This window comes from Lynx canadensis, chromosome B2 (genome assembly GCF_007474595.2).
Source record: "Lynx canadensis isolate LIC74 chromosome B2, mLynCan4.pri.v2, whole genome shotgun sequence".
Classification (NCBI taxonomy): Eukaryota; Metazoa; Chordata; class Mammalia; order Carnivora; family Felidae; genus Lynx; species Lynx canadensis.
The window spans coordinates 74,520,680-74,592,768 of NC_044307.1; the positions used below are offsets into that span (position 1 = coordinate 74,520,680).

Here is a 72,089-nt window from a genome sequence, read left to right on the forward strand (position 1 = left end):
GTATGAGGTTTTCATGAAACTCATGGGAAGCATTTGATCATCTCCAAAGAAAATGAATTTTTCTTTACCAAACCCAGACAATTAACAAAGCAGGAGACATAATGTTTTCACATCTCCCATCTATCAGCTCATATTCTACTAGCTCATACAGATTCTCCTACAATAATGGATGACAAAAGGGCATGCATTTCAGTGTGAAATTTGGAATGGGATAAGATCTCAGAAATTATGTGTTGACTTCAACTACTGTAGCATTCCATTTATATTTTGAGATAAGCTGTTATGCAATACTGCAAAGTCTTAGATTGTGTGAACAGGGAATCCGAATTTGGAGAGGCAGTCACAGAGGAGTGCAATTAAGAAATTGGGCTGCAGTTGGGTGCCTGGGGGGCTCATTCCGTTAAGTGTCTGACTTCAGCTCAGGTCAGGATCTCACTGTTGGTGAGTTCAAGCCATGTTGTTCGTGGTTCATAAGTTCGAGCCCTGTGTGGGGCACTCTGCTGTCAGTGCAGAGCCCACTTTTGATCCTCTGTCTCCCTCTCTCTCTGCCCCTCCCCGAATCATGGTTTCTCTCTCTCTCTCTCTCTCTCTCTCTCAAAAATAAATAAACAAAACAAAATGGGGCTGTGGAATCAAACAGGACTAGGTTCAAATCTTGGTCTTTCTTACTATCCATTTGGATGAATGTAGGTAAGGTATGTAACTTCTGCTAGTCCCAATCTTCCCATTTCTAAATTAGATCTTACAGTAGTATTTACCTCAAAGTGTCATGACAGTCAAGTGAAATACTTCATATAAAGTGTTTGGCATATAGGAAGTGGTCAATAAATATCTGTTGTTATATGAATTTCTTCCTCTGCTGATCTGATATCCTCAGTGATGATTTAGATCATATACTAACATTCACCTATTTGGAAAATTGTGTAATTTTCCTCAGTTGTAATAATTTTTTTCCTTAGCTATAATAATTTAAAATTTTAGAAGGGTATTAATGCCTTTACAAATACATTCATCATATCATATAAAAATAGTATACTCATGCTCAGTTTAACTTATTTCTATACAGTATGATAAGGAAGTAGAACTATATCATGATCTTCATTTTTTAGTTGGGATGCCAAGCCAAAGAAAAATTAAGTGAATTGACCAGAGTTATAGACTCCATAGCATAATAGGAAGTAGTTCTATTAAAATTCCAAAGATTTTGGGGCACCTGGGTGGCTCAGTCGGTTGAGTGTCCGACTTCGGCTCAGGTCATGATCTCACAGTCTGTGGGTTCGCGCCCCGCGTCAGGCTCTGTGTTGACAGCTCAGAGCCTGGAGCCTGTTTCCAATCCTGTGTCTCCCTCTCTCTCTGCCCCTCCCCCAGTCTCACTTTGTCTCACTCTGTCTCTCAAAAATAAATAAAAATATAAAAAAAATTATAAAATAAAATTCCAAAGATTTAGAACTTTGATTTGAACACGAGAAAGCAAATTTATATAATGAAGAAATTGTATGTAATTGATTCTATAAAAAGAATATTTAATACATTGATTTGGAAACCATGTTTTCTTTTGTAGTTAATTTTTATGCTAATAACAGTAGACAAATTTTTCATACCTTTAATTGCATTTGAGTTTGCTTCTAGAATACTGGCAGAGGGGAAAAAAAACTTACTTTTAAGTGATGGAAAAGTTATTCAAAATATCATTGCAGAGAAAAAGATCTTTTTTCATGACAGTGCCCAAGTTAATGCTTAACTTCTGATATACATTCAGTGCTTTTTGAGGGTTTTGACACTGCTATAGTTGTCATGCATTTTCTTAGACATTACACCCTTTTCATTTCATACAAAATTATATTCTCTGACCATATATAAATTGCCATTTTGCCATTCTCAGTCTTGTTATATACAATTCTCACTTTTGATTTCACAAAGATACACATTTATTTGCCATTTCGTTGAAATATGCCCTTTATGACGAAGTATTCTTGCCATAAATAAGTCTCTGACAGATTAAAACAATCAGTATGGTGACCTAATTCCCTAGTTTCTAGGGGAACTACCTACCTGGTCAGCCATCCTACATCTGCAGAACTATGAGAAGAGTCTCTCTAGTATTATTCCATTTTCATTTGTGATAGAGAGATGAATGATCTTGCCAAATCGTTTTTTTAAGAGTTTAGTGATTGGCTTATAAGAGAAGCATTAATCTAGCCAACTTGATTAGTCCATTTATGCCATAGCTCTAGGGTTCCTATATTCACATATGCCATTTCAGACTTCCAAGGGACAGAAGGCTCTCACAAAAGAAAAACTTTTACACTGCTTAAACTGTATAGAATCCACAAAATAAGCAATACACTGTTCTTGGTTCACCAGGCAGCTATGTTTTTTTTGCCCTCTCTGGGTCCCTAGTGAACTGCAACTCATTAAACCCAGATGCATTTGGACATCAGACCCCCTCTCTAACGAGGAAAGAGGTCACCACAAGGAGAAACGCAGAACTGCCAGTCGGATTCACCTCCCACCAGAAACCTACTTTAATGAGCATGTTCTTGCTTCTCAGGGCAATCTTCATGCTCTCACTTTGCTCTCAGCAAGAACACCTGGGATTCTTCAGCCTTGCCATGTGTGGAGAACAGCCCAAAAATAGGCCTGCTAAGACTTCCAAGATGGATTGCTAGTCTTTGTGAGTCACCTCTGAAACCTAAAACTCTGTGCTTTGTGATTTTTGTTTGCATCATTAGGATGAGGAGTTTCAGCAAAGCTAACCACAATTACTTGTAGCTAATCTTAGCAGATATAAAAGCAAGCATTTTCTCTTTCAAATCCATATACATACAAAGGGCAAATAAAACCTAGGGTTGGATAACTCTTTTACAACTACCCTCCTCAACAAAGTACTCATTAACAAAAGCTTTTCAGTATAAATATGGTATTCCACTAAAAATGAGAAGTGTATTTTCCAACTTGATATGATTTTAAATGCTTACCTTTACATACAATACTAGTAAAGAATAATTAGACCTGGGATATTAAGCATACAGATTGCACAGTGGCTCTTCATACAGGGAGGTAGGTCATAGGACCCATAGACCAGGCTGGCATTCTCATGAGACAGAAGCATACACTGAACTGGGCTTTACAGAATACATAGAACAAGAGGTATCATGGTAAGGCCATGCTTTATCAGAGTGAACTCCAGTACCCACAACCCATGTCCTTCCTCTTGTCTTTTTAGTAAAGAGACATATCATATCATAGAAAGATATATATTAAGATGTATATTAGGATGCATTATATCATATAATGATATATATTAGGACTATCTTTTGGTATATGAACCCATAAGCAGAGTGGGAGGTAGTACCTAGAAATAACCTGGAAACAGAAAAAGGATGAGGTAATACAAGGGCCTGATATATATGGATTCAATGCTCATTAGAATCCAGGTTGCCTCCTATTTAAAGGAGAACCATACACATTGTTATGTAACTTTATGTTTCAAGCTCATTCAAAGGTCACACCAGGCTACAATGTTTGGGTATACATGTACTTGGGCAAATAGGAAAAAAGGAAGAGTGAAACAAGAAAAGAGAATGGAAAGCATAGAGTAAGAAAGGAAGGGCACAGAAAGGAAAGAGGGAAATAGTGGTATTGGTACCATAGCTTGTCTATTCCAGATCCAAAGACAACACACAAAAAAACCCACGTCTGAATAAATTGTCATCAACTCTCAATTACTTATGGGAGAGAATGGGAGAGAATGCTAAAGAAAATGAAAATAAAAATTAAAAAGCTGATTTCCGTGGGTTGTTTCAATTTGCCCTAAGAATCTAGGCACATTTTTCAAAGCTTAAAGTGTTTATGTCAGCTTCATGGAATTACAATCCTTAATGTCTCACATTCACATCCAGAGGATAAACGATGACTTATGTTTCCAACACCTCATTAGCCAAAGTTATCAAGTCCCTTTAGCAATATTAGCCCTCACAAACTTTAAGAGCACCAAGCATTACTGCCGCCGTTAATTTGTAGAAAGGAGAAGGTCGAGACTTAAATAAGGAAGAGAATTCAGCTGAGATTATACTGTGTACCCTGGAGCTGAGTTAAAATACAGACCGCTGGATTCTGCTAACATACCGTATCTTATGTCCATCTTAACTTTTACCCAAAGTTATTGGTTCCCAGACTGGGCAGTGCTGTAATTTCAGAAACTTCTAAAGAGTGCATGAGCTCTCTTAGACCAAATGTGACTCAGAATCCAAACACACGAGCGATTGTTCAGTTCTCTAAGTTCCAGTAGAGTACAGGTTTGGCCAGAAATTTAATTACCTTGAGGACAGACTGCCTAAATAACTACTGGAAGAGGAGCTTTTTTGGTTGGCTTTGTTTTGTTTTAATAAAAATTAACTTATGGATGAGTAGGATACATACCCAGAAATCAGGTTTCTGACGTCTTCTGAAATAGACCACTTTTGTGAGGTTTGAAAGGGAACAAGGAATTGGACTTGTTCTCAGCTGTCTGAGAAGACTGGCACGAGACTGGAACCCCTGGGATGCTGGATCTGGCCTGCACTGGCTTGTGGAAACAATTGTTAAATTTGTAGGAATTTTGTGAGCCAGTTTTTAATTACAGCCGTTAATGAAATGAAATTATATAAACTTAAAAATAAAGAAATTATGTTAAAAACATAGGTGACTGTACTTAATAGTTATCAGTTCCTAATTATCATACTACATTTTATTGTTTATGTCTATTTTATGTGTTCAGTGGGAAGGCTATAAATGGCATGCTTCTATGCATCTCTTTCTAACTTCACTTTCAGTAACTTCCTGTTGGTAACCTCAAGTAGACAATGGTGAGAGGATTGCCACAAGGGAAATTGGCAAGCAGCAGAGCTAATGATTTATTGTTTTGTTGATTGTCTAGACCAGGGTTCAGGAAACTAGGGCCTACCCAGTATCTGCTTTTATAAATAAAGTTTTATTGGAACATAGCCATACCCATTCACTTATGTATTATCGATGGATACTTTCACACTACAATGGCAGAGTTGAATAGTTTTGAAAGAGATAGTATGGCTCACAAAGCCTAAAATATTGACCATCTGGCCCATTATAGAAAAAGTTGGTCCATCCATCATCTAGAATTTAAAAAGTGATGAGGCAAATGTTAATAATGCAAACTAAACGCAAAAGCATGTTGTTGTTTGTAGCTGTTCCATTGTGAATAGCACAGAAAACTGAAGAAATATTCTTCTGTATTGGAAAACTATTATCTGACTCAGCAGAGTAATCACTCATGTTGATGAGTGAGTGAAATTTCAACATAAGTATGCTGAACCTAAAAGTGATTTTAGTTTAATGAATATAATCTGTGTGGGAGTGAAAAGTAGTTTAACAGTAGATCACACATCAGCCTTACAACAATTTTATTGGGTAAGGAGTCAGTGGATCACCTTACACCAATTAGAATGGCTACTATCATAAAAACAGAAAATACATTTTGGCAAGGATGTGGAGAAGTTGAAGCTCTCTTGCATTGTTGGTGGTGATATAAAATGGTGTAGCCACTATAGAAAACAGTATGGCAGTTCTTCAAAAAAATTAAGATAAAACTACCATATGATCTGGCAGTGCCATTTCTGGGTGTATGTACATAAGAATTATGAGCAAGGTTGTAAAAGATGATTTGCACACCCATGTTCATAGCGGCAGTATTCATAATAGGCAAAAGGTGGAAGCAACCCAAATCCATCAACAAATGAATGAATAAATAGAATTGTTATATACTTATTTATTTTTTTTTTCAACGTTTATTTATTTTTGGGACAGAGAGAGGCAGAGCATGAACGGGGGAGGGGCAGAGAGAGAGAGAGACACAGAATCGGAAACAGGCTCCAGGCTCTGAGCCATCAGCCCAGAGCCCGACGCGGGGCTCGAACTCACGGACCACGAGATCGCGACCTGGCTGAAGTCGGACGCTTAACCGACTGCCACCCAGGCGCCCCTAGAATTGTTATATACTTATAATGAAATATTATTTAGCCTTAAAAAGGAAGGAAATCTGGTCACATGCTACAGCATGGATGAATCTTGAGGACATTATGCTGAGTGAAATAAACCAGTCACAAAATGACAAATATGATATGATTCCACTTTTATGAAGTATCTTCAGTGGTCAAATTCATGGAAACAGAAAGTTGAATGGTGGTTGGCAGGAGCTGGGGGGAAGGATGAATGGAGAGTTGTTGTTTAATGGGTATAGAGTTTCAGCTGTGCAAGATGAAAAAGTTCTGAAGATTGGTTGCACAACAATCTGAATATGCTTAACAGTTTTCAATTATATTATACACTTAAAAATTGTTAAGGTGATGAATTTTATATGTGTTTACCACGATTTAAAAAGAAGAGTTAGTAGACTGAGGTACATTAGTGAAATCCTGGTTAAATTGCAGCCATAGTTTGGCTTATAGATATAATTCAGCAAAAATCAACTAAAAGTATTTGGTGAAAATCAACTAGTCCTATTGAATTTATAATGAGTATTATGTATGTTATCATCATTTGTAATCCATGTTACATATTCTTTATATGAGTAACATGCAGAATAAAATTACATATAAATATATACACGTATTTTCCTAACCAAAGAACATTTACTAGCACAACACTGTTAGGACCAAGCTCTCAGGTGGAATTGGGGTCCACTCTGGTAGAAGGACACTAGCCTGGCTTCAGGTGCCTGAATTCTATTCATTATTCCTCCAGTTACTAGATAGACAATGCTGGGCGACTTGCTTAGGCTCTAGAGTCTCAGTTTCCTTATCTGTTAAATGAGAAGTGGATTGGGCAATCTGGTTTTCTGCTGCAAAATTCTATGACCATATCATATTGTAAGGTCCATGAAGTTACAGGTTTTTTTTTAATCTTTGCATTTCCAAAAACATTTAGCATTGTTCTTTGCACACTCAACCAATGTCTGCAAAATTAAGTTGTACAAAATTTTTCTCAAAGTGTTGGTGAATTCTCAAGGATAGATGACAATAGCTAATATTTCTTATATTACTATGCACCAGTTGCTTTATCCCATTTAGTCCTTTTAACTATATGCTGTAGATAGTTATTAACACTACTTATAAAAACAGAGTAAATGAGAGTCCTAAGATCTTACAGCTAGCAAATGGCAAACTGGGATTAGAACTCAGGTCTGTCTCATTTCACAAAAATCCTCTTAAGCACTGTGCAATACTGCTTCTTATCAAGATTTAAGGTTTTCTTCCTAAATGTGAGACCTGAAACCATAAAACTCCTAGGAGAAACCATAGGTAGTAATTTCTTTGACATAAATTGTAGAAACATTTTTCTATATATGTTTCCTCAAGCAAGGAAAACAAAAGCAAAATTAAACTATTGGGACTACACCAAAATTAAAAGCTTTTTTACGGTGAACGAAACCATCAACAAAACAACAAGGTAATGTACTGAATGGGAGAAGATATTTTCAAATAATATATTTGATATGGGGTTAATACCAAAAATATATAAAGAACTTATACAATGGCACACCAAATATAATAATAATAATAATAATAATAATATATCTGATTAAAAATGGGCAGAGAACCCAGATAGATATTTTTCCAAAGAAGACATACAAATAACCAACAGACATATGGAAAGATGCTCAACATCACTAATCATCAGGGAAATGCAAATCAAAACCACAGTGAGATTGCCTAAAATCAAAAAGGCAGGAAATAACAAGCTTTGGCAAGAATGTGGAGAAAAAGGAACCCTCAGGCACTGTTGGTGGGAATGCAAATTGGTGCAACCATTATGGAAAACTGTATGGAGGTTCTTCAAAAAGAATTACAAGTAGAATTATGATATGATGCATTATTCTGATACTGGGTATTTACCCAAACAAAATGAAAACACTAATTTCAAAACATATATGTGCCCCTATGTTTATTGCAGCATGGAAGGAATCCAAATGTCCACTGATAGGTGAATGGATAACGAAAGCATGGCGTGTGTGTGTGTGTGTGTGTGTGTAAAAATAATCAAATGGAATATTACACAGCCATAAAAAAGAATAAGATCTTGCCCTTTGCAACAACATGCATGGACCTAGAGAGTATAATGCTAAGTGAAATAAGTCAGAGAAAGGCAAATACTAATATGATTTTACTCATATATAGAATTTAAGAAACAAAACAAACTAAGCAAACTAAAGAGACACACGCAAAAAGCAGACTCTTAACTATAGAGAAAGAACAAACTGGTGGTTACCAGAGGGGAGGTGGGTAGGGGGATGTGGGAAATAGGTGAAGGACTAACAGTACACTTATGATGAGCACTGAATAATGTATGGAATTGTTGAATTATTATATTGGACACCCAAAACTAATATAACACTGTATGTTAATTATACTTCAATAAAAAACGAAAAAACTGCTCAGAGAAAAAAGAATTAAGGTGTTCCCCACAATTCTAATCATGAAGAAGCCCTCTGAAATGCTATAAAGTAAAATGACTAGCAATTCTTTACATCTATTCATTGTGACCCTAGAGGTGATATATATCATCTGTGTCTGTAACTTTAGTGATTTGGTCAGGATCATCTGTTTCTCTAAAATGCAGATTTCTGGGCTCCACTCTAGACGTATTCAATCAGAATCTCTGGAGTGAGGTCAGGAAGCCATTTTTTTTATGTGTTTTTTTTTTTTAATTTATTTTTGAGAGAGAGAGAGTGACACTGTGAGCCGGGGAGGGACAGCGAGAGAGAGGGAGACACAGAATCTGAAGCAGCCTCCAGGCTCTGAGCTGTCCACACAGAGTCCGACGCGGGGCTGGAACCCAAGAACTGTGAGATCATGACCTGAGCCAAAGTCGGACACTTAACCAACTGAGCCACCCAGGAACCCATGTTTTTATCTGGATCATTATGATTTGGGCATCTGTACCACATTTGGGATAGTACTGATCTAGAGCTGAGACTTTCAAACATTTTTAACCACAACTCACTTAATACATTTTATATCATGACCCAGCACTTATGTATGTGTCCACAAAAATGTGAGAATTCTGACTCTTATTGTTTACTTTTATTTGTATTGCATGTTCAAAAGCCATTCTGTGCAAGACTATTTAGCAAAATGCCATCATGAGGTTCATAGTTGGTAATTTCATGAGGAATAACCAAAAGCTGCTGTATTTCATAAATCATGCAAGAACAGATTTTGAGTATGATTAAGAACTAGAAGTAAACCTACATTCCAAGAAGGCAAAATATTGCTTGACATTTTTTAAATGATTCCTTCCCACCCCCAGATTTATTGAGGTATAATTGACAAATAAAATTGTATGTATTTAAAATGTACAACATGATGATTTGACATATGTATACGTTGTGAAATAATTACCATGATCAGATTAATAAACACATCTTTCAATCACAGTTACCCTTTTTTTGTGGCAACAACACTTGAGATCTACTCTTTGCAAATTTCAAGTATACAATACAGTATTATTAAGAATAGTCACCATGCTATCTATTGGAGCCCCAGAACTTATTCATCTTATAACAAAAGACTTGTACCCTGTGACCAGGATCTCCCCATTTTCCCAACCTCCATCCCCTGGCAACCACCATTCTACTGTGTTTATATGAGTTTGCCTTTTTAAAAAAATTTCACATATTAAGTGATATCATGCAGTATTGGTCTTTCTCTGACTTATTTTAGTTAGCATAATATAAAGTTTTTTAGGTTCCTTTATGTTGTTGCAAATGATAGGATTTCCTTCTTTCTCATGTCTGAACAGTATTAATCCAGCCATCCATCAGTGGACTTTTAGTTTTTTCCCATATCTTGGGTATTGTGTATGATGCTGCAATGAACGTGCCAGTGAAGATATCTCATTGAGATATTTATTTTGTTTGCTTTGGATATATATTTAGAAATGGCATTGCTAGATTATATGGTAGTTCTATTTTTAATTTTTGGAGGAACCTCCATATAGTTTTCCATAATGGTTGTACCAATTTACTTTCCCACCAACAGTGTACAAGTGTTCCTTTTTCTCCATGTCCTTGCCAACCTTTGTTATTTCTTGTCCTTTTGATAAAAGCCATCCTAACAGGTATGAGATGATGTTTCATTGTGCTTTTGATTTACATTTCTCTGATGATTAGTGATGCTGAGCACCTTTTTATATGCTTATTGGACATTAATATGTCTTTTTTGCAAAAATGTGTATTCAGGTCCATAGCCCATTTTTTAATCAAACTTTTTGCTATTGAGTTGTAGGAGTTCCTTATGTGTGTGTTTGGATATTAACCCCTATCAGATATATGCTTTGCAGACTTTTTTTTTCCATTAGATAGGTTGTCTTTACATTTTTTTTATTGTTTCCCTTGCTGTGCAGAAGCCTTTAGTTGATGTAGTCCTAGTTGTTTGTTTTTGTTTTTACTTCATGAACTTTGTTTCTTAACTGCTGTTGCTAGGACTTTCAGTAATATGTTGAATAGAAGTGGTGAGCGTGGGTGATATTATCTTGTTTTCACCATTGAGTGTGATGTTAGTTGTGAGTTTTATTAAGTTAGTTCCTTCTATGCCTAATTCATTGAGAGTTTTCATTGTAAACGTATTGTATTTTATCAAATGCTTTTTCTTCATTTATTGAGATGTTCATATGAATATTCTTCATTCTGTTAATGTGTTATATCACATGTATTGACTTGCATATGTTGAACCATCCTTGCATCCCAAGGATAAATCCACTTGATCATGGTGTATGATCCTTTTAAGGTGCTGTTAAATTCTATTGGCTAGTATTTTGTTGAAGATTCATGAGGAATATTGGCCTGTAATTTTCTTTCCTTATAGTGTCTGTGTCTGGCTTTGGTATCAAACTAACACTGGCCTTGTAAAATGAATTTAGAAATATTCTCTCCTATCCATTTTTCTTTTTTGGAAAAGTTTGAGAAGTATTGGTGTTAATTTTTGAAATGTTCGGTAGAGTTCACCAGTGAAGTCATTAAGCCCTGGGTTTTTCTTTGTTAGGAGATTCCTGATTACCAATTTAATCTCCTTACTTGTTATTGATCTGTTCAGATTTTTTGTCTTTTCATGATTTGGTCCTGGTAGGTTGTATGTTTCTAGGAATTTAACTTTTTCTTCTAGGGTATCTAATTTGTTGTTGTGTTATTACATCTTATGATCTTTTCTATTTCTGTAGTATTGATTTTAATGTCTCCTCTTTCATTTAGAATGTTATGTATTTGAGTCTTTTTTTTTTTAGTCTAGCTAAAGGTCTGTCAATTTTTTAAAAATTTCTTTAATGTTTTATTTTATTTTTGAGAGAGAGACAGGAAGACATAGAACCTGAAGCAGCTTCAGGCTCTGAGCTGTCAGCACAAAGCCCAGTGCAGGACTCGAACCCATGAATGGTGAGATCATGACCTGTGCTGAAGTCTGACACTTGACCGACTGAGCCACCCAGGTGCCCCAAGGTCTGTCAATTTTGTGTTTTCAAAAACAACTCTTAGCTTCACTTACCTTTTTAATTGTTTTTCTGGTCTGTATTTCATTTATTTCTGCTTTGATCTTTGTTATTTTTTACTTTTGTTAACTTTAGGCTTAGTTTATTCTTTTTGTATTTCCTTGAAGTTTAAAGTTAGATTGTTCATTTGAGATCACATTTTTCTTATTGTTGGTATTTATCACTATCAATTACCCTCAGAACTGTTTTTACTGCATCCCATAAATTTTGGTGTGTTGTATTTCGGTTTTCATTTGTTTCAACATATATGTGCCTTCCCTTTTGATTTCTCCTTTGATCCATTGGTTGTTCAGAACTATGTTGTTCAATTCTACATGTTCATAATTTTTTTCAGGTTTTCTCCCATTACTGATATCAAATGTCCTATCATTGTTGTTTGCAGAGATACTTGATATTATTTCAAATTTCTTAAATTTGTTAAGACTTAGTTTTGAGACCTAAGATATATCCTGAAGAATATTCTGTGTGTACCTGAAAAGAATGTGTATTCAGGTGCTGTTGGATGGTATGTTCTATATATGTCTGTTAGGTCCGTGCAGTCTAAAGCATAGTACAAGTCCAATATTTCTGTATTGATTTTCTATCTGGATGGTCTATGCATTATTGAAAGTGGTGTACTAGTCTTCTACCATTATTGTATTATTATCTATTTCTCCCTTCAGATGTGTTAGTATTTTGCTTAATATATTTATGTGTTCAGATGTTGGGTGTATATATATATATATATATATTTACAATTATCATATCTTCTTGCTGAATTGACCCCTTTATTATTATATAATAACCTTCTATGTCTCTGGTTACAATTTTTTACTTAAAATCTGTTTTGTCTGGTATAAGTGTTGCTATTCCTGTTCTCTGTTGGATTCCATATGCATGGAATACCTTTTTCCATCCCTTCACTTTCAGCCTACCTGTGTCCTTAAAGCTGAAGTCTCTTGTAGGCAGCATATAGTTGGGGCTTCTTTTTCTTTTATCCATTCATCCACTCTATGTCTTGTAATTAGAGAATTTAATCCACTTACATTTAAAGTAATTATTTATAGGTAAAGACTAATGCCATCTTATTAATTTTTTTCCAGCTGTTTTGTAGTTCTTCCTCTCTTACTGCTTTCCTTTGTGAATTAATGATTTTTCTTAGTGGTATATTTTGATTCCCTTCTCTTTATCCTTTGGGTGTCTACTAGTGATGTTTTCTTTGTGTTTACCATGAAATTTACATAAATTACCTTGTAGTTATGAGTCTCTTTTAAGGTGATAACAGTTTAACTTTTTGTACAAAAACTGTCCTGTTACTCCTTGCCCACATTTAATACTTTTGATATCATAATTTACATCTGTTTATACAGTGAGTCCATTAAAAATGATTGTAACTCTAGTTATTTTTAATACTTTTGTTTTTTAATCTTCATATTATATAAGTGATTCACACAACACATTACAGTATTAGAGTATTCTGAATTTGACTATATACTTACCTTTATCAGTGTGTCTTATATTTTAATATATTTTCATGTTACTATTTATCAGTCTTTTATTTCAGCTTAAAAAACTTTTAGCATCTTGTAAGGTAGGTCTAACAGTAGTGAACTTTCTCAGCTTTTGCTTATCTGGGAAAGTCTATCTTTCCATTTATAAAGGACAGTTTTGCTGTGAGTAAAGTATTCTTGGCTGGCATTTGTTTTCTTTCAGTACTTTGAACTTATTGACCCACTCTGGCCTGCAGAGTTTCTGCTAATAAATCCACTCACAGCCTTATGGGGGTTCTTTTGTATGTAATATTTTTTTTTCTTGCTGCTTTAAAAATTCTCTTTAATTTTAGAGTTTTATTATAATATATCTGGGAGAAGATCTTTTTGGATTGAACCTGTTCAGAACTTAGGCTTTTCATGAACTTGGGTGTCCAAATCTCTTCCCAGATTTGGGAAGTTCTCAGCCATTACGTCTTCAAATAAGGTTTTTGTCCCTTTCTGCCTTTCTTCTCCTTCTGGGACTCCTGCAATGCAGAAATTGCTTTGGTTTCTGTTTTGTTTTGGTTCATTTTTTAAAATGATATTCCATAATTCAGTCTATTCATTTTTTAAATTTGTTCTCCTACCAGATAACTTCAAGTGTGCTATCGTTGAGTCCATAGATATTCTTCTGTTTGATCAATTCTGCTATTAAAGCCCACCATTGCAATTTTTGTTTGTTTCATTCATTGTATTCTTCAGCTCTAGAATTTCTGCTTGGGTTCTTTTTTTATGATTTCTCTCTCTCTGTTAAACCTTTTACTTTGATCATGTACTGTTTTTCTGATTCCACTGGATTGTCTTTTTGTATTTTCTTTTAGTTTGCCAAACTTCCTTAAAACAATTATTTCGAATTCTTTATTGGGTAAAATGCAGATCTTCATTTCTTTGGGTTCAGTTACTGGAAAGTTACTGTGTTCCTTTGATGGTGTCATGCTTCATTGATTTTTCATGTTCCTTGACTTCTTGAGTTGCTGCCTTCACATTTGAAGAAGGAGTCATGTCCTCCAGTGTTACTGACTGGCTTCAGAAGAGAAACACTTTCTGTCACTCTTGCTAGAGATTCTGAGATTTTCTTAGACATTTTCTAGGATTATGCCTACTCCATACTTTTTTTCCTTCTTAAGTTCTTAAGATTGTATGCCTTCTCTTGGTCCTGCAAAGCTAGGTTGGTTGTTGAAAATCTCTATCTGCTTTCCTTCGGGTGGTGCCAAATTGTCAAGTTGTACTTTCTCCCAATCCTACAGTGTCAGGCTTGTTTTCTGCATGTGCTCACCTGCAAAGCTTGCCATCTGCACATCTGCAGTGGCTTGCACTTGCCCCCTTTGAAGCATGTACAGGCAGCTGGCCATAGAGTAGGATGTGTGGGGGTGAGACTTGCACAATGTTAGGGGTAAAGTGAAGGTGTTCCTCTTACCTTCTTCAGTACATCCAAACTTGGCTTTTTTTTTTTTTTTGGCTTCAACAGCATGCTAGAACTTCTCTGCTGGATTTCTGGACCTCTGCAATGGTAATCTTATCTGTGGGTGATGGTCAAAATTAGTGTTCTTGAGAGGAAGATGGAAGAAAACTCAATTGTGTCATCCTGTTTTAACTCCCCTGATGTTTTCTACTTGAATCTATTCCATTCTATCTTTTTAAAAGATACTGAGAAAAATTTCATGTCTTATGAATTGGTCACAAACTACAGTTTATAATGTATTGATTTAGAAGGTTTACACTTACACTGCATGTCTTCTTTTTTCCTAATTTAAGAGTTTCCATGTCATATAAAAAATCAGCTGTCATACTTGCATCCCTAGTTACCTTGACTATTTCAGACAAGACCGGATTCCCACTTTCTCTTCCTTTACCCCAAAGTAAAGGGATAAACCTTTTTGAAAGTTCCATTTAACTAGTGATTTTCATCTGTCTCACCACATCAACAGTTATTAGTCATGGCAGCTACAAGTCTGCATCCCATTGGTGAAACCCTTCATCTTTAACTCTTGCTTCGGATCCCGTTTGTCTGTATATGTCCCACCTGGCACAGCACAGGGTTCATTCACTGTTGGCCTAGGATTTGATCCACAATTCCAGGGTTTGCTACCACTCCTGTTATAAATATGAATAACTTGCCAAGTGTAAGCTTGTAACTTTCTTTATTCCTGAGAATTATCTACCAAGGAGAATTACCAAATGATTTCTTTTAGGAGTTAGCTAAGAAGATAGGTCTGTTTTCCTGATATTGTTGAAAAAAATATCAGACACCTTCACTTTACCAAGTCGCTTACATTTCATTCAGGAATTAAGATATGGAAGCTTTTTATTTTTATGAAGTGAGTTTGTAAACCAAAAATAGGAAATATAGTTTCGTTATTGGGAGCTGCATTTTGAAAGGATCAGGCACAAAATATTAATCTATTTTATGTTAGCAAGAGAAATCTATCTTTATTTCTTCATCTTCCTCTTTTATCTCCTTTATTCTTTTTAAAATTTATTTGTCACCCATTTAACACATATACATTGAGAGCTTAGCATGTACCAGGCAATGGGGTGCAAAGGCAATAGGAAAGTGTCCTAATTTATTCTTAGGGGGGCTGCAATCTGATGGTGGGAGAAAGTCTCCAGTTAATCAGAAGTGATAATATTATAATAAAAGAGACATCCAAAGCAGAGTGGAGCAGTCAGGTAAGACTTTTCTGAGAAGGTAATATTTGAACTAAGTCTCAAAGGGTGAATAAAATTATCAAGAAGTGAAAGAAAGGGAAGTAGGGAATTTGTCTCAGTTTGGGTTTCACTGAAAACAGAGCCTGTGATAAGGACTCAGGTGCAGGTACTTAATTTGCAGCATGATCCGGAAGCTAGAGTGAAAGAATGTGAGGCAGAGAAAGAAGAGAAAGTCAATAAAGGTTGTTTTTGAGCTTATTACAACTGTGGACAGCTAGACTTTAGTCCACTGAGGACCTTTGGAGAAACATGTAAAATGTGCCACAGAATTGTCTTCCAAGGACAAAGGGTAGTGTCTCCATCAACTCCTATCCTCATTGGAATATGATGCATGCACAGGTGCAGTGGAAGGAGCATGTGGCATTTTCTGCCTTGTTTTCTAACGGGTGAGGACCCTCATTTTTTTGCAGCCAGTAACAAATGGGGTAGAGTTGAGGCATTCTAAATATCCTGTACCATTTTCCAAATGTTCTTCATTCATGTGAGAGTTGAGATCTGCCTGAATTTTCCTTAATCTACCTACAACATGCCTTACAATTTGGATAGATTCTTTACACAGTCTCATGTAGATAATACAACCAATTTCAGTTTCTAGTGTTGTGGGTGTTCATTTATTTTTAAGTTCTATGATGCAGTGAAAGGTTAAAATGATCTTAATGAGGACTGCTCTCTCGATGGCATTTTGAACTCTTGTGAGATATGGTATAGTAGTTTACCCTATAATATATACTTGAGTGTGAGAGGTCCTATATCATCTTCAATAGGAACATCTGTAGAAATCAGCTTTTGTTTGGTGAAAACATGTTTAGGACTTCTTCTTAGATCCTGTTATTTCTAGTTTTTATGAGTGCAAGAAAGTAATCAGAATAATTATATTAACTTATTCATGATTGGTAAGCAATAGAGACCAAACTCAGTCTCATAATTGCAGTGTTAAAAAGAACACTATGTTGCTTCCATATCTTGGCTATTGTGAGTAATGCTGCAATGAATGTAGGAGTGTATGTGTCTTTTCAAATCAGTGTTTTCATTTTCTTTGCAGAAAATACCCAGAAGTGGAATTACTGGATACATGGTAGTTCCATTTTTAATTTTTGAGGAATTTCCCTCCTGTTTTCCATATTTGCTGCACCATTTTGCTTTCCCACCACCAAGTGTTCCCTTTTCTCCATATCCTTGACAACACCTGTTATTTCTTGTCTTTTTGATTATAGTGCTTCTGACAAATGTGACATGATACCTGGTGGTTTTGGTTTGCATTTCCCTGATGATTAGTGATGTTGAACATCTTTTCATATGCCTATTTGGCCACCTGTGTGTCCTCTTTGGAGGAATTTATTTTCAGATATTCTGCTCATTTTTAAATTGGGTTGTTAGGTTTTTTGATACTGAGTTGTGTGGGTTTTTAAAAGTATATTTTGGATATTAACCCATGATCAGTTTTATCATTTGTAAAATCTCTCATTCAGTAGATTGCCTTTTCATTTTGTTAGTGGTTTCCTTCACTGCTCATAAGCTTTTTGGTTTGATATAGTCCCATTTGTTTATTTTTGCTATTGTTGTCCTTGCCTGAGGAGACCTATCCAAAACATATTGCTCAGCCTGATGTCTGAGAGCTTACCGCCTATGTTTTCGACAGATGAATGGATAAAAAAGATGTGGTAAATGTATACAATGGAATATTACTCAGCTATAAAAAGAATTAAATCTTGCCATTTGTGATAACATATGCTGAGTGAAATAAGTCAGACAGAAAAAGACAAATATGGTATGACTTCACTTATATGTGGAATCTAAAACCAAAACAAAACAGAAACAGACTCATAAATACAGAGAACAATCTGGTGGTTGCCAGAGAGGATGACAGTGGGGGAGTGGGGAAAGTAGGTGAAGAGAATTAAAAGGTACAAACTTATAGTTATTAAAAAAATAAGACATGGGGATACAATGTACAGCATAGAGAAAACAGTTAGTAGTATGTAACAACTTTGTATGGTGACAGATGGTAGCTAGATTTATCTAGGTGATCGCTTCATAATACATATAAATGCTGAATCACTAGGTTGTATACCTGAAACTAATATAATACTGTATGTCAAGTATACTTCAATCAAAAAAGAACACTATGCACTAATATAAGAAAAATGTGGGTAGGAAAATAATTTTATAATTCAAAAACAAAAAATAAATTTTGGAATAAAATTTACCAATAAAATATTATTTTACATAACCAGATAGAATAAAATTACAGGATCAGATTAGAATAACTTTCTTTATAATAAAGTAATTGTAATAGAACCTAGTCTCTTGAATAAGTAAAATGAATTTTAGTATAAGAAAAATAAAATCATTGCTGGAATTATTATTCAAATATTAACTTGTTCTTAATTCTTTATATTTTCCAGATTTTATTTTCAAAATGGCTAAGTTATCGTATTTTCCCAAACATTACAATTTATCATTTTTTTATTTTTTCAAAGGTGGCATACTGAGATTGCTTTTTCAGCAGACTCAACTAGTTACTGAAAATGAAAAAGAGTTGAGGTGCAAATAGCTGCTTTAAAGTAGAGTTTTATGGGATTTAAGAGCTTTTTTTTTTAACAATACTAACAAGAAAAAATATTATTTCAAATAATAATTGAAATATATACAGAAATACCTCACCACTAGCATATATTTAAAAGTTTCTGTTTTTTCTTTTATGGGACGTTTTGAGTAAAACCTACCACCCCTCTCTTTTTGGTGGATATCATGGTCTCAAATAATTAAAATATATTTTCAGGGGCAAACACCCATGACTTCAGAAAAAGTTACTTAAAATGTTCACTGACCTTCTTATCAACAAAGCATCTTATAAATGTACATCATAACATTGTAAAAAATGGACATGCAAGTATTATGTCTATTTTAAAAGTGGAGCCACTGAATTAAAGATTATAGTTAGAATGAGAGACTAAATGATACTCAGGGATATTTGCAAGGTTTACTTCCTGAGATACGTGCCTACCAAATGATTATGATCATATGTTTAATATCTCTTTGAATCCAAGGATCCAATCATCTTTCATACCCAATCTTCAGGACTACTTCCTTCCAAGCTTTATAGTCAACCTACTGTTAACTGTTGATGTTTCTATGATCACTAACAGCATTTGTTCATCGTGTTGCACAATGTTTTCAACATGATGGGAATATTAGAACTTTAAACTTAGAAAGGACTTCTACAATTATCTACATGTATGGAATGTTTTTCCATTTCAAAACCAGTTAGGTATCTATGATGCTGATAAATGTTAGCAATCAGCTCTTTTAGGGGGAAAAAAACCCCTCAGATGTAAAGAGTTTGACAATTTCTTTTTTTTTTTAAATTTTTTTTTTCAACGTTTATTTATTTTTCGGACAGAGAGAGACAGAGCATGAACGGGGGAGGGGCAGAGAGAGAGGGAGACACAGAATCGGAAACAGGCTCCAGGCTCTGAGCCATCAGCCCAGAGCCTGACGCGGGGCTCGAACTCACGGAGCGCGAGATCGTGACCTGGCTGAAGTCGGACGCTTAACCGACTGCGCCACCCAGGCGCCCCGAGTTTGACAATTTCTATGGTGTAAATACTCCCACTATGGCCAATCTCAAGCTTCCAATATGATGACCTCACTGAATGTGGTGTTCTTTATATAAAATTTTCACCACGTAGATACAGTATACCTAAATAACTTCAAGAACATAGATAATAGTAAAATACTTATGAAGCGATAAGCTTTGAATATATACTGCCTTAGTGTTTTAATATAATTTACTTAGTTGTATATAGAATTTTAGTTTATATAATTGTTTATAGAATTTAATTTTTATTATTGGCTGTACTTAAAAACTGGCTTGAAAACTTCCTAAAAATTTAGCAAGCAGCTCTCATGAGCTGGTAAAGCCAGCTGGAGTACACCACTGAACTATAAAGGTGTTATGACTGCTGATTTACAGATGAGGAAACTGGGACTCAAAAGAAGGAAAGTAAATGAACATGCATTGACTACCTATTTGAGGTCTTGCATGGTGTTGGTCACTTAATAAATCATAGCTCATAAACAACTCAAGGAGCCAGGATATCTTACTCCAGTTTTATGGATATAAAAACAGATTTTTCTAAATGTCGCAATGCTATTAGGTGACAAACTCAGGATTAGAGCTCAGGTTCTCTGACTCAGGAGTCTTGATTTTATTTATACCAGTATCACGTGCTGTCTAGGTTTTCACATAAACTATGGAAGAACACCAAAGGCAGACACTGAGATACAGCCATGAGCTGTGTGGCTTTTAAAATACTATTTTTTGGCAGTGAATATGACTATAGATTTCAAAAATAACGATATATAAATAGTGGATAATTATGACTGCATTGATTTGATTTCAGAAATAAAGATACTTGTGGGGTGCCTGGGTGGCTCAGTGGGTTGAGTGGGCCAACTCTTGATTTCCCAAGGTTGTGGGCTCCATGGGTTGTGGGCTCCCTGTGTCAGGCTCCATGTTGAGTGTGGAGCCTGCTTAAGATTCTCTCTCTGTCTCTCTCTCTCTCTGTCTCTCTCTCTCTCATCTCTCTCTCTTTGCCCCTCTCCCCTGCTTGCATTTGCTCTGTCACTCTCTCTCTAAAATAAAATAAATAAAATAAAATAAAGACACTGGTTTTAAATTTTTAGTAACTAAAAAGCCCAGGTAAAAATAAGACTAAGGAAGGATAGAGAGAAATATATCATAGTACAGTGGTTATAATATTGCAAAGTATGATATAATAATAAGTAAAGTGTAACATTACAGACATTATAAATAATTCCTTTTTGTAAACTCAGTACTGTGAGGACTGGTGGCTCAATATAGAAATGAGACAGAAGACACAGATGTTCAACAAAACAATGTCTAAGGTGAATCCTTTATTCAGGAAATCTATCTTACTAACTTTCTTTTACTGTATGTTGCTTTTAATCGAAGATCAACAACAAAAAGAAATCAGCATACAACAAACTAACCTCCATCACCACTGATTGTTTGCAGTCACTTTGAAGATTAATACAATGTGATATTATCATGTAATGTTACTCAAAAAGGCTTAATGCAATTGCTGTAAGAAAATGAAAATTAAATAACAATAAAATATTCTAATTATGATCAAGGTACCTTGTAAGTGAAAATGGGTTTAGAAGTGAAAGATCCACCTTTTACGAAGTCTCACTGTAAGCACACCATGAATTCATTAATTTTTCTTATATATATATTTTGAAGCAATATAGGGTGAGAAATTTCTGTATAAATATTACCATATTCAAAAATAAGTGTTGTTATGTTTTATTTTTTAAAAAGTATCAGGTGCTGTGTATTTCACTTAGCATAAATAAAATCAAAAATCTGGAACCACTAAGCCACAAATCTCTTTGGGCAATAGGAACTATACTGCTTTCAGGAAAGAAAAGTACTTTAAATTCTGAATGTTAAAGGTCTTTTTGGTAATGTAAATTATTATGTGTCTTTTGTAATTCTTGTCTTCTAAGTTACTGAACATCCATCACAATTAATTTTCTTCTTTCAAAATTATATCACCAAAACTGACATTTGGAACCAATACTGAATTTAAACAGATTTCCTTGTTTTCTGTCTGCGCCCTTCATGGCAGCCACAGCAAGAATTGCTTTTGGGGTGATCCACAGAGCTGTTTCTGAGCGGGAAGTTCCCTGCCTTTCCCCAGGGCATCAGCAACTCTTTGGCACATTGCCATTAGCATGAACAATTTCAGAAGGGTTTTGTAAGACGGGGGCTTACCTCTCTGCCTGCTGACTCGAGGCCTGACAAATAGTGACAGGTGAGAGTGACAAATGGCCATTACTACCATCCGAGATATCTCCCATAAGGGCAGAGCCTGAACATGGCTCTGAATATGCCTCCGTTACACTCCCAACTTGGAGAAAACAGACCCAGTAAAATTAAAATCATTAAATTAATCACATTATTTACAAGTAAATAAATGAGGAAAAAAAGGCACTCATGCCCAGAAGAATATGAAAACATGAGAACATAGAGTTAGATTTTATCCTGATGTGTTTCTAGTATCTTTAGACATCGCATTTTGTTTCACTAATAATTTATGCAGTCATATCTGATATGCAAACAACTTAGATTCTTTCTCACGCAGTGCTCTGATTGTTCTATACTGTAGAATTCACTGTAAGGCAGACTCACTGTGTATCTTATCCGAAGACAGTTCTTATTGGAAGTACAAGAAAACCTAATCAAAACGCTTTAACATTTAGCCTTGTCCTCCACTGTAAATCTCTGGCAGTGCGTGGATTACATGTATATCATAGGGTTTAAAGTATTGCAGGACAGTGTTACCATTACTTCTCTTTTTGGTCCAAGATTCAGAAATCTAAGCCTGGGTAGCCAAGGTCTGAGTTTTTATATAGTGATTCAGCCAAAAAACACTAAAGAAGCTTCCTCCCACAATTCCTTGCTTTACTCCATTATCTGTCCACTGCATTATTCTTCACACTATTAAAATGTAATAGAGACCATGGGGAAATTTCTCTCTCTTTTTTAAAGCATGTCTCATATATTTGTCTGAGTGCATAGGCATTATAATGATAGGTGCTTTCAAAGAACCTAGAGATAAAAAGAAGCATCTAAATCAATGTCCAGAATACCAGAACCATTATTACTTGAGATGAGACAGAGAAGCAGGTCATACTTTTGAACATTTTTCTTAGGATTAAAAAAAATGGAAGAAAACTTTTATGTTTTAGCAAGTAAAAAGAGACAGCAGCAAATTGCTTTGGGAAGGAGACTGGTATATGAGAATGTGGCATGGGGGCCAAGAACAGGTCCTTGAACCAGACTACACAGAATCAAGCCTCCACTCCATCTCTTCTACTGTGTCTGTGTCACTGTGGGTGAGTTTCTTAGTCCTCTGTGTCTCAATTTCCTGAACTTTACAATGGGGATAATAGTATCCGATCATTGAGACTTATTAAGATTAAATAGATTTATATAAGTACTTTGTTAAGTAAGCAATTAATATTAGCTATTATTATATTATACACCATGTTTAATACCTCATTTTTGATGATGCCTGGGTTGTGATGAGCACTGGGTGTCATATGTAAGTGATGAATCATTAAATTCTATTCCTGAAGTCAATATTACACTATATGCTAACTAAATGAAATTTAAATAAAAACTTGAAACAAAAAAAGTAATAAATGAAATAAAATACCTCCTTTTTTGCCATTGTGTAGAATAAAAGAGTACACAGCTTTTCCTACCAGACCATTATGAGGATTACACAAATAATTGTTAATTTAATGAAGTGGGTACCCACTTGGATGATTGGGACATTACATAGTTGCAATTATTAATGACATATTAATCAGGTGTCACATGTAATACTATGATAGACGTGTGGGAAGTAGGGGATTTTTATTAATTGTATTTGTAATGGGTTTCTTAGAGACGAATTTGTTAATATTTAGTCTATTCAAGCTCAGGAAAGAAACACAATTATGCATATTATGAAATATGCTTTCTTCTTGGAAAAACTCCATGTGTATATGTTTTACCTTGAATAAACTGTTTAGGACTTTTTTTCTGCTCTACTGGCCCAAAATTTGGATGTAATGCATTTAAATTTCAGCAAAGCCAAAAAAGCCACTTACTGAAACTGCTCAATAAGATCTATAATGATAATAGCATTCTTTCTAATTTTACATAAAAGAAAACTAAAATTTCACATTTTCTAGCACAGAGTAGGCACTTGATCAATTAAAACATATATATCAAAATATACACAAAGAGATCTAATTTTATTCCTGACTCCAGCATTTAATATTTATGTTACTATAAGTTAGACTTTAAAATGCCAATTTTAATTTAATATACAATGTTAAAAGATGAGCATAGACAATACCGACACCTGCTAAAATAGCACTGGAGCCCTTTTTTTAAGAACCACATTCGACTTCAAGCCCCATGAAAGCAGAGACTGCTCCAAGTGCCCTGAACGGTGCCAGGCACACAATAGGTGCACAATCAGTGTATTTGTTGCCATTAAAGTTCTTGAATTAGACTAGAAGGAATAAGACCTTTGTCTTTACACCAAAAATTGAAAAAATAAAGAACACAAATAAGGAGAGACTAATGACAGTACTACATTTGAGATACGGTTTTACTCTCTTTTCTCATCCCTTTTTGTGAGAATGTGGAATTTTGGAGGGCCCTGAATGCATTTATTTAATCTAGATAGGTTTTGGATCCCTGACATTTTCATGCTTTTTGAATAATAGGGTTTTCAAACCATTTAGGCCACTCTAAGGGGTGTGTGTTAGGGGCATAACATACATAAATATATAAGGTGAATAGAAATTTGTGGTTCAGAGATATTTTTTTAAGATTTTTTAAGACCATTTTTACTTTAGGTTCAAGATGATGCATTCATTTTTTTTGGATTATTATTAGATTTTTATTTCTTTTTGCTCCAAGAGAAGCCAGCATAATAACAAAGCTATAACAAAGACAGTATACCTGTTGTATACTGAGTGACTGCTATGGGCCAGGTGCTGTCCTGAACACTTGACATGTCCTCACAGGGTAGCTGTGAGAGCGATCGTGCACCTGGGCACAGAGGTTCTCTGTGAAATTCAGTGACTTGTTCAAGCTCACACACAGCCAAGTTCCAATGCCACGTTGTGAGCCCACTCAGTCTGTCTTCCACCCTCATTATCTGATGAAATCAAAGCCTTGAGATACTTTATAAATCATATCATAGGAATTACATACAAGTTATATATATGGTATAGGCTTCGTTTTCTAATTCAATTAAAGTCCACTTAAAAACAATTTTCCCTTGAGGAAGTAGAATCACAAATGATAAAGTTTCCAAGAATTCGGAAATTTTTCTTTACATCTTAGTACCTTATTTTCTAAAAATCTCTCCTATCAATGTTTCTTTCTACATATTCACTTCTTTGAAAATAAATAGAAACAAAGTCAAAAGCTTATCTTGATACAGTTTAGAGTCAGCCAAATTCAGCTTTTAATTAAAAACAATTTTTTTAAGTAGGTTTCACACTCTGCATGGAGCTTGAACTCGCAAACCTGAGAACAAGAGTTACACACTCTATCGACTGAACGAGCCAGGAACCCCCAAATTTAGTTTTTGAAGAGTTAAAGTCAACCATAAGTGCCGCACTTGGCTGCTGGAAAGCACTGGCCATCCAGTAGCATTAGATGATCTTCCCAAGCCTTTTCCCAGAGAAAGAATCAGTGAAGAGAGGCTGCTGAGAGAGATGGATGAAGGTTATAGGCCATCACAGTGTACAGGTCTCCTGAGTGAGGCATTTCCTTGATGGCCACTTGCCAGAGAGTAATGGCAAAGGAACAGATGTCAGCTTTGGTCATTATGGTCTCTCAGGAGCTCTGGTGCTTGTTGGTTGTGTGTGTCATCTAGGTGGTAGGGAGGAGTCTGTGGAAGCACAGGAAGTATTCTAGCTTCTCAGAGCAACCAGTCACCAATTTTATAGGCATCTTGCTTACTGATCAAAATGTTTACCAGCTTCATGTACAAGTGCACAATGCTTTATGAGGAAAGAAAACCAGGCCATTCACACAGCTAGGGAATGCTTATTTCCTGAGATATGTGAAAGTGTACACTTTCCCAAATTTAATTGCTCTCTGGTGCGGGAGTGAGGGCCCCTTCCTCCTCCTCAGGGAAACTGATAGCACCATATATGACTTGGTGTAAACTGACGTTGCCACCAAACTTCATGATCATGGTGTGTGTAGACTGTTAAAGCCCATAGGCCTATGCTGGCAGCCACAACCTACAAAATATTGCCACATCGGAGCCTTGATATATTGAGCTCAGGCCAGAAGTTCACTGGGATGCCAGTAATACGTTTTTAAATATTTTTTGGATATGTATAGGAAGAAGAGTCCAGGAAGCAGACTGAAAAAGACTGGTGAGAAAGGTAAAAGGAGGAACAAGGGAGAATGTTATTCTAGAGCCAGGAGAAAATACTTGAAAAGGTGGGATAGACCAGGAGCACCAAATACTGCAGGGAGGCCAAGTAAGAGAACAAAACCCGAGGCTTTAAGTTTAGAAACTTGGAAGCCATTGAAATGATCCTCACTAGAATAATCTCAAGGTGTGATTGAAGTAGTAGCAAGCTGCAAAAGGTTGAGGGATGCTAAAAGGGATGTGGAGACAGAAAGTACAAACAACTTTTACAGGCAGAGTACTTGAGAAGGAAGGAGTAAGGATAGGTCAAAGGTAGGCTCTTCATTAAATGTGAGAAAGGTGAACATATTTATATGGTGCTGAGGGAGGGATCCAGTTGAGAGAAAGTTGGTGATGCAGGAAAGAGATGAGATCATTGGTAGTATAAAGACCTTAAGTAACAAAGAGCAAATAGGATCTAAGGAACAGAGGAACAGATGGAGGAGTGAGGCTTAGGGAGAAGTTTTCTTCCTTTAGGACATGAGAAAAAGATGGCACAATTATGGCTAAGCATATTTCTATGGAGGAAGGAGGGTGAGAAAGATCTTTCCTGATCGACACTTTTTTTTTTTCTTTTTTTCCCCCTGTAAACTGTGAGGAATTACCTGCTGAAGGAGAAGGGGTTGGGGATGGGATATGCTGCCTGGGGAGAGTGATGGACATTAGGGACAGCCACTGAAGGGAATAGGAAAGAGGGCTAACCAAAGCGTGACTCAGTGGCCTGGGGAGGTCAGCTGAGGTGACAGGCAGCATGATATTCTTTGTATCTCCAGAAGTCTGGGCACAGGAGCAGAGAGCAAGTGATAGGTCTGAGAAGGGTCTTCAATTAGCAGAGCTGGCACAGAGGGAAGTAATTCTGATGAGAAAGTTTTTGAAACAATGTGCCATGAAGTCTAGGCTGGATCAGAAGGAATTCAGACAGGGAGGTGTCGGACTGGGGTGGGGGAGTAGATGATGGCCTGTGAGAAAGTAGAGGTGGCCAGAGCATCAGAAACTTCAGTGAGCTTAAAGATCACATGAATCAGAAGCAATGGAGTGAGATTTCTGGAATGAGGAGGGCTGTTATCAGCGGGATATTTAAGTTGTTTCAGGTGATGGTTGTTCAGGATGTGACCCTGGGAAAAGGGTAACTGAAGAGGATCAAAGGTACAGGCTGCTAGAAATACGAAGCTTGGAGTTGGGCTGTAACTTAGAAACTAAAATTACATTTTAAATGAATTTTTCATTTATCCAGAACCATGAGGGTTTGTTCCCACAACTCAGCTAAAGTGATGGTGGGATTACTTTGGTGAATATCTTTTGGTAGTTAACTTCGACTTGTGAGGTGTTTTCACTCAGTGATGTTGCTATGCAAAAATGTTCACGGTTGTTCTCAGGAGGGCAGACCAACTGGTGAGATAAATAAATCTAAAAATGCCACTTAATCATGGTGTATGCTTCTTTTAATGCATTGTTGAATGTGGTTTGCTAGTATTTTGTTGAGGTTTTTTGCATCTATGTTCATCAAGGATATTGGCCTTTCTCTACTCTCTCTTTTCTTCCCTTCTTTCTTTTCCTTCCTGCTTCCCTCTCTCCCTCTTCCTTCCTCCCTTTCTTTTTTCTCTTCTTTTCCTTTCTTTTCTTTTCTATTCTTTTCTTTTCTTTTTTTCTCTTCCTTTTCTTCCTTCTCTCTTTTCTTTCTTTCTTTCCTTTCTTCTTTTTCTATCTCTTTCTCTCTTATGCTCATCCTTTCTTCCTTCCATCTTTCCTTCCTTCCTTCCTTCCTTCATTCTCTTCTTTCCTTTGTTTCCGTTCCTTCTCTTTCTTCCCTTCCTTAGTTTTTTTTCCTACCTTTAAGAAACAGGACGGAATTAAATAAAATATGGATAAATTATACTTGGTTTCTTTCTCTTTGCCTTTTCTTTTCTTTTCTTTTTTAATTTCAGTTTCTGGGGGCGCCTGGGTGGCGCAGTCGGTTAAGCGTCCAACTTCAGCCAGGTCACGATCTCGCGGTCCGTGAGTTCGAGCCCTGCGTCAGGCTCTGGGCTGATGGCTCAGAGCCTGGAGCCTGTTTCCGATTCTGTGTCTCCCTCTCTCTCTGCCCCTCCCCCGTTCATGCTCTGTCTCTCTCTGTCCGAAAAATAAATAAACGTTGAAAAAAAAATTAATTTCAGTTTCTGGAAAGATATCTCCAAAACATGTTAATACTTAGAAATCCATGTGATATCACTCGGTAGTGTGCTAAAACACACGTCAAAGGCAGAGATAAGGGAATTAGGTTATCTAACAGAACAGACAGGCCTACTGAGAGAAAAGAGGATATTTACTAACTGAAACAGGAGTGGCTGCTGGCTGGCCTCAGGATCAACACCACCAAAGTAGAACACAGTCTTCTCAAAACAAGTTCTTCCTCCTTCTGACTGATTTCTGTTAATGGACCCTTGAATCCTCTAATCTGCTGGATTTAAACACTGATGTAATTTCCTCTGATGCTTCTCACACCCTTATAAGTTATCAAGCCTCTTAAATAATCCTTTATCACATCTCCAACAGCCTGAAGAATGACCTGTCAGGCTCATAGCACTCTGTGGCTGGCAGTTACAATGGACAGAGGGAGCAGGTCCATTCTGCCTTAGCAGTCCTACCTAAAAGGTGACCACATGTGTTTCTCTGCAGATTGTTGGCATTGTCCTAGGGCTGCATCTGCGTACTGGGTTATGAACTTTACTCTCACAAGGATCTGCTCCCTTCCAACCCTGGGAGGAGATTCTGTTAATGGAATGTGACCAAATGCCATTTGAAAAAGCAAAATATTGATACAGAGATTTGTTTTATAGATTAAAAGCTTGAAGGAACTGTAAGAGTTCTATCTCCTCAAATGTAGTTGATATATACACACAAACATGCACACTCACATACACAAACTCCTTTTGAAAATTACCATTTAAAAATGAAATCTTGCCATTTGCAACAACATGGATGGTGAACTGGAGGGTATTATGCTAAGCAAAAAAGTCTGGCAGAGAAAGACATATATGATACCACTATATGTGGCATTTAAGAAACAAAACATATGAACACAGGGGAAGGGAAGGAAAAATAAGATAAAAACAGAGAGGGAGGCAAACCATAAGAGACTCTTAAATACAGAGAGCAAACTGAGGGTTGCTGGAGGGAAGGTGGGGGGGAATGGGCTAAAGTCGTGATGGGCATTGAGAGCACCTGTTGGGATGATCACTGGGTGTTATATGTAAGTGATGAATTATAAATTCTACTCCTGAAATCAATACTACACTGTATGTTAACAAACTTGAATTTGAATTAATATAATTAAAAAAAAGAACAAAAATGAATGTCTTTAATTCTGCTATCTAGTCAAACCACAACACTAAAGAGGTTCTCCTTAATTAGCAATTACAAAGATGTTCATGGCTGTACTTGTTAGAGTAGGCTAACTGGTGAACCATATAAACCCCAAACTGTATAATGGGACAAGCAAGAAAGAAGTTCTTGTTCTTGTAAAGTCCTAAATGGGTTTTCCTTGTTGGTAGCTGGCTTTCTTTCAGGCGATGATTCAGGAACCCAGGTTCTTTTTTTCTGTAGCTCTACCATGTTCAACATGTGGCTTCAAAGGTCTGCTTCAAGCCAGTGGGGGGAAAATGAGTGTGAAGAATTGAATACACATGCAAGACTTTTCCAGGCCTGGAAATGGCACATAGGACTTTCACTCACATTCTAATGGCCAGAACTCAGTCATATGGGAAAGGGACTCTATGTTTCCAGGAACATGACATGAGGTTGACAAACAATTAGTAGTGTTTTCCACAATGGGATAGCAACTGGATCAATATGGGGAATTTACAGGAAGAACACCTGCTCTCCTGTACCAAGCGTGGTGATATAGGCACACAAGAGATTATTGGCAGAGGAATATAGCAGACCTTTAAGTGAACAAGGAAGCAGTGGTTACATTTAAGGAGAAATATATCTACTACATATTCTAATAAAGTCTCCTCATTGTCTAAAATACACCAAAGGAAGTTTTCTTAAATGAACACAATTCAGTTAAACAAAGTTGGCAGATTGACAGATTGAGACGTGGGCAGTAGTGAGTTGAAGGAACTAGGCAAGAAGCCCAGACCAAAGAAGCAAAGTCCAGGCAAAATCCAAGAGTGCCAGGGCACTGCTGGCATGAGAAATCAAATAAGTGAATACAAATCAAGAAGTCATAGAAACCTTGAACCAAAGTAAAATTGGAGTCACAAAACCTGGACGTGAACACTGGCCTTACAACTCACTAGCTGACATGGGAGAAGACACTCAATGCCTCTGAGTTTGTTTTTTCATTTGTAAACTTGGGGTAATAATATTTATTTCACAAGAATTAACTGGAGAGTCAAATGAGATGCTGTGTGCTAAAGCTCATATGGCCTGGCAAAAGGACAAGAGAGCTAATTTTAAATCTATTTCTGTTTTTGTAAGCTTAGGGTTTTGAGATTTGGAACCTGTTGTATGCATAAGTTAAGTCTCTAGTCATGAATCAAAAGAAGGAGGTGAAGAACTACCTAGTGTAAAGGACTATCTTTTGGACTGGGGAAACTGCAGATTCAGGTTCCTTTATAAAAGTCCTTCCTTCTGGGGCTCCTTGGTGGCTCATTCAGTTGAGTGTCCATCTCTTGATTTTTGGGTCAGTTCATGATCTCATGGTTTGGTTCATGAGTTCAAGCCCTGCATTGGGCTCTGGGCTATGACTGTGCAGAGCCTGCTTGGAATTCTCCCTCTCTCCCTCCCCCCCCCCCTCTCTCTCTCTCTGCTCCTACCCCCTTTGTGCTCTCTCTCAAAATAAATAAATAAACTTAAAAAATAAAGATAAGTGTTGCCTTCCTGCATGCCTTTCCCCTTCATTCACTTTCAGTCTGCTTTTCTTCCCCCTTTTCTTTTTCTTTTCTTTCCTTCCTTCCTTCTTTCCCTTTTTTCCTTTTTTTAAAAAAAAGTTTTTTTAATGTTTATTCATTCTTTTTTAAATTTTAAAAAATGTTTTATTCATTTTTGAGACAGAGAGAGACAGAGCATGAGCAGGGGAGAGGCAGAGAGTGAGTGAGACACAGAATCCAAAGCAGGCTCCAGGCTCTGAGCTGTCAGCACAGAGCCTGAGGTGGGGCTCAAACCCATGGACCATGAGATCATGACCCAAGCTGAAGTCAGATGCTTAACCGACTGAGCCACCTGGGTGCCCCTCTTTTTTTTTCTTCCCCCTCCATCAGGTTGCTTTGTTAGATGAGCCTGGCCATTAAGGAGGGTATAACTAATTTATAAAGGTTCTAAACAGGAGCTTGCTAAAGGTTGGGGTTTAAGGATTGATCAATAGTAGAAACAGAAAGAATGCATCGTTGACAAATGTGTTATTTGGTGGAATTCTTTGGGGGGGGGGAATGCATAGTAGGTACTCTAAAGATAATTCCCTTTGACCTGCATTAATTCTTCAGAAGATCCATTTAAAGGAAATAATCATAAATATAAGGTCTTATCAGCAAAGATGTTCATCATAGTTTTACTTTAAGTGGTGAAAAATTTGAAACAGACTAATTGCTCGACATTAGACAAATGATAAATAACTATTATATTCACAAAGTAAAGCATTTAACTGTTAAAAATTGTGTTTATAAACAATTGTGTTTATAATTGTGTTTCAGTAATGTGGAGTATCACGATAATAGCAAATGAAATAAATAGACTACTAAGTGATCACAACAGAGTCAAAATTACAGGCAGGAAAAGCTTACAAGGAAATATATAACAATGGCAATGGTTGTTGGCATGGCAAAAACAAGTACTTCCCACCCCCCCCCACTTCTTTCTACTTTTCTGCAGTCTATAATTTATAATACATCTGTATTATTTTTACATAAGAAAATATGTCACTTTTCCTTTTTAAAGAAGTGTTGATACTAACTTGCTTCATTTAGCCTAGTGCTACTGAACAAAAAGCTGGTGTAATTAACAGCAAAACAAGTTCACTTCATGCATCATGATGTGAATAATGCTGTTCAAAAGTAACTAGAAATACCTATATAGATATACAGGTACCCCATGTGAATATATAATATAGGTATTAACATTATTCATTTCCTCTCTTCATAAGTCATGGTTTTGCTTTACAGGATTTACTTGGTAAGAACAAAATGTAAATTTTTGGTGCAAAATTTTTACTCTTTGTCATTATGACAGCACAGATTCCATGATCTGACTTATTGCATTTGCATGAATCATAAAGACTGTTGGAGTCAGTTAGAGTGAGAGTAAACTTTGATAGGATTTGGTGAATCTTCTTAAATCTAGCCACTGATATCCATGGAAGTTGTACCTTCTTTGTAGAGAATGGTAATGAGGACTACAAGCAATGAAAATATTTGGATAATCACCTGTAGACATTGACAAACATTATCAAACATCATCACACCTCAGATGTTCTGGGGAGTGGCTGGACCTATTGCAAGTCTCATCTGGACATGAGAGATGAAAGAAATTTAATGTAGCCTTGTTCAAATGCCTATTTCCTTAGAAAATATTGATTTAAAGTGATGCTCTCCCAAGCTCTAGATTTAAATGCATTTGAGTAGTCACTGCTAGCCAAGAAGAGATGAATAGACTATCGGGCAAGCAGGCCATCAGAAGCTGGCCCAGAAAGTCAAAAGAATCATATAGTATTATAAGATATTACTAAAGGGATAGGGAAAGATGACCAAAGAAAAGCAAAATATTATTTTCTTTTTCAACCCAAAATAAGATTTTATAAACCATAAAGAGTGGATGTGGAGGGTTCCTATCTTAATATTTATAGCTTTATTTGGATTCACTGAAAGGTGTGCCACCTCCTACAACCTGGTAAGATTGCATTCAATATTAAAATTACAGTACAGTAAACCATAAAGTTTACACATGAGACTGAAAATGACAGATTTAGAATGGGTAAGGAAAATAAACCACAGCTGACAGGGGAAAAACATGACCTGAATCTGAATTTCCTGCCTATGCAAATGAAGTGTACTCTGAGACCAGGGAGCATCATGGTCTGTTTATGATAATAGGAATTTGCAGGTGCCTGGCTTCAGGTGAACCTCTCTGATATTTGGCATCAATATTAGTACAGGCACAAAGCTGTATTTTACTTCCTTGCGGAGCTTTCATGATGAAATTGAAGATACTGATTTGTGATCACCACACTATAGATCAATCTAAACACATGGATTTTGTGCTTTGTTTTATTTAAAGGACCCAGATCAGAGATTTCTATTTCACCTTATGTTCAAAACCTCAAGTCGGTGTTTCTCAAACTCTAAGGTACATAAGAATCCCTTGGGGTTCTTATTAAAATGCAGATTCAGGAATAAGCAAAAGGAATCTTTTATGAAGGAAGTCAGAATAGTGGTAGTGGTTATCTTTGCAGAGGTAATGACTAGGAGGGGCATGAGGGAAATTTCTAGGATATTTGAAATGCAGTACATGTGTAAAGTATACTGAACACTGCGCTTAGGAATTGTATGCCTTAATAAATTTGTGTTATTCTGCAGTTATTATTTTTATAAAACAAAAATAATAAAATTTAAAAATGAAGATTCTGGGTTATGCTGCAGGAAAAAAAGTACCTTAAGGATAGACCCATTGTAATAAGGCTGGGCCCATTGTTGGTTAGAGTCAACTTGTTAACCAAACATCAGACATGAGTAACAGAAAATGCAGACACATTTTAACTGAGAGAACACCACTGGGAGCAACCCTACCTCACACCAGTTTTTTAGCAAGCAAAATTCCAGCTGCTGCTTTCTATAGTAACTCAGAAACCATCATTTCCTACAGGCATCCAAATTAGTTGAATCTTGAAGGTTTTGTCTTTGTATAGCAAGGGGAATGATAATTGAGTCATAATTCTTAGAACTGCATAATTACTGTGCTTGGGAACTGGCTTTTTTTTTTTTTTTAAACGTTTATTTATTTTTGGGACAGAGAGAGACAGAGCATGAACGGGGGAGGGGCAGAGAGAGAGGGAGACACAGAATCGGAAACAGGATCCAGGCTCTGAGCCATCAGCCCAGAGCTCGACGCGGGGCTCGAACTCACGGACCGCGAGATCGTGACCTGGCTGAAGTCCGACGCTCAACCGACTGCGCCACCCAGGCGCCCCGGGAACTGGCTTTTTATGATTACTTTTAACTCTCTTGTCCCTTACCTTTTTAAGGCCTGCAGCAAAACAGAACCAGCTTTTATTCACATGCAGACTGAAAGGATCTATCAGGTCAGACTTAATCTCAGCAAAATGGAAGTATTTTCCCACCAACTGTCACTTTCCCCCATCTTCTCGCGTGGTTTATGGGACTCTTCAGTGGGCCAGTCACTCCAGAATTCTATTCCTTGCAGACATGAGCCTATGGTCAGTCCCCAGAGGATATAGTTTGGGTAATTCTTGCTGGCAGCATTCTCTTCAAGTCTGTCACACGTCTTATTGCCCATCTGCAGAATAAACTTCTGGAGGAAACCCGTGAAAATACTGCAAATGACAAATGGAACATTCTCCAAAGCTAAATGAAAAACTCGTGAATCATACTCCCATGGTGCTGAGTTATACATGGTGGAGATCACGTAATGTATCAGGTCTACCTTGATAAATCCCTCTTGTTAACTAACCATGACACCTCTAGCGAAGGTAAAGGAGAAGGTAAAGGAGAAAGGTAAAGGAGAAAGAGCGACCCCAGGACTAATTCTTTCATTTCCCCCAGATATAAACTCTTTTGTCTTCAGATGTTAAACAGTTGCTAATTTCTTCCAGTCTTTAACATGGTTTGGTTTCTAGTCATTAAACAAAAAGAGAAGATGCCAGTTGATATAAAAATCCCTCTGCACACAATGAGTACACACATTTCTGAGCAAACTACAACCAGACTTCAGATGCCTGAGAAATAGCATGGGCTGAATTGAGTCTCGGAGAACTAATCAGTTTTCAGTTGTCCAGCCAAGCTCATGTTTGTCTATTTGTTTGCATATTCCTTGCCCAAACAGCAACATCAAAGTAACAAGGAGATGCCAGAAACTAGCACTACTTTAAAAAAAGACACTGTCTTTAATTCGCTCATTTATTCAACAAATATTATGGGATACCTATCATTTGCCAGATATTGTTCTAGGCACTTGGGATACAACAATGAGCAAGAGACCTTTCTTCACAAAGGGAATTGTCCTCTCATATCACATGAAATGTCTTATGATTCAAAATGAGAAATTTATAGTAATGATGAAATGGGTGAAATAATACATAGTAAAATAAATATGTTTTAATGGGAGAGGGAATATGGCCAGAAAAATATTTTCCTCAAGCTCTAAAATAAATCTTTCTCCCAAACAAATAAAATTAAAGAAATCTTAGGTATGTCAACCTTTGTTTTAATTTTTATTGTGAAGATTGTACTCAGAATAAAATGGAAATGACTTCTAAACACATGAGAATAGATAAATATGTGTGTAGATATATGGTATATAACTCCCTATAGGTTTCTCCAGTCCTTCACAAAGGATACTTGTTGAACTTTCTCAAATCCATTAGGTAAACCAACAAAAAATGAAAAACTAGAGGCTCTTTCCTTCCTGCCACCTACAAAATCAGCTCAGAGTCCCTTAGATGAGGCAGAATTCTTTTTTTTTTTTTTAACTTATTTTCCCATTAGTAAGTCTAAATCCCTCTCTTTTGGGACCAAATATATTTTTATAACAACATTTACTGTGTAAGCATGAATGTAACCAGTGACTTTTTGGGGCTTTTAAATTAATTAAACTGAAATAAATTTAAAAAATTCAATTTCTCAATTATCTATCTACATTTCAAATGCTCAATATCCACATATGGCAAGTGGCTACCATAGATATAGAACATTTCCACCATCACAGAAAGTTCTATTCTAGTGCTATTCTAGGGAGTTAGATCTCCCTCTACTTTGCCTGTTTAGGGAGAGAAATTGGAATTAGCTACTTAAATCTCATTCATTAACATCAGTTTGATGGTTAGTATCAGGACACATGTGGGGTAGTCTTTGGGGGATTTTCAGTGCTAGTGGAAGAAAGGCGTTGAGTGAATCCTAAATGAGTTATTAGTTCATGATATGTTGCTACCAATGTTACCTCTCAAATGTAATACCTCAGGAGTGGGCACCATAGAAGATCATCTGACTGAGTCCACCTGGAACTATTCTCTTGTTCCTAAGTGGCTTAGACAAAGAGATATATACATAGGGCCACAGAAGTGTGGTAGCAACAAAAGTCATCACTTTCCTAAATTCAAGAAGCATGGACCATTACCCAAAACCTGAGTCACCCCATGCCACATGCATCTCAACATCTGCTGTGGGAAGATTTATAAGGAAGCTTGGCAAATCTGTTGAACACAAACACCGCTGAATCAGAGAATAAAGTCATTTGAAGCTTAATTAAGCCAAGGGAGTATTTAAATGTACTAATAAAGAAGCTAATGAAGGATGCCTTTGGATCCTAACCAAACTACAACAGAACATTCAAAACAGCACCATATTTACCTTGAAACTAAATGGTTGATATGAAATTTATTGCCAAATTGGTTTCCATACAACACCCAGTGCTCATCCCAACAGGTGCCCTCCTCAATGCCCATCACCCACTTTCCCCTCCCTTCCACCCCCCATCAACCCTCAGTTTATTCTCAGTTTTTAAGAGTCTCTTATGGTTTGGCTCTCTCCCTGTCTAACTTTTTTTCCTTTCCTTCCCCATTTAAAATAAATAAATAAATTAATTAATTAATGATTGAGCATAATCAATATTGTTAAGCTGAATTAAATTTGCAACATCTTAATCTACAATTCTAAAATACAAAGAAGGCATCTTTGTGAAATGCTTAATTTCTAAGAAGCATGCAATGCCAATAATAATGATTCAATGACTTGTTCTATCTTCTTTGCCTTAAATCCTATATCACAATTGCTTGCTCCCCTAAGAAGAAGCAATAGTTTTGCTCTTAAAGTCATTTTCCCAGTTATACCTTTCTGGTTAATCTAGTGTTTCTTCACACATAAATATTCATGATAACTCCTTAGTAACTATTTTTTTATTTGATATTACTAAAATACACCCAATAGTTTTGCAAGTCATGGATATTAAGGACCTAATCATACCCTATAGAATGCCACAGTTGGAAGGGACATTGGGAAAAATCTGGTATTTCTGATCACTAGTCCATTAGTTTTTCAATCATGTCATGTTACAGAAAGTTTATAACACCAATAATAACTATCATTTATTGAACGTTTACTATGTTTCATGCACTTTACCAAGGACTTTATTTGAATTACCTTTTAAATCTTTTCCACAACTCAGGGCACGTGTATGGCTCAGTCAGTTGAGCTCTTGACTTCAGCTCAGGTAAGATCTCACGGTTTATGAGTTTGAGCCCTGTGTTCATCTTGCTGCTGTCATTGCAGAGCCTGCTCTGATCCTCTGCCTCTCCCCTGCTTACACTTTCTCCCTATCTACCTCTTTCTCCCTCTCTCTCTCAAAAATGGATAAACATTAAAAAAATGAAATTATTTTGGGGAGCTTGGGTGGCTCAGTCGGTTAAACATCCGACTTCAACTCAGGTCATGATCTTGAGGTTGGTGAGTTTGAGCTCCTTGTAGGGCTCTGTGCTGACAACATGGAGCCTAGAACCTGCTTTGGATTCTGTGTCTCCCTCTCTCTGCCCCTCCCTGGCTCATTCTCTCTCTCTCTCTCTCTCTCTCTCTCAAAATAAATAAATATTAAAAAAATCTTTTCCGGGGCGCCTGGGTGGCGCAGTCGGTTAAGTGTCCGACTTCAGCCAGGTCACGATCTCGCGGTCCGTGAGTTCGAGCGCTGTGTCAGGCTCTGGGCTGATGGCTCAGAGCCTGGAGCCTGTTTCTGATTCTGTGTCTCCCTCTCTCTGCCCCTCCCCCATTCATGCTCTGTCTCTCTCTGTCCCAAAAATAAATAAACGTTGAAAAAAAAAAATTTTTTAAAATCTTTTCAGAATGCATGGGTGGCTCAGTCGATTAAGAGTCCAACTTCAGCTCAGGTCATGATCTCACAGTTCATGGGTTCAAACCCTGCATTGGGCTCTGTGCTGACAGCTCAGAGCCTGGAGCCTCCTTCAGATTCTGTGTCTCCCTCTCTCTGCCCCTCCCTGGCTCATTCTCTCTCTCTCTCTCTCTCTCTCAAAATAAATAAATATTAAAAAAATCTTTTCAGAGTGCATGGGTGGCTCAGTCGATTAAGAGTCCAACTTCAGCTCAGGTCATGATCTCACAGTTCATGGGTTCAAACCCTGCATTGGGCTCTGTGCTGACAGCTCAGAGCCTGGAGCCTCCTTCAGATTCTGTGTCTCCCTCTGTCTCTGCCCCTCCCCTGTTTGCAGTGTGCCTCTCTCTCTCTCTCAAAAATAAACATTAAAAAAAAAATAAGAAGGGGCGCCTGGGTGGCGCAGTCGGTTAAGCGTCCGACTTCAGCCAGGTCATGATCTCGCGGTCCGGGAGTTCGAGCCCCGCGTCGGGCTCTGGGCTGATGGCTCAGAGCCTGGAGCTTGTTTCCGATTCTGTGTCTCCCTCTCTCTCTCTTCCCCTCCCCCGTTCATGCTCTGTCTCTCTCTGTCCCAAAAATAAATAAACGTTGAAAAAAAAATTAAAAAAAAAATAAGAAAAAATCTTTTCCACAACTCTTCAGTTAATGCTTTAATTAACCTCATTTTGAAGGGAGGAAACAGAAACTTAGAGTAAGTAACTTGTCCGAAGCCACACACCTGGTAAGTATCTCAGCCACGATTCAAACCCAAGTTAGGTCCCAGAGCGCTCAGCCACCAAACTGCATCATATCTGAGCATCCAGCTCCCAGCTCTAGCAAGATGGAGAGAAATGTACACATGTCTAGTAAGAGCAAAATACCATTTTAATCATTAATGAAAATACTCTTCAAGGAAAGAACAGAACCAACAGGCAGAGGCTGGTTGCCACAGGCATTCTTTATATTTCAAAGGTAGGGTGAATGATGTTAGTAGAACAAATACAGACAGCAATGATAGGAATTTTAATTCATATCAAATAATGGTTGTGTACTTTATTCTATTGTCATCAAAACCAGAATGCAATGTTGACCTCAAAGGTAGGTAATAGGAATACATCTGTGACTTGTTTTCCTATCTAGGAAAAATTATTCTGTGGTTGGTTTGTTTGTATATTTATTTATTTGTTTATTTATATATTTATTTAACAAAAAGCAGTCTGAGGGGAAAATGTCACAAAAAAAAAATGCCAACAAATCTCAGAAAACTGACACGAAGTAAATGGGACAAAGGATTTTCCATGTTTTTGAGATTTATTCCTTAAAATATCCACTTATGTAATTTTCAGTTTGAACAAGTTCACTGAATGACCAGTCTGGTGAATAGTCCTCAACAAATTCTCATACAATTAAGTATATTTTGTTTTTAATTATGTGCTATATATAACTATGTAACACATAATTCCTACTTATCAATATCTGAGTGAGAAAGTACACAGAAGAGATACATGAAACCATAAGAATGGAATGGTGAGCAAGGAACTGAAATTGTTTACTGAATATGTGTAGTTGTCATTGATCCTTACTCTGAGTGTTATGACCAGGGACATCTAATAAATTTAAACAGAGACCTATGCTGACTTCTTAACAGAGGATTTGACATATAATATTTTTTCTTTGATAAACTTTTCAATTTGTGTTAATAACATACACATAGCTAAAAATTCAAATAGCCTCTATATCCTTGTAATAACAAAATAATAATCTTAGGTCCCATGTCTTCCTTACTTCCCATCTCAGCTTCCCAGGGGCAACTATTGTTACTCTTTTATTAGCTTCTCCTGGTAGTTTTTCCCAAACCTCCAGTTAACATGCTCTCAGGCTGCTCCTTGATCTATCCATTCTAGACATCATGTACTAACTTCTTTATTGTGTCAGATGAGGGTATGGTTCCTACACACAGATGCCTCTCTTACTACTATCCTCACAAAACAATCATATCATAGTTTTTAAATTAAGTTGATAATATATACATTATTTACTGGAAGGCTAAGAAGTATACACCAATTACATTTACTTTCTTTTTTTTTTTTTTAATTTTTTTCAACGTTTATTTATTTTTGGGACAGAGAGAGACAGAGCATGAACGGGGGAGGGGCAGAGAGAGAGGGAGACACAGAATCGGAAGCAGGCTCCAGGCTCTGAGCCATCAGCCCAGAGCCTTACGCGGGGCTCGAACTCCGGGACCGCGAGATCGTGACCTGGCTGAAGTCGGACGCTTAACCGACTGTGCCACCCAGGCGCCCCTACATTTACTTTCTTTTACAACTTTTTTTTCCTTGAGTCTCTGTTGTTTTCCTCTCCTGCATATGTTTCCATTTTCACGTGTTCAGATTTCAAGTGAGACGTTATAACAGATTGTCTTGAGTCCCTACTTTTTGTTGCCAGAGCTTCCTTTCCTCCTGCTCTAAGTTGGACTGGATATGCTGTTGGCCTGATACACAGTTGTGTTCTTGGGACTTCATATTTTGGATTTGCTTTTTCCTCTATTCTGGCTTTTTCTTTTTCTAAGTTTATGTCCTTATTTAGTTGGACACATCTTCCAATAACTTCCTAAGAACAAGTACGTGGGAGGTTAAGTTTTGAGTCCTTGCATGACTGTGTTAAAAAAAAAAGAATTCATGAGTGACTGAGTATAGAGTTTTAAGATAAAAACATTTTTTTTTTTTCTCAAAAGCTTGAGCTTCTAGCAATGCTAGTGAGAAGTTCACTGCTATTTGGATTTTCACTTCTTGGAAAGTGATGTGTGTTTTTCTCTCTAGAGATATTTAGATCATCTCTTCATTCTAGAATTTATGAAATTTCTAATTTCATAAATTTCAAATTTCCTAATTCCTTGGTGCGGGTGTCTGCCCATTTGAGAACTGAAAAATCAGTGGGATCTTTAAATCTGGACACTCATGTTGTCCTTGACTCTGGAAAATTTTTGTCTGTTTATTCCTTGATTATTTCTTCCTCTTTGGACCTCCTAGATTGATATTTGATCTTTTAGCATTTCTTTCTCAGTCTGTCTCTGTTTTGTTCTCATTAGGGGAGATTTTCTAGACATTATCTCTCAGGCTGTCTATTGAATTTAATATTTTGCCAATCTCATTTTTAATTCTCAAGAACTCTTTCTTGTTCCTGATTGTTCCTTTTTTACGTGTGCTGATTTTGTTCTATGGATTCAATATCTTCTCAAATATCTCAAAAGATGCTAATTAAAGTGTTTTCCTTTATTTTTTAACTTCTTTTATGTTCTACGAACTGGCTTTGTTTTCTCCTAGATCTTTTTATTTCTGTCTTTACCTACCTTGTTTGTTTGTTTTCCCTGCTGTTCACCTTGGGGGATTTTTCACTCCTCATATTTTTAGTTGACTCCTCATATTTAAGAATGAGTCACTAAAAACTGATTTGGCTTGTTGACAGCTAGGCATTGCTTTAGGTGAATCAGACAGAGGATGCTATCATGTTCTGCCTCTGGAACCATTCAGCTCCTCCAAATAAAAGACATCCAGTTTTCTGCTTGGGAGCTCAATTTCTGCTTATAGATGATCTCTGTTTCAGAATGATTTGCCCAATTTTTCAAATACATACTTTCAATTGACCCTATTATTTCCAGTCCTAAGCTTCACTTACACTCTCACTTCACTCCACTCTCGAGGCTTTTCCAAGTCCTAGGAGGAAACTCTGCTCCTTCCTAGTCATTTTCTTCTAAATTCAGTAAGGTTTCAGCTTCCTCTGCCCTGTTTCATGAGCAACCATGACTCCTTCTCCTTTTGTTCTCCACAAACCCATTGACATCCCTGGTTCATGAATGATGGTGACTCTACCATTCTTTTTATCACCGTAGCTTTCTAGAGACTTTTTTCCTTTACTGACATTTTAATAAAGTTTCCGGAGAGAGAGGACACAATTGTGTGTGCTCAGCCCATCTTTAATGGTCAGTCGGGGTAATGTTTTCCAGTGATAATTATCGTACTATTTTATTTTTTGTGCTATTTTAAAGAGTCAGTCTATTTCAAAATTTTTACCCCATATTTTAGCTAAAAGTTTTCTTTTATAAGGCTAGATTGGAAATATCCCAGGCCTTAAAGTCAAACAGACCAATATTAGATTCCTGGTTTTGCTACTTATTAGTCATATAACATTGGAAAAGTCATTTAATCTCTTTGAGCTTCAGTCTTATGTTAAGTATAATAGTATTTATCTTGAAGACCTCTTGTGAGAATTAAATGAAATAAGGCATATAAAAAATAAAGAACAGTGCCTGGCACATAGTAGGAACTCACTGTCTTTGCTATGTTTACAGTGAGTTGTCTGCTACTGTGAACAAATTATTTGAACTCAAATCTCAAATAATCAGACCCCTTGGATTAGATACCACCTTTTCAGGGAAACCTCCCTGACTTGAGATTGAGTTAGAGGTGACTTCTTTGTGTTCTTGCAGCACTATGTTCATTACCTAGTATAGTACCTGCCACTCTGGAGTGGACTTGCTTGTTTAATGATCTGTCTTCTCTATAAGACTGTAAATTCCACAAGAACAGGGATGTGGTCTGGATTACTCACCTGTATTTGCAATGCCTACCACCATGCTTGTACACAGAATTGGTGCTCAATGAATACTTGTTGAATAAATGAATAATACCATCCCACTTTTAAAAAGCTAGCTATATTCAAAGATTTAAAAATATATAAAATGTATTCTATGCTTGAATTTTCTCCTTTTTTTAAAGTCATTGATATTTTTAAAATTTATTTACTTATTTTGAGAGAGAGAAAGAGAGCACAAACAGGGGAGGGGCAGAGAAATGAGAGAGAGAGAGAGACAGAGAGAGACAGAGAGAGGAATATCCCAAGCAGGCTCCGTACTGTCAGTGCAGGGCCTGATACAGAGCTCGAACTCATGAACTGTGAGATGATGACCTGAGCCGAAATCAAGAGTCGGATACTTAATTGACTGAGCCACCCAGGCACCCCTTGAATTTTTTTCTGTAAGGATACAAGATGACTTTTCTTATTATTTAGAAAGATAATGGATTAATTATCTATTGTTAAGCAAACAATATCCACAAACTTATAAATATTGTATAACAAACCAGGACTCCCTGTGAAAACCAAATCCAATTAAAACAATCAACCCTTTGTTTCCATCCTACCCCACACTGCCCTCCCCACAATGGAGCACTGCAGCTTTGTAGTTAAAGGAAATTCAACAACTCATTTAAAAGTTGGTGTTGGTTTTGATTTTGTTACTGCTTCAAAGTCAAGCTTCTACTTAATTGGTCTGAAATCTAAATAATTCCTCAGTCAAAAAAAAAAAAAAAAAAAAAAAAAAACAGAAAAAAAAACCAGTCTCTGGATGGTTTCAATTTGGTGGCAATGCTAGAGGCTATAAATAGAATCAACAAATGTGTTTCATTTTTCCTTCTGGAATGCTTTCTTCCTTATCCCCACCATTTGGATACAGCTTCCATCACCAGGCAAAGAGATACAGCCTTAGCAAAAGTGATCTATTAGGAATGTAACCTGCCTGTTTAACTTACTTATTGGATTGTCCTGAATATTCCCTTCTGTTCCAGGAGTCATTAGGAGAAATGGTGTCCCTTTGCTGTTCCTCTCTCTGAGGAAGGATAGAAGACCCTGGGGTTCTGAGTTAAGTACCCAGAAGATGTACAGTCTCAGATGATCAATCTATCTTAGCCTATTAGTAATTGCAGACTTGCTGGGTGTGGTTATAGCAAGACTGAAGATCAGTCTTTATATGTTCTGCCACTTTATTTAGTAGAATTATTGAGATGGGGACTCTGTTATTGATGCTATTATTATTATTTTTATTATTTTAAACTGGAAACAATCTTAGTGATTATCATTCTAAACATTTCATTTTACAGAAGAAGAAATTGAGGCCCCCAAAGTCTGAGACTTATCCAAAGTTAGTTTCAAATTTATACAATAATGAGAACCAACATAAATCCCACCAGACAGAAATACTAACTTCCTGTAAACAGATAAAACTTAACTGTATTTGGGGATATTATTTTTGAATATATGTGATTCAAGTACCCCAAACTTAATGCATTAGTTTAGACCACAGTTAAAATGTTTGTGATTAACTGCATACAGAAATTCTTGCCTAGGTTTGCAGTGTAAGATGTATTTTTCAGATAGACAATATCAAGAATAGTTATAGCCAAACAACTTTTTTTCAGAGGATGTCTCTACTCTCATGTCTTTAATGCTTCAAGATACAGAGGCAGAAGTAGTACTCAGAGCAAGTCCACCTACAGACTGATAAGAGGAGACAAGGTGTGATGTTATGAATTATGTTTTGTTTTTAATTTTTTCATTTTTGTGAGAGAGAGAGAGACAGAGCATAAGCAGGGGAGGGGCAGAGAGAGAGGAGACACAGAATCCGAAGCAGGCTCCGGGCTCTGAGCTGTCAGCACAGAGTCGGATGCAGGGCTTGAACCCACAAACTGAGAGATTGTGACCTGAGCTGAAGTTAGACGCTTAACTGACTGAGCCACGCAGGCACCCCACACCTTTCTTGAATTTTTAATCAAGGGTCTGTCCATTATAACAATTTTTATAAAATCATAGATTTTAGGAAAATCATAAGTCTTATTTAACCTAATGAGTGACTCTTTTCATAAGAAAGATAAACATTGTGTGCAAGGGCATTAGTTTGTGAATAGCTATTAGAGAGTATTATCCCAAAGGTGGCAGAAAATCAATCACTTCATAAGTACACCAATTTGTACAGTGATTAGGCTACTGAGATGGACCTAAAGCATTCATTTTTCAGTGGGATTGATGTACTAATGCTAAGCAGTAAAGTCACCTATTGGGTAGAACCTTATTATCTTAGACATGATATTTTTGGTTTTTAAGGAAAACCTAGTTAGAATCCTCTTGAAATTTTCACTTTTGAATGTCCATAAATAATTTCTACATCCACATTGTCTGGGTTTTTTAAATGAATGTACAGGAATATTTAATCTGTCATTCTTCATAATTCTGTCATTCTTAATTCATAACTTGATATTCAGAATGAATTATTTCTGTGATGATACTATTAATTGTAGATAACAAAACCCAATAAAAATGGCCCCTGACTTATGATGGTTCCAGTTATGATTTTTTTTTTAATTTTATGATGGTGTGACAGTGATATGCACTCAGTAGAAACTGTCCTTCAGTTTTGAATTTTGATCTTTTCCTGGGACAGTGATATATGGTATGTTCCTGTCACCATGCTGGACAGTCAGTGAGCCACAGCTCCCAGTCAGCTACATGATCAAAGGGTAAAGAAAAGACACACTTACAACCCTTCTGTACTCATACAAACTTTGTTTTTCACTTTCAGTACAGTATTCAATAAATTAAATGAGATATTTAACACATTATACAATAGCATTTGTGTTAGATGACCATGCCCAACTATAGACTAATGTAAGTATTCTGAGCATATTTAAGGGAGGTTAATATAAGCTATGATGTTTGGCAGGATGGGTATATTAAATGCATTTTCAATTACGATGGGTTTTTCTGGATGTAACCCCATCATAAGTCAAGGAAGATCTGTAATAGAAGCTTAAATAATTAGAGAATTTGATTGATGTAGAAACAGAAAAGTGCAGAGGTAGGGCGAGCTCCAGGCATAGTCCAGCCAGGACTCTGGGCCCCTTTTATGCAGTTTGCTCTGATGTTCCCAGCTCCATGCTGATGTCATCTTTAGGCTGGCTTCCTCCATGGTTTCAATATGGTTTCTTACACCAATGTCTCTCATGCTTCCTCATTCATACCAATGGTGGCTTGCAGGGTGAGGGGCAAGGAAACTGCAGAATTAAGAATGTTTTCTCCACAAACTAAGAAATAAGAGTCCTGACCTTTCAGTTAATTGGACCATCCTTTATCAATCACACTGACCAAAGGCATGCATTTTCTGATTGGATAGGTTATCAGAGTCCATCTTTGTGGGGGTGGGGAGGGGGTGAAGAGATCAATTACATTTGAACTCAGCCACAAAATGGGAAAGGTAAGAATGGATATAGTTAAGACAACCTCAATTTTCTCTACATTGAGCAAGTAGAGAATGAATTAATTGTATATAATTTTCATTCTAAAACTTGAGAATTGTAAGGATGGAATTACCATATAATCTGATGGTTCTCAACATTTATTTGGTTTTATAGTATTCTGCTGTACTACACTGAGAGAAGATAGTATCATTCATCATACTATGTGCCTAAGTAGGTTTGTTATGAAATTTTTTCTTCTTGCTCCACTCATATCTCTTTTTTCACTACAGAGAGAATGTTGAAATAATGAGAGAAAAACAGTGAGCCATCACATGTAGTTAAGAGCCTCTAGATTTTTGATAGAATAGTACCTACAGGGGTGCCAAGGTGGCTCATTCGGTTAAATATCCAACTCTTGATTTCAGCTCAGATAGTGATCTCACAGTCTGTGATACTGCGTCCTGCATCCAGCTTTGTGCTGCCAGTGCAGAGCCTGCTTGGGATTCTCTCTCTCTCCCCCTCACTCTGCCCTTCCCCCACTTGCATGTACTCTCTCATGATCTTTCTCTTTCAAAATAAATAAATAAACTTAAAAAATAATAGCACCTACCACCTATAGGTGATATGAATATCTGCTTTATTAGACATGGACCATACCAAAAGAGAAATACAAAGTTCTGTTAAAAAAAGAAAAAGCTTTGCTAGTGTATTAGGGTTTTCTAGAGAAATAGAACCAATAGAAAATACATATCTAGAAAGAGATTCATTGAAAATCGTTGGCTCACATAGTTATGGAAGCTGAGAAATCCTATGATCTTCCATCTGCAAGCTAGAGATCCAGGAAAGCCAATGCTGCAGATGTCAGTCTGAGTCTGAAGCCTCATATTCAGGAATGGTGACAGAAAGAGGAGATCAATGTTTCAGCCCAGTCAGGTTAGAGTTACTTTAACCATCCTCTGCCTTTTTGCTCTATTGAGGCCCTCAATGGATTGAATGATGCCCATCTATATTGGGGAGGGCCATCTGCTTTACTCAACCCACCAATTCAAATGATCATCCCTTCTAGAAACACTCTCATAGACACACTAGATATTTAACTACATATCCGGGCATCCTTTGACCCAGTCAACTTGATGCAAAATTAACCATAACAGCCATGTATAATGTAGTATAGTGAAAAGAACACAAGATTTGAGCCAGTGTGCTCTAGCAAGGACATGGGCAAGGACTGGGTGAGTCATTTCAATTCTCTGAGACTTAGACGTATAAAAATGTCTAACCTACCTACTGTGTAAGAAGTTGTTGAATGCTTAAAAGGGATAGTTTATATGAATTAAGTTTTATAGACTGTGACATGACACAAAATTTCAGTATGAATTGGAAGTTAAAAATTATTAGAGATCGCAAGTTCCTCTATAGATTGTAAGCTCCTATTTGTTGATACATTGGTTCTTGATATATATTCCTCCATTCTGCTTCTCTATCATCACCTCTTTATTCAATAAAAAATGACATGAAAATAAGAACAATAGAGTTGATTATGATAATTAAAAAAATATTTGTGGTATTGGAGAAAATGAGTTAAGTTGAAGGAACCAATGATAATATTAGGTAAAAGCTAGGAAGACACAAGGAAAATGTGAATTCCTGAAATGAAGCTAACAATATACCATCAAAATATTTGGAGTACCCATAATCTACCATGCCAGTGGGATATCCACTGTCTCACTAAGAGTTGGCAGATAAGATTGTTAAAGGATTTGTTCTTATGGGAAATCATGTCTAACTTTTAAAAGACATCCAAGGGAAATGTGATAAGCCCTAAAGCTGAATTTGCTGGAAGGCATCTAGACCATTTAGCAAAAATATACCTATATTTCTATATTCTGTATGTGGCTAGGGGATCTACACAATTGATAAAGTCCTTGTAAAGCTCCAAGAAAGAAAGAAAAATCTTGCTACTTCAAGTATGCTCTGTAGTCCTATAAAAATCAATGGTACTCTTCACAGGAAACATGGAGTTTTAGGCACATGTGTTTTCACTCTAAAACTTCTTTCTATAACCAAATGCAATTAGTTGTCACATGTCCCCAATTTATTGCCATTTACCAACACTAAAAATTTTGCTAGGATGTGTATAGAATGCACAATTAGATACAATTCCTGCTGTGTTGGGGGCAGGGTGAGTTTTCGCCATAAAATAGTCAGTGAGGCATCTTCTGCAAACTGCAATAGGCAAGCCACAGATTCCAGCTACAAATCTTGCAAACTGTACTATTGGGAAACAGCACTTTAACTGATGGTCTGGTATTTCCAAAAGATAATGTCACCATGACATTTTCAGTCTTTTAATATCCTTTTATTGAGTCCCTTTCGTATCATCCTAGAGCTGAAACCACTTGAGCTAGAAGAGATGAAATGCATTTTTGTTGTTTGCCATGCTCTGTTTTGCCTAGCCAGCTGGGCCGTCACAATATAACCTCCCAAGTTCTTAGCAGGAGGCAACTTACCCTCCCACCACTAGAACAAAGATGTCACTTGCTGTGAAATAAGAAAATGTTCCTTCTGCCATGGCTCTGTTTTCAGTAAAGGAATGTCTACTATTGAAAGTCTTCCTGGGTTGATCTGCCATTCTCATTCTATGTCACCATAGAACTAATAGAGGTCAGCAATGCTCTTTGATCTATAGACTCAGACAGATATTCTTGGCCAAGATTGTGTGTTTGTGTGTACGCGCATGCACACACACACATGTCTATCTGGCAAGGTTGTATATAAAACACATATGCAGTATATAAAGTCATTTAACTAGATTATCATACAGGGGACTACATTCAAAACTAAAAGTCATCTACGTTTAGGAAAGAACACCATGAAAAGATAAATATTTTAATTGGTCATTTTCTTCCACACATTAGAGCAACTATTCCCATGATTGGTAACCCATAATCTCAATGTCACCATCATCTCTTCATACCTCTCAATTATTCATTTGCTCCTCTCTTTAAATAGATAGATGATAGATAGATAGATGTTGCATTGGGATTTTTCAGAGAAACAGAACCAATAGGATGTGTGTGTATGTATATATTTTACGCAGTAACTTATTTTTTCTTATTCCTTGCCAAAAAGTATTCTTCCCACTATTTAAAGTAAATCACTACCATTGTGAAAAATTTGGAAAAGACAGGAGAATATAAGGGGGAAATACCAATCACTTATAATTATGACTAATTAAAAATAACAAAAAAAAACCCCACCCTTTTTATTTTGGAAAATTGCAAACACATACAAAAGTAAAAAGGATAATATATTAATTTTTTTAATGTTTATTTTATTTTTGAGAGAGACAAAGATAGAATGCGAGTGGGTTAGGGGCAGAGAGAGAGGGAGACACAGAATCCGAAGCAGGCTCCAGGCTCTGAGCTGTCAGCACAGAGCCTGACGTGGGGCTCGAACTCACGAACTACAAGATCATGACCTGAGCTGAAGTCGGACGCTTAACTGATTGAGCCACCTAGGCGCCCCAAAAGGATAGTGTATTAAATGTCTATGTCCCATCACCCAGATTCCTGAATACCAATCCCTGGACAATCATAGGAAAGAGATTTATTTTTAAAGACTTGGCTCATGTGACTATGGAAGCAGGCAAGTCCAAGTCTGCAGTAAGGGCCAATAGGCTTGAATCCCAGGAGAGCCATGGGGTGGATGAAGTCTGAAGGCAGTCTGCCGGAGAACTCCCTTTGCTCTGGGAGGTTGATCTTTTTGCTCTGTTTAGGACTTCAACTGGTTGAATGAGGCCCATCTACACTATGCAAGGGCAATCTTCTTCCTCAAAGTTCACCAGTTTGGATGTTAACCTCATCCAAAAGCACCCTCTTCAACTGACACATAAAGTGAACCATCACAGGTTCATCTAGGCCTATATCTATTTCTGCATCTATTTTTATCTACCTATAGATATACAGACATACCTTTTGCTTTTTCTCTCTCTTAGTTTCATCAAACAGACCTGAATCCAAACCACAGCCCCCAAATTATGTGTGACTTATGGCAGATTGTTGAACCATCATAAGGGTAAATATTCTCATTTATACAATAAAGACATCACACCTATTCCTTAGGGTCAAACAGCAAGAGTGTTCAGGATGGGAAATCCAGCCCTCTGAGTTCTGAAAAATGGCATCCCTTTTATTCTGCTCAACAGTGTGAAATGCTCTTGATAAGAATTTCTGACATAATGAATGTGAACTGTGTTATCTTTCTTCCTTGACGCCTGCCTAAAATGGACCGTGTGAATTGGTCTATGAGAAAAAGCATGTCAGTTGGAAGCAGAGCACACGAGAGAGAACACTGGGATACAGGTCCTACTATCAAAATCAAATGTCGGCTACTTATTTATTATTTATTTAAAAAAAATTTATGTTTATTTTTGAAAGCAAGAGAGACAGAGCATGAGTGGGAGAGGGGCAGAGAGAGGGGGAGACACAGAATCCGAAGCAGCCTCCAGGCTCTTAGCTGATGCGGGTTTTGAACCCACAGATTGCAAGATCATGACCAGAGTCAAAGTCGGCTGCTTAACTGACTGAGCCACCCAGGTGCCCCTCAAATGTCAACCTTTTAAATATTAAAGGTTAATTTTGCTAATGAATCAATAGTAAAGCAGGTGGGACCCCAGGATGAGGTCTCTTCCAACAAACACTAACATTTAATGTTTAATATGAAAAGTGTTTGATCCTTCCTGCACCAACCTTTGGACTCGATGAATGAAACAGGTATATGAAGGCTTAGTAACTCTAAATCTGACCTTTTAACATCTTGATGTAAAAAGACAACAGGGGTGAGTCAAATAGACACCTTTAACTCAAATTCACAGACTCAAGAAGGCCAGAACAACACCTTCCTGTGAGGTGTAAAGGGAAAATGTTGGCACGTTTTTCAGTAATGTGTCCTTTTTTTTTTTTTCCTTTCTTAAATAATCTGTTGATTTGGGTCTTCCATCAACTTAAACTCTGAAAAAACACAAAAATTAGATTTTTGCTACTTTGTCACGATATAAACAAGCTGTTTTAATATGGCAATTAGCAGTTTTGTTTTTCCTTTCCTTTGTTTTTTTTTCCCTGCTCTTGAAGGGTTTAAAGTTTAAGTTGTCTTTGCCCTCTATGAAAAAGGGGAACTAGCTTTGATTGATTATGGCTCTGGGTTTGTTTTTCCAGAAGACTTAAAAGAAAAGGGATTTGTACCTACAGACAAAATGTTTTTTTAAAAGCAGACAGGAAATGGAAGTTTTCTTCCAGGCAAGAAAATATTTCCTCCTGCTGGGGAGGGGTGGAAGGGGGGAGGGGAAGGAGAAAAGCAGCAATGCCCTAAGGGAGAAACTGTGAGAAACTTCTAGGTGGGTGGTCCCATGGGCCACTTTGCTGGGACTCCTGCACCCCAAGTAAGGCAAATGAAGCCAGGAAAGATACCCTGAGGGGTTAACAAATGGGGAGGGAGGGAGCCTTCATCCCTGGTACCACTTCATTCTTGCAAGCATGGCCCTGCAAGCATGGGCAATCTATGCCCAGACACATTGTTTCCTGTCCCTTTCATTGGTGTGTCATCACCTAGCACCTCTCCAGAGGCTGCGAACCAGGGCTGATGCTCGTCTGTGCCCCTACGCTTGGAGACCACACTCTGATAGGGCAGCCGCCCTCTCAGCACCTCATGCTGCCCACACACATCAGCAGCAAAGTTTGATTGGAGCAACTCCAGAGCCTCTGAGTGAGGACAGAGATTAATGATGCCTCCTCTATACAGCTGATTTAGGAATTTATTTTGGTCCCTTGTAAATAAGCATATTTGTTTAATAAACCTTCTCGGGCAGTGCTTTGTAAAAGCTGGAAACTTCTTTGCTATATTTCCCTCACAGGAAACATTTGAACAATTATTCTCACTGATCCCCTAAATATAACACTGCAATATTGAATACCCTGAGTCCCAGAAAGAACGAATCACTGATTCTGCCTTTAGAAAAAAATTTTTTTTTAATAACAAACACAGCTTCTGACTTCAACCTCCTAAGTTCTCTCTGTTCAATTAGCACGAAACCCTAACTGTGGGAAGTGGATCTCCTGAACTGTTAGATTATAAATCAGTGTCACTATTTTGATGATTTCCAAGAGAGATGACTAAGGGAAACTGCATCCAGCTAAAGGAGAAGACAGAACTGACTGCCTGAGTTATTTCAGACACAACCTCTCACAGCCCTGACATAGTTTCCTCTTTGAGCAATTCCTAATGGAAAGGCAGCATTGGACCCTCCTCTTCAGGGGTTACCCAGAAACAGAGTTACACTTGTCCAACCCTCTAACTTGGGTAGAGGTATCTTTCAGATAATATCACAGACTCTGCCATGTATTCTCATCTCCTTTAGGAATACATTTCCTGCTCCCTTGGAAATGACATATAATTAGCATCGTCACTGAACTCAAAAGAGCTGGCAAGTACTTCTTCTTACCCACTCCATGTCTCCACTGTCCACCTATACCATCCACTATATACCCATACACATACGTAGACACCATAATGCCTTCATAAAAACCATGACGAAAGTTAGGATTTTCTGAGTTTCTGATAAATCCAGAGTTAAAAGCTCCATAAAGGTTTCCTTGATTTGAATTATTTGAATCTTGCAAACATGTTAAAAAAAATCACTGTGTATGCAAAAGGTTTGCTATGCTTTAGAGTTTGATACATATAATGCAGGTATTACAAATTTCCTTTAAATCTCAAGGTGAGCTTTTCCAAATGTCCTAAGTCTTGCCACCACAACCTTTCCATTTTCTGTAAAGAACACGATGCAGTCTTCCTGGCTCTGCCACAATGACTGGCTGACACATAAAACCGACAGATAGCTGTAGGCAATTGACTAAAGACATGTTCCTCCCCCAATTTATTGATTCCACTGCAATATAGCTGCATTTATCTTACTTTCTGGAAATTGCTTTTGCTAAGGTTACTCATGACCCAGCAGAGTTGACCCAATGAAAATATTTTGGTTCTCATTTTACTTGCTGTCTCTCTTATACTCTTTTCTTCTTCTCATTTGACATACTCTGTCCCTAACAAGATTGTGACTTCCTGATCTGATTTTCAGTTCCAATAGCTTACTAAATGTCTCTATTTGGGGGTCCCGCAGGCATCTCCAACTCAACAAGTTCTAACCATATTTGAATATTTTTGGCCTCTTTCTTTATAAAATTGCTCTTCTTGAATTCCCTATCTTCCTTGGTGATTAATACTCTCCACATGTCCCTTAGAGGGATGAGAATGGCTGCGAAAGGGGAGAAGGAGCCCCAGGCTAAACAGGAGCCTGGAAGAGAAGTTTATTGGGCCCAAGGTAGACACCTAGGTTCGGGGTGTGTGCACAGCTAATAGCCAAGTTGAAGTGAGCTCTGGACCAAAGAGAGTATGATTGGATGCCAAAACCAGAGAGACCCAAAGCCAGAAGTCCGAGTGCCACAGAGAATGAAAGCCAGACTGGAAATCTGAGGAAACTGCTTGAAAAAGGCACAGTGGACTGAGAAAGGCCATTATGTACTAGAATAGTGAGCAGGCAGGGAAAGGACAGTCAGTGGTTTACAAAATACTTCACATTTTTATTTCTTTGAAGCAACAGCTCTGCTGCTCTGTTCCATCCAAGTTTAGGAAAGTCCAAATGGAGATGGGAACAACTGCAACCCCCAAAATGATGTTGATATTTCAACCATAGTTGTACCTCCTGTCGTAGTGTTGTTATTTTCTACTCTCTCCCACCTCTGCCTGTAACCCCTAGGCCAAAACAAACGTTTGCCTTCAGTAGGCTCTTGCTACTCACCAATAATGCTTATTTGCCCAAAAAGCAACCAAAAAGGAATAGAAAGGAGAGTTGATGTACTATTACTTGGAGGGCTGAGACCAATTCATTTTGCCCTGGGATCACTACATTTATCATTCAGGTTTTTAAAAATTCTTAATTTAAAACTGCAAGTGTCCGGCACTGAAGTCAATCACCACAGAATAAGACCGAATTTTCTTTTATCTTTCTTTTATTTTTTTAAGCATTTTATTTATTCTTGAGAGGGAGAGACAGAGCATGAGCTGGGGAGGAGCAGAGAAAGACAAGAGAGGGACACAGAATCTAAAGCAGGTTCCAGGCTCTGAACTGTCAGCACAGAGCCTGACGTGGGGTTCCAACTCACAAGCTGTGAGACCATGCCCTGAGCCGAAGTTGGATGCTCAACCGACTGAGCCACCCAGGCGCCCCTTCTTTTATCTTTCAATTGAATCTTTTTAAAAAATCAATCAACCAATCAATCAATCAACTAATCTTATTTATTTTGAGAAAGGGAGAGAAAGTAGGGGAGGGGAAGGGAGAGAGGGAGGGAGGGAGAAAGAGAGAATCCTAAACAGGCTCCTTGTTGTTAACATGGAGCCCTATGTCGGGCTCAATATCACAAACTGTGAGATCATGACCTGAGCCAAAATCAAGAGTCAGACACAAAATCACTGAGCCACCCAGGTGTCCCTTTCAATTAAGTCTTAAAATTGTCAACTTTGTTCAGAGGCAAACTTCTTGGCAATTCAGTTCATTTTAAAACATGACTGGCTATGACTACAGAATAGAGTATTTGCAAAGTGGGGGTTTTAACAAACAGGGCAAAAAAACAAACATCAAATGAAGCACCAGTTTCAAAGGCCAAATAAAAATTATCTAAAAAATAATGGCCAATATTTTCTTTGATGGATGTTTAGGAAGGCACACCCAGTCTCACAGTTCTACTCCATTTCATAAACTACAATCATTTATGGTTTATAGTGTGCTTACAAGGGCAGTGATCCTTAGAAGAATTTGCCATTATGTTGCCTAGATTATTTAAATTGCAGGAGTGTGGGACAACTCTAGGTAATGGGCAATTCTGACTGGATTTTTTTCTTGTTTTTAGAGGGAAATTGGGCTGCTAAGCAAATGTTTAATGTTCAATTATATTTCCCTCATATGCCAAATACACCTTAAAATTATTTTTGCTTTTTTTTTTAAAAAAAAATGTATATATTACAGAGCCAATGAAAAGTAAAACCAACAGCAAAATGAATCACACACAGTAACAACACTGCCCCGATATAACAATTGTTATGTGTGTGTTCTCTCTTCCACTGTTTCTTCAAACATATATGTTTTACACAGCAATAATATACAATTCCATTGAGTAGATATATCATAGCTTATTAAGCCATTCTCTTGTTTTACATTTAGATTCTTTCTGATCTTCCATTGTAAACATTGCCTTTTTAAAATGCTTAGTGGATAGGGCTGCCTGGCTGCCTCAGTCAGGAGAGCATGCAACTCTTGATCTTGCAGTCATGAGTTCAATCAAGTCTTGCGATGGGCATAGAGATTACTTAAAAAAAAAAAGAGCCTGTAAAAGGCTTGATGGATATAGAATACGATCACCATTATTTTTGCAAGGTGGAGAAAGGTGTCACCCTTACATATCCTAAATAAATATAAGCCCAAATTAACCTAAGAACCATTTTTGGATGCATATATTGTTCTCCTCTGGCCTCCAATGTGGTCAAATACATGTTTCCACCACTGACTGTCATTAAACCTGAAATAGCTCTGCTCCAAAAGACCTAGGGTCCTTTGTGTTAAGTGTTACACGCAAAAAATGGCTAACGCCTGCAACTGTAACATAATACATCCTCATTTGTCCCTCTAATTGCTCGATAAAAGGGTAGATCATATAAACTGAATTGTTTATCTCAGTGTAGCTCTGTGGTGACAAACCTGGATTTTGAAGTCAAGCTGACCTAGGGTTCAAGCTCTAATTCTGCTCCTTAAAGCTGTGGACAGGGCAGCCACGTTGTTCAAGTCCAGAAACACAGTCACATTACAATCTATATGAATGGCACCCCCTAGAGTAGAACAGTGTAGCCACCTCCCTATACCTCAGTGGGAATGCACTCAAAGAGTTATATGAGGTAGCTGGCCAGGCTTTGGTAAATTACTTAATCTCTGAGCCTAAGCTTCTAAATTTGTAAGACTGGAGAGTGATAATGGTGTCTAATTTATCAAGCTTTGTGCAGATCACAGGGGAGAATATTGTAGGAAAGTCTTTAGCATAGTGCCTGAATGTAGTAAGATGGTAACTCAACACGGTAACTCTTATTACAATTTTCCCCACCATGTATACTTTTCAAAAAAGAACTTAGAAAAATTGAGGGTTGTTTTAAAATCCTTTCCCACTGTATGTTTAGCTTCTGCTCTTGGTTACCACATCAGTACACTCAGAATGGAAGAATAGCATGAAAAAAGAATTGAATAGAATAACCATCTGCTTATATTCTCATTCCCGAGCCTGAAGGCTTATCTAATTTTATGTTAAACCAAAGTTTAAGAAATTATCCTGAACTAAACTGGTTGCAAACCAAAGCCTCTTGAGAAATCAGCCATAGGAATCTCTTTTTGCTTGGATGGGATTCAGTGAGGCCACAAGCTACAACGGGGACTCCTTAGCTAAGTTGAGGGAACAGGAGTAGTTAAGGACTAAGGACTGGGTAGAGCTGGAAGACATGCAGGGATGGCCAAGTTCAGAATGCTGTCAGAGGAGTCTTAAAGGCAGTCATATTCAGGAATAGTCAGAGCAAAAGAGTGTGAGTACCATCATACAAGTCTATATAAAAACCATTCATAAATCTAATAAACACTATTGAATACCACTATGTACTAATTCTTGGAAATAAAGATGGAAATGGACATGAGAGATAATAACATTACTTATTCTCATTCTACTTTTGTTTGCATACTGGGAATAGGATGGGAATAGATTGAATCCGGGTAAAGAGAATAGAATAGACATGACACTGAGGTTCGAGTTCAATCTCAGTTCATACAGCCGCTCAGATCGTTCCTAAGGCAGTTCTAGATCTCCAAGACTGTCTACCTTAATTCCTCTAGTGGCTTGCAAATTAGACGGAAGGAGAACCACTGAGGTCAACGGGCATGTCTTCCTGTGCTATCTCTTACTCCAACCCTAAAGGGATTGGGAACAGACCCAACTATTTAAGGATTTGACTGAGGAACTGGGGTGATAAGGAACATGCAAAAGAGCTGTCTAATTGGATACAGCTTAACCTATGCTGGACTCCCTCAAGGAATTAGTCTATAATGAATCAGTTGGACTTTTGGACTTGCAAATCCAGAGAAGAATGTTCAAGAAGGGGAAAAAGGAATCTGGAAGTGGACAATATGCTGCAAATTAAGAAATTTTTTGGACCTGAACTATTATTCACAGGATGACAGTTTAATCACGCTGATTCCTCAGCATAAAATATAGTTTTGTCAGATAGATTTTAACCATAATTTACTTTAACCACCCTACTGCAGTTCTAAGACAGACGACAGCCAACTCTGTCAGAGAGAACTCAATTTGTCCTTTACAGTGTCACAATGTTCTTGTCTCAGGTGAGAAGTCCCGATAACTATGCACAAATTTCTTCATAAATTACTTCTCTGTTAGATGCTGTGTATTTACCACTTCATGTGTTTCCTTTTAGGTTTAAGTTTGTAAGACATGACTCATATTATATTTCTAGAAGGCCAAAGCAAAGTAAATGTGCTTCAATATAGTAACATTCAAGGATGCAATTAATCTTGCAAGCTTCATTTAAAGAAGGTAAAAAGTAGGACAATAATTCACTCTAAAGTCACTTGTGTAGGCCCTGGAAGTCATTTTTTTAGCTATAAAAAGGGCTGTTTTCTGGAAGAAATAAAAGTATACACACGATACCTCTAATAATAATGCAATATGTTCAATTCTCCTATGGAGACCTTTATCTATCTGTGACATTCTTGCTCCTGAGCCAAGCTGAATGTTCTCCCAAGTGAGTTAACATTTCTACACAATGGGGGAGAAGAGATGTGGTGTGAACAAGAAAGCATAATAGGCAGCTGCAGAGGAGGGTCTACATTCCATAAGAGGAGGAAGACAACAGGGGGATGGTTGAAGATTTCAGGTTTTAGGGGCCCATTCAGAGCTAGTTCTAGATATAGGTAGTTAAGGAGGTTAAGGATTGTTTAGTTAGGGATTGTTTGGTTATAAGAGACAGAAACTCACTCTAGTGAGCTTAAGAAAAAGGTGCATGTGTGTGTGCGTGCGTGTGTGTGTTGTGTGTGTATTTAAATACTTAAGAGCAAGAAGTATGGTCCGGTCTCACAAAAGAAAGAACCACCTCTGGAAAAGATCTTTGTCTCTCCAGGACAACATGGTCTCTTATCTTTGCTGTCAATGTTTCTACTTAGTTTTACTCTCTACAGACTGGCTTTCCATGTTTTGAGATCCACAGGCCAAACATGGCCACAGGCCTCAGCTTTGCATCACTGCTTGTTCTAAGGTTGTCACAGACTCACAAGAGCCCCTGAGTCCCAAATCCAAATTCTTAGAAGAGAGATTCTAATTGACTCAGCTTGGTTCAGGCATCCATTGGGCTGGTTGCCCACTTAGTGAAGGTTATGGGGGTAGATTCTTTAAGGAGTATTGGGGTGGGAGAAATAATTGGCAGAGGAAATGATTTAAGAAACACAATAGCAGGGCACCTGGACGGCTCAGTCAGTTAAATGTCTGATCCTTGATTTCGGTTCAGGTCATGTTCTCATGGTTGGTGAGACTGAGCCCTACATCGAGCTCTATGCTGGAAACACAAAGCCTTCTTGGGATTCCCTCTCTCTCTTTCTCTCTCTTACTCTGCCCTTGCCTCATGAGCGCTCTCTCTCTCTCTCTCTCTCTCTCTCTCAAAATAAATAAACATGTTTTTAAAAAAGAAACATAATGGCAATTCTTTAGCAAAATTTCTTTCCCCCTATTATTTAATTATAATCCCTCTTTTAGCTCCCTGAAACAGACTAGAAAGTATTATTAAAACATACATGCATCACTTCACAGGGGTAAATACATTAATCCACTAGCATCCATTTTAAGATCCTATCACAAAACAATCAGGTTAATCAGTCAATAACCCAATCAGCCTACAAAGTCTCTAAAGGGAGAATGTTAAGGACAAATAAAATGTGATTGCAGTTAAGGAGAAAGAGAAAACAGTTAGGGTGGAGGAGTTACCTAGATAACATGTAACAGATGGAGTTTACTGGGTGCCCACAAGCCTAACCAGTTTCAACTTTTTACAGAGCCAAACTCCTTCTCACCCCAGTGCCTTTGCACATGGACACATTCATCTCTTCTTTACCTTCCTAACTCCTACTCTCTCTATAGCATTGTTGGGGGTTGAATTATATCCCCCCCCAACGATATGTTGAAGTCTTAACCCCAGGTGCTTGTGATGGTGTTATTTGGAAATAGGGTATTTGCAGATGTAATCAAATTAAGATGAGGTCATATGGGATTAGGGTGGGTCCTAAACCAAACAAATGGTTTCTTTACAAGGAGACAGAGATTTGGAGACACATACAGGGAAGAAAGCTGTGTGACAATAAAGGGCATGTGACAATGGAAGCAGTGATGTGGCTATACATCCTGCTATCCACCAAGGATCGCCAGTAGTCACCACAGGTGAGATGACGCAAAGAAGGATTCCTTTCTAGAGACTTCAGTGAGAAAAGATCACTTGCCAACACCTTGATTTTGAACTTCGAACTTCCAGCAATCTAAAAAACTGTATTTTTGTGATTTTAAGCCACCTAGTTTGTGGTACTTTGTTATTGCAGTCACACACACACAAAAAAATACAAATGCTATACTCAGGGATTGCCACCCCTGGTTTTGCTTCCCAGATAATATTTGTACAGTTTGAATGTCTGTGTCCCCCTACAATCCATATGTTGAAGTATTGACTGCTTAGGTAATGAATGGTATTAGGAGGTGGGGACTTGGGGAGGTGATTAGATCATTCATGACAATGAGCCCTCATGGCTGGAATTGGTGCCCTTAAGAGACCCCAGAAAGATCTCTTGCCCCTTCTACCACGTGAGGACACAGAGAGAAGACTGCTGTCTAGGAACCAGGAAGCAGGCTCTCACCAAACGCTGAATCTGCCAGCACTTTGATCTTAGACTTCTCAGCCTCCAGAACTGTGAGAAAGAGATTTCTGTTGTTTATAAGCCACCCAGTTTATGGTATTTTGTTATAGCTGTCCAGACTAAGGCAACATTCAAGGACTGTGCTAACGACCTTTCTCTGTACCAGCATACAGAGCTTCCCACTGCTGTATAGCCACCTCTCACTCTCATAGCACAGGTGACACTGTTCTATAACTGTACTTGTCTGTCTCTGGATTGTAAATATTTTGAGGTACCAGAAACTGTCCGTATTTTTTATACCTCCCATGAAATAAAGATTACTTCCATTTTTATTAAATCTACAATGTTCTTGTGTGAAAATATTTACATTTCAAATATTTAAGACAAGCAAGTATGGAACAAAATAAACTCACATTCTTTAGTTTTACCCCATACGTTAAAATATGCTACAGAAGGGGGTGCCTGGGTGGCTCAGCTGGTTAAGGTTCCAGCTTTGGCTCAGGTCATGCTCTCACAGTTGGTGGGCTCAAGCCTGGCATCAGGCTCTGTGCTGACAGCTCAGAGCCAGTAGCCTGCTTTGGATTCTGTGTCTCCCTCTCTCTCTCTGCCCCTCCACCACTCACGCTTTGTCTCTTTCTGTCTCTCAAAAATAAATAAATGTTAAAAAAAATTTTTTTTAAATATGCTACAGAAGAAATTGGGAAGCCAAATAATTAAATAACTGAATGTACCAATGTTCTATTTGGTTGCCCCCCAGCCTCAGTAAAATAAGAAAAAGTTCTTTGAATTTAAAAACTACACCTTTTTGAGGAAAAAAGAGGCCTCCGGTTGGTTTTTTGAATTTAACTCTCCACAGAATCCCTTTCCATTCAAATAAAGTAATTGTAATTCATGAATTCTGAAATGTGGTACAAATGCAGATGAAGATAAATAGCACATGAGCCATTCGAGGCAGACAGATTCACGGGGGAAATTAGAAGCTGTCGTCAGGAGAGTTAATGGAAAGTCCACTAATCCTAATTTCAGACAGGATAAATGGGAGTGTGTGCTTCCCATCAAACTCACTTTCACCTGAGGTCTGCTCCTCTAGAGAGGATGGGACGGTGGTTCCATTTACCACCCCACCTCAAGTATGCATGAGCAGCCACAATGTCATTTTTGCAATGTCTGCTATAAATTTGGACCTGTTTTTATTTTTTTAAATGAAGAAATAGCTATAAGACACTCCATATTGTGTAGGGATTTAGTTCTCTCTAGTGTGAGTAATCACTACTTAATGTTAGACTGTTCTTCAGATAAGTGGCACAAATGGTCTGCTGAGTGGCACATAGTTCAGGGGGTGCTGAGCAAACAGTTTCATCAGCACATTAAATGACATCATTACACATTCTATCATGCATGTCACTATGGTAGTTGGGTCGACAGAGTCTATTTTTATCTACTTTTTTCTTTTATTCAAAAGAGCTTTTTGAATAAAAAAGCTCTTTTTTTTATTCAAAAGAGCTTCAATTTCTAGATCAAGATTCTAAGCATAGTCACTGAGAATCATTCTTCCATTATATTTGTTACACTCACTTAACCAAGCTTCTGAAACTTCTTTCTCATATCCAGTTCCTTGTGTAGTAGACATTGAGGGTCCTTTCCAATTGTCATTCCATTTTGATGAGTATCCTAATCCAGGTTAAAGATTGGTTTAGGAATGGGTGTGTAACAAAATTCTGTCCAATGAGATGTGAGAGAAGTTTAGTGGGGGTGTGTGTGCATATTCTAGGAGATATGTGCTTGCTCCTCACAGAGAGACAGAAGACATAGTTCCTCTTTTGCATCTGGTTTGGTCTGAATGTAAAGCCTGGGATTTTTGCAGCCATCTTGCCACTTGAGGAAGAAAGCCTCACCAAGATGGCAGAGTAGAGAAATGAAGGAATTTGGGCCTTTAACGACATGTTTAAGCCAATAAGCCAAAGAACTTTGAGGTCTCCTCCACTTGGAAACTTTCCATTAATATTAAGTAACAAATCTCCTCATTATTTAAGCCAGGTTTTATGTGAATTGCATCTGAAGGCATTCAAACTTCCATACTCTGCTTAAATTCCATTGAAGAGATGACAGGCCAATGACTAAGCTGCAAATCAATAGCTGAGTCACTACCTATAGTGGGCATGTCTTTTTCTGCCTAAACCTTCTTTGATACACCTTCTTTTCCAATTCCTATTCCATGTAGCTTCAGGGGCTAATCCAAATCTCCACCTACACAGGGGTTTGTGAACCGGGATCTGGCCGTTGGAGTTACCCCAGCAACCTGGCTATAGTGACAGCTTCCAGGATGCGCTCATGACCAGTGAGCAGCATCACTAACAATCTGACTTCAGCTGTTGGAAAAGGGGGATCTTTTTCTGCCAGAATTGCCAATATGTGAGGTTATAATCTTAGAGCCACCAGTACCATTTTTGTCTTCTCATGGGAGGAGCATGAATGAGAATGGAGCATGGAGGGGAAAGTAACTAAGAAAGATGAAGAAAGAGAAGGAGTGCACATACCATAACGTACTTGCTTTGGTCCGGGCAGGCTGCTATCACAAATATCGTAGATACAGTGGCTTAAGGAACAAAAATTTACTTCTCATAGTTCTGGAGGTTGGGAAGTCAAAGACCAAGGCACTAGAAATTCAGCAGCTAATGAGGGCCCACTTCCTGGTGCACAGTCACTGTCTTAAATGGTAGCAGGAGCAAGAGAGCTTTCTGGGGTACTAATCTTTTATAAAGCACTAATCCCATTTATGGGGGCCCTGTCCTCATGACCTGATCGCCCTCAAATGGCCCTACCTTATAACACTATCACACCAGTACAGGATTTCAACATATGAATTTTAGGAGACACAAACATCAAACCATAGCAACGCTGACCCAAACTGTGCCAGAAGCTCAGCTCTACACTTGGATTTTTCAGCAACGTAGACCCAAAAGGTTGCTTTGGCTTAAATCGGCTTGGGTTTGTTTCTTTGCTTGTAATCAAAACTGATCCCAATGAATACAAAATTATATCATTAGCTACCATTTTCTGAACACCAATTATGTTCCAGGCATATTATATCATTATCTCTAGGCTCACAGTGACTTTGCAATGTATTACTTTACAAATGAAACAGCTGAATCTGAGAGGGTTTGAGTGATACGCCCACTTCACACACTATTGACAAGCGGAGCAGAGAAACAGACTCCGAAAAGACAGGGTGCTTTCCCTTATATCACCTCTCCTCAGTAGCATCAGTAACATCCACACTGCATTTCAGACAGCCATACTTCTTTTTAAAATTTGTTTTTCAAATACTAATTTATCCTTTTAATATAAGACAGAAATGGATTCAAATTTCTATTACTACTTCTTCCTTCATTTCCCAGAGGCAAATTACACAGAGAAAGCTACCTGGTGGAACACTTGCAATTTCTTAGCTCCTTTGTTCTTGTTTCCTTCTCCTGGAATTTTCTGCTGTTTCTACATGATCGAATCCCTTGCATCCTTGATGATACAGCTCAAATGTTACCCCTTTCACACAGTCTTCTCCAACACCTTGAGATCAAACCCATCTCTTTGAACTCTCCTTCCACTGCATTTGTACCTTTCCAAAGACAATCTCCTTTTAACTCTTAATAAAGTTATTTGGATGGGAGCCTTTTATCCCTTAATAGCATGTAAGCTCCTTAAGTAATAGGTATTTGGTCCAACTTGGCATCCTTATAATACTTAGCATGGGAGGATTCTATAAATGCTGATTGAGTCAATGGATGAATGAAAGGAATTTACAGAGCCACCTGTATCTAAACTGTTTTGGCAGAAAGGATGATTTGCTGTTACTTTTCTAACATCTGTTCCTCTGTAATTACACAATTTGAACTCATAATATATGTGCCCATTTTTAATGCACTCTTATAGATTAGTCCAGTCATGTATTTTCAATTCTAAGTTACCTTTAAAAATTCATGTTAAATAAATGCGGCTAGATTCTAAAGGGTGGGAGTGTGAACTTCATTTGCCCAAATATAATCCCTAGAAGACAATTTTCATATCAAATGTGTCATGTGATGAAGTAAACTTAAAATTCCATGCAATACTTTATTTAAATATTTTAATATCAAAGTTACTTATGATTAGTGTGTTGAGAGATTTAAAAAAATTATTGCAAAGTCTCAAGTAAGCCATGGTGCACATTATCGCATGTATATTACAGGTATATATTTTAGGGAGCCATATTTGACTTACTTTTCTTAAACTTTTAAGGGAGAGTTACTTTGTAAAATTGTGTAAAAATAGGTAAATTCTGGTATTGGTTTCTCAGTTTAGCTCAATTTCAGATCCTTTAAGAGGAAAAAAAAATCTCTAGTTCCTGAAAAGGAGAAATAATATCCTAATTCACAACAGTCATAGGCCAGAACTCAAAGTTCTAGTTTCTCTTTCCCACACTTAATTAGCTATGCAGAAACGGTCTAGTTGTTTCAGGCCCCCAGGTCTCACATGCCTCCGAAATCCTCAACTCCATTGTCCCACAGTCTACGTCAAGCTTCCTTTAAGGGCAGCAGTGACAATAGCAGTCTTTGCTTTTGGAGCTCATTATCTCATTGGGCACTACCATTTCCTAAAGAAAAGTAGTTACCACATTTTATAGTCTTATTTGATGTACAATGTTCAGCTCTCATTGCCTCTGAATACTTGAGTATCTGAACATCTCCAGAAGCAGAGTGATTTTTCATATATTTTCTTTACCAATATTATTATTGCAGAGAATTTAACATTTATAATTGAATATTTTAAAAGTCACATTTTGTACCATGATTATTTGCACACCCACAGATTGTGCAATATTACAGTGTTTTATAAGTTGACTATTATGTCATTAAATCTTATGATCTAGTAGCCTTGAGATCAATGGTTCACAACTACTCTTTCCTTTATAGCTGTAGCTGATGGTTCTATTGTCTATCAGTTTAGCTATAGGACTAAAGTTTCTGACACAAATCCCTAGTTACCGACTGCAACCCACATAGATACAGATAGACAGAGACACACGTCTACACCAACATGGTCACATCTACCAAATATGTGCGAACACTGAAAATGCTTTGCATGACAGAACAGTCTCACCACCTGCAATAAATGGGGACACCATTACCTACGAAGAAAAAGGAGAAATGCACAACAATGTTCTAAAGAAGCCGCATTTTAAAAATAATGCTTGAAATGCTTAAGGACAAAAAGTTTCTTGGCATTTGTAGAAAATATTGAAGGGTAAAGCATTATGATAAACTTGATCTTAGGTGATCTGCCCTTCAAAACTGTTCAATCCTCATACTGTCAAAGAAGCATTTTTCTCTCTGTAAGTGTCCTTTGCTCTTTTATTTTGTGTATAATAATCATGAAATCATTGCATTACACTAAAATAATTTTAAAGCATCGTGGTCATTTATACTTTTCTGCCTTATATATAAGTAATGTACTAAAGCTTATTTCATATTTATCTATGAAGTACAGCCCCTCTCCTTTGGAAAAGATACAGATGCAATTATGATTTGATGTTAATATGTTTCAGTAGACTATGCAAATTTACAATATAATTATCTCATTATGTTTATATATAATCAAGACAAAAAATTATACTAAGACTATTCAAAGAACTTAATTTTTATAATTAAGTGATTGCTATTATTTTTATGCTCTTATGTATTACCAAAGCACTTTTTTTTATTAAAAAAATTTTTTTAATGTTTATTTCTGAGAGAGAGGGAGGGAGAGACAGAGGACAAGCAGGGGAGGGGCAGAGAGAGAGAGGGAGGGAGACACAGAATTTGAAACAGGTTCCAGGCTCTGAGCTGTCAACACAGAGCCCAACGTGGGCTTGAACTCACAGCTATGAGGTCATGACCTGAGCTGAAGTGGGATAGTCAACCAACTGAGCCACCCAGGCACCCCCCAAAGCACTTGTAATGTTTATCCTTATTATGACACTTATCAAGCAGTATTTTTTTAATGTCTCCTCACTGGACTAGAACTAGTTCCTAGGCAAGGACTTCATAGTATTTATTCATTCTAATCTCTGTGTATTATCTGAGAAAGATAGATAGGGGATAGATACATACATACATAGATATGGATTCTGCCCTGTGGCTTTAATCCTCCAAAATCAAACAAATGATAATCAAGCTTGCTATCTTTTGATAATCACAGTTAAGTAATGTCTTAAATAGATAAAGCAAAAACCAGAAAATATTTAGGGATAAGGTTAACAAAACTTTTAGATACTAAAATTGATTCTTCAAGGATTGATTTAAATTCACATAATGTGTTTACAGTAAGTGTTTACAGAGCAGCTAAACTGAGGAGGTAAACAAGCAAAAAGGATAAAGGAGGAGAAAAGTATTCTTTCATAACTGTTGAAACTCATTAATCTAAATTGAAGACTATGGAAAGCAAATGTGAAGACACTATCACCATTCTGAGTTGGGTTCAAAATCATTGAAAGCCAGATAATGTAACTAGAAGTTACCATCAACACTATAAAATATGAAAATGTGAATGGTAAACTTGGGACACTGGAACTGAAAGACAATTTCAGAAAACCTTAATAATCTGCCATAAATATAGATGTTGTCCCTTTCTGTGTCAATTGTGACAATATTGTCAATATCTTAGTAGTGAAGAGATGAAATTTTGGCATTTGAGGGCATGGAAAGAAACAGACTCCATATAAAGGGTAGAGACCATTTCTTTTTCCCTATAAATTCACTGTCCTTACAATAACTGGATATGTCTAGCCCTCCTTTCAAGCCCTCTGCCTACATGTGGTACTCTTGTTAGTGTTTGGGAGTGGACCACAAAGGGATACCAACACCTTATACCTGAAGCTCTGCAGACTGGATTCTTCCTACCAGCATATTACTCTCTTTCTAGGTAGAAACTATGTGTCCAAAGTGAAATGCAACTAGTTTCTAACTACCACTTGTCTTGAGTGTGGTTGTGTTACTCATCTGAAATATATAGTAAGATCATTTGTTTCTCTTTCTATTCTAGTTGGGGTCACTCTCGTCTATGGATTTTCTTCTTTCTTACTTTTAGTATGTGAAATATTAACATGGTTCTAAATGTTTGATTTATATAAAAAGGTCTTTTTAAAGCCTTATCCTTACCCCCATTCCCTCTACCCTATTCCCATCCCTCTATCCCCCTGTATCTTTTTTGCACAACATGTAGCATATTTTATCACACAAAAAGTAGCACATTATACTCTTTGGTACTTTGATTCTTTCATTCAACAATATGTTCTAGAAATCGCTCCATACCATTTCATAGATATTTCCCTTTTTCTTTTTTTATATAGCTGTATAGCTACATAGTACTCAACTTTGGGGGTGCATCAAGGTTATTTAAACATTCTCCTATTCATGAACATTTTGGTTGTTTCAAATATTTTGCAATTACAATGTTGCAATGTGTTTTGTGTATTGTGGGAGGCTTATTCTAAGAGTAAAGTCCTAGAAATGGGATTGCTGGGTCAAAAGGTAAATTTATGTGTATTTCTGTTATATATTTCCACATTTTCTTCCAAAAGGATTGTATCATTTGTATTTCTACCAGAAATATATGCACGGAACTTTTTTTTCACAATCACGCCAACCAAATGTGTTACCATACTGTTTAGTTTTCTAATAGGTCATAGATGATATCTTTGTATGATTTTTTAATTTACTTTTTTTCTAAGTATGAGAAGGACTGAATATCTTTTCCTATGTTTAAGAGCCATATATATTGCTAACTAACTATATTTTTATGCATTTTTCTACCAAGTTTCAAGTGTCTATTCAGACAAAATTCATAGAAATGAGATTTCTGACTCAAAAGATGCATGAATATGTAGTTGTGTTAGATATTGCCAAAATCTCTTCTAAATGGCTATAGTAGTTTGCATTCCCATCAGCCATGGGTGAGAGCACCTGTGTTTCTATAGCCTTGCCAACAGAATGTGCTGCCATATACATTTTAGTATTTGCCAGTGCTATGGTCTGAATAATTGTGTCTCCCGGTCACCAGTAAATCCATATATCAGAATCCTAATGTCCAATGTGATGGTATTAGGAGGTGAAGCCTTTGGGGTGATTAGATCACAAGGGCCAAGCTTCATGAATGGGATTAGTGCCCTTATCAAGGAGGCCTGAGAGGGGCACTTGGCTGGCTCAGGTGATAGAGACTTTTGATTTCAAGTTCATGAGTTCAAGCCCCAAGTTTTGCATGGAGCTTACTTAAAAAACAATCTTAAGGAGGCCTAAGAAAACCCCTTTGCCCTTTCTACCATATGAGGTTGCAGGAAGAAGACGGCCATCAAAAAGGAAACTGGGTCTCACCAGACACCGAGTCTGCTGGCATCACGATCTTAGATTTCCGAGCCTCCAGAACTGTTAGAAATAAATTTCTATTGTTTATAAGCTACCCAGTCTATGGTATTTTGTTTTGGAGCCCTAACGGACTAAGACAGTCAGTCTGACAGGTGAGAAGGGTATTGTGCCCTCTGCAGATGGGCAAATTGATGGCCAGCTTCCACTCTAGAACATAGTGAAAGTGCATTATGCTAAAACTCCCTTCACTGCCTGAAGTATCTCCCCAAGAGGCTCTTGTGTTGTCTCCTGCCAGCAAACCTCAGGCAGGAATATTCCAGCCCAACAGACAGGATCTTATCATCCTGAACCTCAAAAGGTAGGTGGTCATAGTCTCCCTATTTCTCCCAAGGAGTTGCCATCTTTGCAAAATTCCTTAACCCCTACTCACCTCTAAGTTCATAAATCAAGAAGTACCAAAAGGGGAAGATTTTATGAACTATGCAAGTTCCTGATATACCCTTGTGCCAAGGAAATGAGTTGTCTTTCACTGACAAAAATCAGAGGTACAATCTCCTGACTCTCTTGAGCAAAGATATATGTCCACCAGGACAGAGAAACAGCAACCAACATTAAATTGATAGCTTCTCAAAGTTCCAATTTACTGATGATTCCACTGGCCCAAAAGGTGCCATATCTAGGAATGCTTTTCCATTATCAAGTGCCTCCTGGTTAAGTCTTACCCTCCAAGAAGCTTGATGGACAGCTCTGGGGAATAGGATGTCTAATTATGAAACCACTAGCTAATGTCATAGGAAGTGACAGAACTTCTGAGGAAGTTCTAATAGCCACTGCCAACATCCTTAACACAAGGACTCTTCTAATGTAGAAATTTGCCAATTGGCACAGACACTGAACTTTCCCCCAACACCACACCAGGGTTCTCAGGCCTCAGATGTTAACTGTCTTCAATGAAGGAGCAGGGCAGTCTCTTTGTTCCCTACCAGGAGTGGCATCTGCCCTTGGTTCTCCCTTATCCTACTCAGCCAGCTCTGGATACCTGGCAGCTCTGTGGGATCTGACCTATTTTAACCCCCTATGCCCTGATGTAGCATTCACCACACTCAAAAGATGCTGAGGGATCAGAATAGTGCTAAGCTACTTCTATAAATAGACAACCCCAAAGTGGACTCCCCCCCACCTAGCAAGTGAATAGCTTTCCAGGAGACTTTTTAATAGATAAAATAGTGCATGAAAGAGCCAGGAAGGATGACAAGGAGAGAAGTTTACAGAAGTGCTATGATATAACACCTTCTAAATCTATCAGTGGCCAGGCAGAGTGGCAACCTGCCTGCATATTTCAATTTTGTTCTTTTTTTTTTCATTATTTTGTTTTATTATTTATTTATTTTTAAATGTTTTTATTTATTTTTGAGAGAGAGAGAGAGACAGCAGGTAGGGGAGGGTCAGAGAGAGAGGGAGACACCGGATCTGAAGCAGGCTCCAGGAACCTAACCTCTTTTTTTTTTTTTTTTTTCTCCTTCCCCTCCCCCATGGGTTCCTGTTAAGGCTTTTAAAGGACATGAGTCAAGTATGAAGGAAATCAAGAAAAACAAAGGCAAGTATAAACAATAGCATGAATGATAGGGAAGTCAAAAGAATGAAGTGAGGAGACACTTGAGGAAAAAAAGCACTGAGGAAAATGTGGTGTTGTTTAAAGCATTTGATATATGCCGAGTGGTGCAGACCATGAATTACATGTTGTTATTTCCTCCATTTTATAGAGGAGAAAACTAAGATGCAAAGAAGTAAAGTAGCTTCTGTGATATCATGTGCCTTTTAAACAGTGGAACAGAGATTTCCAACCAGGGACCAACCCTTATTCTTTACTCATGTCTGCTTCCATGTGGAGGGACACCCTTTAATCCTGGCCTTTCTCCATCTCTCTTGCCTCTCCACTGTGGATATATGATTAGTAAGCTTAGAAGGAGAAATTCTCCTTAGAAGGAGAAATCTAGTCAGCCTCTTCCCCACACTCTCTTCTTCCTCTTCTTCTTCTCTCCAGCTCTCAGGAAAGAGATGCCTCTCTGAGCAATACTCTCAGACACTCACTCTAGCCTTGATGCAACTTAGAGATGAGGGCTTGCCCCCTTGGAGAAGGTCCACAGTGGTCTAGAGCTGCCTGTGACTAACTGGGAAGGTCAGTCAAATCCTGGGGCAGTCAAACTCCAGCTCACTAGCTACCAAATATGTTTAATCCTCCCATATCAGCTCTATCAATCATATAGATGGTATTTTTATTCGCAAAGGCCTCATTTTGGGGAGGTTCTGTTTCTTCGCTTGTTCAGCATGTGGACTTCTCAAAGACCTTAACAAAACCTTGCTTTGTATGATCTCAGTCCCAAGCTCCTAACCACTTAGCAATATCATTTTGCATATATTTTGTGTAAGATGGAATAAAGCTTACAGATGATGGAGAGAACTACCAGGTTATTTTGTGATACTTTTTCCAGAAAATGTAATATTTTACTAAATTAGAAATGGCAAAGTATAATTAAGAGAACATTGAAAATCAAGACAAAAAGCGGGATAGTGGGGTGCCTGGGTGGCTGTCAGTTAAGTGCTCAACTCTTGATTTTGGCTCAGGTCATGATCTCACAGTTTGTTGGTGAATTTGAACGCTGCTTCGTTCTCTATGCTGACAGTGTAGAACCTGTTTGGGTTTCTATCCCCATCCCCCTCTCTGCCCCTTCCCCTCCCTCTCTCTCTCAAAAAAGAGGGATAGTAAAAGACCCTGCAAAACCATTGAATAAAGTCAATTCTTTAGACCCAGAAAACTGAAACTGTAGCCTAACTAAATAGCATAGGTTACACCTCAGAGCCACTTTGGCATTTCTGAGAAGTCATGGAGTATGGGGAAATGTCTCCAGAAAAACTGGAGGTGAGCAAATGTCCCTACTTTTCAAAAGGCTAAAAAATGGCAAATTCTCAGTAGGCTTGACATCAATCCCCAGGAAACTCATAGAACAAGTTTGTGAGAGAATGATATAATGAAAGACCATAGGCAAGTTGGGTCTGCTAAAAAATGTAAGTTACTCCAAATTCATTCCATTAACATTTTTGATAAGTTTACTAATGTGTTTATCAAGAAATGTTAAAAAAAAAAACATAGTGTATCTTTATTTCAGCAAAGCACTGAACAGACTTTAATAATATACTTCATGCAATGGTAGAACAGGAAATACATGGTTACCCTGTTAAATAGCTTGGTATCTGGAAGATCAATCATTGTGAATGTGAATGCCATTTGGGAGGTGAATGGGGTACTGGCCTCCTCATCTTGTTGTACCCTATTTATATACAATTTTTGCTTGTCAATTATGTCTCCATGATGCTGGGGAAAAAATAAAAAGCAAATACAACCTTTAAGTAGCATTAAAAGAAGAAAAAGCCCCAACTCATGGAACGAAACACTCTCAATGCACTCTTCAATAATAAAACCAACCATATTTTGAGTTTTCTGTGAGATTCTAGGTACCATCTATTAGGAGAGATGATGACAAAGAGGAGCATGTTCAGAAAGCAGTGAAGAAAGCGGGAAGATCCTGGCAATCAGGTCCATTAGAAGAAGGCTGAGGGAGTTTGGAATTTCAGTTGGGAGACTAAACGGCAGTGGTAAACATGGAGAGTGGCTTGGAGTCATTTAACTGTGTTGGGCCTTAGATTTTTCTTGTGTAAAATGAAAG

At 37.5% G+C, this 72,089-nt stretch overlaps 1 long non-coding RNA gene and 1 pseudogene across 1 annotated transcript; both read right to left on the reverse strand.

Moving 5' to 3' along the window:
* Positions 1 to 9,464: 9,464 nt before the first annotated feature.
* LOC116738092 lies at positions 9,465 to 22,159 on the reverse strand. Its single transcript, XR_004343692.1, has 3 exons — positions 22,150 to 22,159; positions 11,457 to 11,461; positions 9,465 to 9,541 (listed from the first exon to the last, which is right to left on the reverse strand). It is a non-coding gene; the product is annotated as an uncharacterized LOC116738092 (long non-coding RNA).
* A 2,872-nt stretch (positions 22,160 to 25,031) lies between these two features.
* LOC115514949 lies at positions 25,032 to 34,408 on the reverse strand (annotated as a pseudogene).
* Between the last annotated feature and the right edge of the window lie 37,681 nt (positions 34,409 to 72,089).